The 70,517-nt window shown below is 40.2% G+C and overlaps 1 protein-coding gene across 2 annotated transcripts; it reads left to right on the top strand.

The window, feature by feature from the left end:
* The first annotated feature begins 35,026 nt into the window (after positions 1 to 35,026).
* On the top strand, positions 35,027 to 63,667 carry ADSS1 (adenylosuccinate synthase 1). Of its 2 annotated transcripts, none has more exons than XM_084207667.1 (13): positions 35,027 to 35,295; positions 48,130 to 48,232; positions 49,667 to 49,729; positions 50,478 to 50,528; positions 50,872 to 50,938; positions 51,325 to 51,432; positions 51,790 to 51,871; positions 52,778 to 52,904; positions 53,817 to 53,971; positions 55,742 to 55,866; positions 57,590 to 57,687; positions 58,819 to 58,968; positions 60,371 to 63,667. In XM_084207667.1, exons 1-13 carry the CDS (start codon positions 35,110 to 35,112, stop codon positions 60,421 to 60,423), a joined length of 1,368 nt encoding a protein of 455 aa, XP_084063793.1. In that variant the 5' UTR covers positions 35,027 to 35,109; the 3' UTR covers positions 60,424 to 63,667. The 2 variants fall into 2 exon arrangements, with proteins under 2 accessions (XP_084063793.1, XP_084063794.1); XM_084207668.1 differs by lacking the exon at positions 35,027 to 35,295 and adding an exon at positions 46,324 to 46,447.
* The last annotated feature ends 6,850 nt before the right edge of the window (positions 63,668 to 70,517 follow it).

Here is a 70,517-nt window from a genome sequence, read left to right as displayed (position 1 = left end):
AGAAGAGACACGTGGGCAGGATCAGTGCAGGAGACACTGCAGAGTAACACAGCCCTGTTGCAGCAGAAAACTCATTCCTGCTGGCAGAAGCAGGGATACCCCCAGCACTCCCTGGAGAACCATGTCACCCAGGTTTGATTTGCAGGACTCTCTCTATCACATCTGCAGGTATCTTTGATTTGCAGGACTCTATCACATCTGCAGGTATCTCCCCCTTTTTCCCCTCTTTTCCAGTCTCAGAGCACATCACCCAAGCACCATATTTTTACTCCTCAGTCTAGCTCTGCTGCTCTCAGATTAGTCTCCAAGCTGCAAAAACCTGAGTATTAAACACATGATTTCCAGCTCTGTGCAGCCCAGGCTAGCAGTGCACAGCCTCCTCACCACCCCACTGTTTGATCAATAGGAGCATCACCATCTGGAGATGCAGGAGTGGGAACAAACAGGTTCTCTGGGTGTTACCTAGGGAACCTTTCCTGCTGATGCCCCACTGGCTGCTCACTTCAGATGCTACAGCATGTGTCCATTTCTCCATCTAGGTCTTCCAGCTTCCCTCATTTTCACCCAGAGGGAGCAGCTCATTTCCACAGCCAGAGTTTTTATTACTCTGTGTGCTTACCTTGGCTTTAAAAGAGAGGGCTTTTGGTATTATATTTCCACTGCTTTCAAGAGTTTACAAAGAAATGGGTTATTTTGAGCCACCAGAGGCTCTTTGTTCAGTAGTCATCTGTAAATTATCTATTCAATCACATCCCAATCAGCAGCCTCAAGCACAACATTTATAATTTATTGCTCTAGAGCAGCTCTGCTTCCATCTGAAATAATCAGTGATTATTTCAGAAGAACAGAAGAAAAGAATCAGAGCAGGTCAAAGACTGAAATTCAACTGGGATGTGCAGTTTTGTTCCATTTATGAGCTTGAAATAAAGCTCATGACCCTGAAGATTTTTCAGTGGTTGCAAAACCAAATTAATTGTTGGTGAAAAGAATATAATGGCCAATTCAACAGAGCTGTGGTCTTTTAAGTCAACCATGAGTACAGACCTCAAAATAGAATTCTTGTGGTGTATTACAGCAACTGCTCATGGAGTCTGGGATGTAAACCAGGCTGTGACCACCACAAGCTTCTTTGTCATGGAACATGAAAGAACACAGGCACACACTGCTGCTCTCAAGGTGAAGAGCAAAAAGGGGAAGTTTATTTTCTGACTCTAACATTTATAGTTTTCTAAAAGTGACAGTGGATTGGAGGGTGACAGTGCCACCCCTCCAATGACACTGGACAAACCAACAGTCTATCAAAGTTCTCTTCTTCTATAAAAGAATGAAAAACAATGTGCTATTTACAGAAAGTGTGTGAGAAAGTTCTCTAAAAGAATGTCAACATCAGAAGGCTTAGAAAATCTTAAAAAATCAGGGCGACACTTTTGCTGCCAAATAAATGCATATTGTGTTATTAAGCATTGGCTATATGATAAAAGGAAAGTATGGGAGAAATCAGCAGAAGTATTTCCCAAATATTTCACATCAAAAATCAGATGTGTTTAATGAGATGGATTTTCAGGGTTAGTTTTTGGGGAGTTTTAGTTGAGGTTTGTTTTTTTCCTTTTTTTCCCAATACTGAAAATATTTCAAAGTTTAGAATAAAAATAAATACCTGGTGAGTCTCCTTTCTCTGGTAGGGATGGGGAAGATCTGTAATTCATGAGAATTCATCCATCAAAGTCCTATATTTTCCACATAGAATATAAAGCACCTAAGCATAACTGTCCTATATGCTTAGTAATAATTACCAGTTGTTTTGCTCTTCTTCCGGTTCCCTCAGTACCACTGGGTGGATCCCATCCAGCCCCATGGATTTGTGAGAGCCTAAATGGCACAGCAGGTCACTGACCATTTCCTCCTGGATTGTGGGGGACCTATTCTGCTCTCTGTCCCTGTCTGCCAGCTCAGGGGGCTGGTTGTCCTGAGGATAACCAGTCTTACTGTTAAAGTCTGAGACAAAGAAGGCAGCCTTTTCCTCATCTGTGGTGATAATGTTCCCCTCCACATCCCATAAAGGATGGAGATTTCCTTGTCCCTCTTTTGTGGGGAGAATATTTATAAAAACACTTTTTATCATCTTTAACAGCAGTGGCCAGATTGAGTTCTAGCTGAACTTTTGCCTTCCTAATTTTCCCTCTACATGACATCTCACCATCCCTGCATATGTTCAGGAAACTACTTATGTAACACTTAGTGCCGTGGTTTAGTTGGCACAGTGGTGTTTGGTCAAAGGTTGGACCTGATGATCTTGGAGGTCCCTCTCCAATGTTAATGATTCCATGAAAAGAAGGAGAGTTTTAAATGGAGCTATATCTAGGTCATGAGCACCACCACAGCTTTGCACTCTACTTGGCTGAAATCTCAAAGCTATGCCAATATCTCTTGGGCTGAGTGTATCATTTGGTCCTCTCCTACATTCCATACAGCCAAGGGGGCTGAGAAATACCTTCTGTTCCAGTTAGAAAGTGGCAGGATAAATTGAAATAAAAGAAAAATGCATAAGCCTGTTTTAGGAAAATTAACCAGTTTCCATTCCACCTAAATGTAAAGACTGGATCTAGGGCTTCATATTTCTGGTGCACAGTGATCAAGCAAATACAACATTCAAGCCTGAACATCAGCACTGTAGGAACCCTGGCTCATTCTGTCATGACATAGGAGTGAACATGCTAGTCATGAGGTTATGTCCCCACAATGTGTCTGAAAGCAAATACAGTCATGAACCAACTCCATCAGAAACCACACTTTGTTTGGTCACCTGACAATCAGAACTGGGCAGGGTATGATGAACAGCTTTGCCATTACTACAGACGGTTAACAGTGTGACTACAGAGGGTTAAAAATGGGGCAGTGATTGTGACAGGACCTCTTAGTGTCAATCTTGCAAAATAACTACATGATTTGCAGGATTTGCAACAGAAATGAGGTCCACAGTAAAGAAAAATTTTTCCAATTCCTTAGTACAGAGAAGGAACTAGACCTTAGATACCAGGGGAGAATTTGATCACTTCAAGTTAATCAATATATTCAGTCAGCTCTGTGAGTAACTCACCCCTTCATCCATGCTATGCTAGCACTTAATTCACATTAGGAACTCTCTAATGCTCTCTTTGCTGCAGCATAAACAACTCCTGCAAGAGCTGTGTGACAATTCACACAGAGACAGGTGTCTGTGGGAATTAGCAGGAGCCCTGTGCTTCTCTAATGGAGATTTTAGGCAGGCTCAGCTTGCATTACTCAAAGTCAGAAGACAAGAATCACCCTGTGGCAGTCAGCTCCTATCAAGTCAGTTTAGATACACTCCCAAGCCTGTCAAAGTAGGTTTTTTCTAAGATCAGCAGTCTTTGCTGATGACACCTACATTATTATGGTTATGGTTGGTTTGCCCTGCTCAGGGAAGGCAGAACCTGATGTGTTTGTCTGGTACTTATGTGGCTTCATACAGCATAATCTGCTGTAAGTTTAGTCATGAATTAGTGACAATCCATCAGTCAGAATAGATGAAGGAAGAGGAGAAGCAGAATCAGCACAGGCAAAAAGGGGAACACGTCTATGAAATCTGGTACTGTAATCCTTTGAAACCCACAACTTGATTTTGTAATCTAAATGAAACTTCAGTAGCACACAATTCCCAGCACTCATCCTTTGAGACCAACAGGTTTTTTTATACGCTTTGCCATGTTTTGTACCTCCATTTGTTCAGATTTTCACAGCTCAGTTACACAAAACCCGAGCAGTGATGATGATCCTCTGAAAGGGAGCTTGGACAAAACCATTTCCAGGGTCTTTTCCAACCAGTGTTTTCATGATTCTCTCTTCAGCAAGAAGCAGATACAAGAGAAGTAAAAAAGGTAGGAGTAATAAGAGTCCGGAAACTCTTTCAGGTCTGTGTGTTAATTTTCTTTGATGAACCCGTGTTTTACACAGAAGAATATGCTGCAGGGGTAGAGACTGCACTCACCATACCAACAGTCCACAAACCCATCCTGAATCACAGACAAATGGTTTGCTTTTCTAAAACACCTCCTGAATTGGAGAGAGAGCACAGGGAGAACAGCACAAGAAGGAAGTTTTCTCCCTCTAAGTATTTTCAACTCTACTTTTCTAGAGGTCTAGAGGACAGAGCAGAGACCCTGATCTCCACAGGGCATGTTCTGTGACAACACTCAGCTGCCTGCAGAGGTCTGGGTGCAAACCATAGCACAATTGCATGTAGATCAAATGAGAGCCAACACAGCAATCTCTTCAAACCATGACCTATCTCAAACCTAGCAAATATCCAAAGATTAAAGCTATTATGTCCTGTCTTTAATCCCTTTAGCTATACAAGGCCCATTTGAAGTAACTGTTGACATTTCTTGCAATTTTGAATACTTCATCCCTGTTGTCTACGAATTCCCCCGCTGATCCTACAACACATCTTCTCCCAGCCTCCTGCTTCTCAGAGTCTGTCCCCATACTCTGCAGACACCTCTCCATGGTTCCTTGGGCTGCCTCATCACTGCTGCAGGGTCCAGAGATCAGCAAGTGCTCTCAGCAGCAGCAGCTCCCAACATCTGCCGCCCACAGCTGCTGCTGCTGGCCCAGGCTCCTCCTGCAGCACATCCAAGGCTCCTGCCTTACCACCAGCTGCCAAAAAGTGGAGCCAGTTCCCTTAGAGGAGTTTTTCATCAACTCCATCCCTAGGGCAGAGTCCACAGCCTTTAAGCACCCACACTTCACAGCCACATTCCTGCCAGCAGCAGGGGCAGTTACAGAGTGAAAAGTGAACGCTTTCACTTTGTTTCCAACTGCTCCCGGTTCCAGCTTTCAGCTTTTTGATAAGAGCAAATGGAGGCACATCAGTAGCTGGATCTTAATGAGAGGTGGACTGCAAAGAGTAAAGAGGGTTTTGACAGACAGAGCACTGAAATGAAATGCCAGCAACTTGGACTACTGAGATTATTCATTTTTTGCCACTGGCTCCGTAAGAGGCTGTGGGCAAGCAGAGAACCTGTGCCTCAGTTTCCCCATCTCTAAAATGGGGGTAATGGCTTAATTTGAAATACTTTGACAAACACTGATGAAAAGTACCACAACAGAAATATTGTTAGCAATAAGAAGAAGAAAATTCCCTTTTTCTCTTTACTGTTTGCAGCCATACTAGAATCAAAACAAAAGGAAGAGGGAAACAACTGGCAAGGAATTACTATTCCCCAAAGGCCTCTCTGACCCTAGGTTGCAGAAGAAACTTGAAACCCCCTAGGAATTTATCTGAAAGGAAAAGAGTGAATCTTACAGTGAGAAGATTGCTTGTGCAAGAAAGGATTAAGATTTCTATTTTCTCCCACTTCTTATTTTTATCCTTGTAAGAAACATAATCATCACAAATAAATTACACAAGTTGCAAAGTCAACAGTGAGGAATATTACACCAGGAGCATCTTAATGCAAGTCAGTGCCTGAATCCAAAGCAGAGCAAGTGGAGCCCATCGGGAGCTAATGAACCACAGCTTCGTTCTAGTTAGGGAGCAGCTGTCTGCATAAACAAGTGACTAACCCTGGCCCCAGTTGGGTTGTACCTCCTGCTGCTCAACTCCAGCCATTTGGTAAGACTACATCTTCATATCCTCAAAACTGTCTTACACTGCAGGTGTTGGCTCTGTGTTTATGCTTTTGGTGGTTACCTTGAATGTGTGTGGGGTACAGTTTTTAAACAGCTTCCCCCTCAAGAGAAACCTTTTAGGTATTTATAGCACACAAGGGGAAATATCAGGTCTTCTGAAACATTCATTGAAAAACCCTGTTTATAGTGTGATAGTGACCAATGAATAAAATTCCCATTACAAAGAAAACCAAGCCCCATATCAGCCCATTAGCAACACAAGCAGTGAAAAATTTGGAGTGCTTACATGATCCAAATTACGGAGGTAAGATTTTTTTTTTAATCTGACTTAAAATTCTAAACCCTACGTTGTCAAAATACAGGTTATCTTTCAAGGCTAATGAGATGTGTGCCTATTTTTAGCATGTCAGTAGTCAGATAAAAAAGTGGAAATGAAAGTCTGTATTGTCGTGGTCCTCAAGCATCATCGGCTTTCCCCATAAAACAAAAGGTGGAGTGGTAGAGCACTGAAAACAGCTTCACAGTTAATTGCTTCACGAGTTAACTGAGTCAACAGCATCATCAGAACTGGGCTGATGTATTGAGTCCATCTCTGTCCCCTGCCTAAGTGATACCAGTGCAAGTGTTTGTCTGGCTGCTCTGAGATGTGTGTTTATTTATGTATGAATTCACTGGGGAGGGGAGGCTGCACGTTCTAAGGGGACATTTCACACAGAGATTTCTTTTTAAAATATACCCACAAGCTCATTTAAACGTTATCAGCAATGTAAGTTACGGCTGCCTTGAAGTTAAACCAAAGCTTTAATCTTTTTAAAAGCATGGGTTTCTAAACCCATGTCTCTAAAGTATAATCTTTGGAGAGACATTATTATAAGCCTATTTATCATTCAAAGCATATTAGCTGTTTCTTGTAGAGTGCTACTTGTTAGTAGGATTTTTAAAAATAAGACTTTTCTTTACACAAACCCTGTAGCAATTTAGATGAGCACTCTGATTAAAAGAAAAGGAGCTTCCTAATTAATAGTCTTGCTGATTCTCCCTATAGCTTAATTAAAATAAACAAGCAGCAGAATTTTAACATGAGCATTTCTAATAAGATTTTTTTTTTAATCAGCTCATTTTACTCCTAATACTTCTAGCAAAAAGTGGCTTATTTCTCATTAGGCTTTCTCATTTCTCATTAGGCTTTTTCATAGGGCTGAATCCTTCACTTGTCCTGTTAGGGTAATTACAGACATATGTACAAGTTCACCACAAAGATTGTGAAGTCCTAAAGGGGATACATTAAGTTGTTTATTTAAATTAAATGTAAGCCTGCTTTACCTTTGGGGAAACTGCTTATTTGTGCAAAAAAGAAATATGGAAACCAGGAGCAAATTAATTCAAGTAAACTGCAAATGTAGTTAATATTAATTTTCCATTATAGGCCTTTGACTTAGTTATTTTAAGTGGTACCATTTAGTATGTAAATCAATTGTTATTTACTGGCTGATTTAACATTTAATGTTTCTAATGTAAGCCATTCTTACTAAATTAGGACTGAAAAAAGATATCAAAATTTTATTGTTTTCTTTTGCCTTAGATGCATTGGTTCACAATTTTGCTGGGGCTGTAGGAGCTGGAGACTATCATCGTTATGAGCTGCTAGGTTTCAAAGATAAACTGTTCCAAATTATAGGAGATGCTTTGCAGGTGTACTATGGACTAGAGATGCATCACTTGCAGGTTTTAATGCAGGTCCCTTAATGAGTTTTTTCTGTGTTAGTAACTGCCCAAAATTGCTGTGTCAGGAGGAAAATGGTTCATAAGTATTATGATACCTCATAATATCTCATCATTCATAAGTATAACATAAATGTGGTGTATGTACCAAAAAAAAATCTCTTGAGCTGCACTGGAAATGAAAGTCCCCACCTAGTTAAAACTGCTGATGCTATTAATGTGTGTGTTTCTCAATAATGGGATGGCAGGGGGCTTTGTTTCTGCCTAGATATAGTCCCTAAAAATGCTGCACCTACTGTGTCATTTCTGCAGCACTGATACTTTGCTCACTGCTTCCCTTCTAGCAGGTGCTGCTCCTGCCATTTTTGATGGTCACTGCTGTAGAGGTTATAGAGAAATCACACAGAAGCTCCAGCTACTGAGATTAAGTGTCCCAGGACACTGCTCATCCAAGAAATGCAATTGTCTGCAAAGATTTGCTCAGTCAAGCAAACAAAGCAAAGTCCTGAGCTAGCAAATGCTCTACTAACTTTGGTAGGACTGTCTCCATGTTTAAAACTGGGCATACATACAAGACAGGGACTTCTGCAGTCTTTTGCAAGAAGCAATGAGAGAAACTGTATAGTCTAAAGACAAATATAAAGATTTTCCCTAGATTAAAATTTGGTTTAAGGGCAAAATTTACTGAAATGCTTACAAGTAATTTCCATGTGTACTCACACGTACCTAAGCAGCTCACCCTGAATCCTCCTCCTCAGCTGTAGCTTGTTTACTTTATTAGGCTATTTTGAGAGTTTCTCTTTAAATCTCCTGCACCCTTCTGCACTCAAGGTAAATTGTGGCAACGTGGTTTTCCAGGGTTGACTGTGTCCCTGCTGTTTGAGATGTCCCTTCCATAGAGCAACTGTAGTAAGTTCTCCAGGAGGCATCTCTTCACCCCTTCATTCATCCCACCAAACACCTGTCAACAGGGGAAAAAACAACCAGGTAAGGGTTTACTACCCTGATAGCATTTACTGTGTCTGTTTTTATTTATTATAAGAATGTAGAAGGATCGAGAGAAGTCAAAAATGAGCCTTATGGACAGAAGGACTGCCTTGGCAAGGTGAAACTGCTACAAACTGTCACTTGTAAAGCAGTTACAAATATTCCTGTTGGTTACCTTAATGTGAAGGCCGCTGTTATTTCTGTGTCTCTGTAGGAATTACAAGTAGAGAACGGTCATGAGGAACTTTGCTAATCCATGCACCTCCTTGTTGTCTTGTAGAGCAGGAAAATGGGACCGGGGCAACCCATGGAGAGCCTGCTCTCAAGCATGCACTGCTCAAATCACCCCAAAACAGTGCCTAGAAGATCTGTTCCAAAGGTGAACAAATGCACTCAAGTTAATATGGACTTGGAAAAGAAGAACCACAGCGCAAACCTGAGCCTTCCTAGGAAGTCAGAGCATTGTCCAGGGAGCACATCACCTTCCCAGAAAGACGCCTCCTGTTCCTCCCAAGAACAGTCTGCCATGCCAGCTCTGCTCTCACAGCTGCCCCCACCTCCACCCCTGCCTGCTGGGTGCAAGGTGCCTCCTCCCCCTGTTTCCATGCCTGGCATAAATGCCCCATCGCTCCCAACCCCTCAGCCATGCAGCAATCCTGGGTGCAGCCATCCTCCCTGTGGCTGTGGGGAGCAGCCCCACGCTGGGAAGGCACCGACGCTGAGGATGAAGGTGCTCCACTGGCAGAAGCTCCCCTGGGACGTGGTGAGACGTACGTGCTTGTTTGTAGCACTGGGCTGATGGGTTCAGAGGAAAGCACTGATGCTGGGGGAATAAACCTTCGCTCATAAGTCAGGTCCCATTGGTTGCTCTCAATCATAATCACAAACTGAATATGGAAAGGCAGCCCTCTGCCAATTAGTGGGGGGAAAAGTAGATTGGGAGAAGCTCTGGGCTGAGGCTCTGTGGCTGCTGAAGTTCCCTTCTCTTAACCTCTCAATCTCTGATAAAGGGGTGTTGTGAGTCTGCACTGATTAAGATTTGCAAAACGCTCTGAGTGGAAAGATCCTTTGAATGGTCATGTTCTGTGGTTCTTCTTAATGAATTGCTGGCACATCACCAGTGAGTGAACTCGCAGCTGATGGTTTTACTTTGCTTTTTATGTTCTTGCACAGCCAAAAGGTGCAGCATCCAAGATCTGAGGCTGAAAACTCTTGTCAGTAGGGCTGGGGAATGTGTACCTTCAGGGTAGCCCCAACTTCATTACAGGCATATGATTTGTGTGGTGTTTCACACACACACAAAATAACCCTAAGGTCTGTGGTTAGTGTGTGCCAAAGGAGCTTGAAGGTCTTGCTTGACTTCCAGCAAAGAGGCTGGAAACATATCTCCAGTTTTGCTGCAGTTTTTAATATTCAGTTCACACAACACAGATCTCAGTTGTTCTTCCTTGGGCAAGGGGTCATAAGGGGCAAGAACTTGCTGCTATGAAAAAATAAATATAAACACAGATGTAAAAAAATCTGAGCCATGGACCACTTTTGTGCAGAGACACAAACTGAGATTCCTCCCCAATGCATTCAGTGTAACTGTTGCAATCTCTCCTAAAGCAAAAGGAGGTGAGATCCTGTCTTAAAGGTTCCCGTGTTGTACAAGATCATGTTTGGAAGTTCTATTTGTCTTTTGGATAGGTCCCAATGATTCTGGTAATAATGTTGGGCTAGGGAATCCTTATCTCTTGCAAAAAGAGATGTTTATCTAATTGGATGTAGCATCTCCTGTTTTGGTACCACAATCCTCCAATGTGTAGCTGGTCAGCAATAGCAAAACCAATTTGGAGCAGCCCATTAAGTTCATCTGCTGCCTTCAGCTCAGTGAATTGAATGTGGCAGTAATCTTCCAGGTTTAATTAGGCTTCAAACCTTTGGGATGCTCTCTGTGGGAGTTGTCACTCTTAAATAATTCACATTTGTCCAGGGCTAATGAGCATCATATTTCATTCATCCTCAAAAGTGTTTTCCCTTTTACAAATCACACTACCTTGAAACTGCTCCTCAACCTCTGTGGTCCATCTTGAGCTTTTATTCTCTTCCAGAAAGCCACTCCATATGGGCTGTGATGCCAAACAGCAGCAAAGACCTTGTGGAACCTGACTATGCAAGCTTGGAGCTTCTTTTCTCTGTTCCATCAATGATTCCTGCAGAGAAAAGAGCGCCAAAAATCAAGAAAACAAAAGAGGTACTTGGACTGTACACTTTTTGTAGAAAATGGCAAAGTTCTTGGAAGTGAAAAGCTTATTCATTCTTTATTGTTGCCAATCATTTATAACAAGAAAGTTTGAAATGTTTTGAGATCCACTGCCTGATGTTGCCTTAGAAAAAAAAAACCACAGGGGAGGTTTAGAATGAAACAAGTTGAAGTAACTCTGCTGAGGGATAGGTCTTCATCTGAGGATGGGAGGACATGGGAATTTCAATCTTAATTCTTATGAACTGGAATAAGCAAATCAATTTCCTTCTCTCTGCCTTTGCCTCTTTCTGAAATAGATCTAATAGCCTGTATTGTTGTCATTGGAATTTGATCAATGAAGGTTATTGATTATATTATTACCAAAAAAGAATAAATCTCGACAAATAAACAAACAAAAGCCCTAGAAAACCTGTTAAATCCAAAGTAAATGTGTTTCTAGCTGACTGTTTTTTTCCTTTTTACAGATCACATTCATAGGTCCAAAGAAAAGCCTCCTTCTGAGCATATTTCTGAAACAATTTAAGTGGTAAGATTCGGAGAATAACATCTGAATGACTGATTTGATGTATCTATGTTTTTATTCAGCTATTAAATGAAATTAATTTAGCAGAAATCCTTTGTAAATACTATCTTTCTTTAAAAAGGAGTCAACCTTTTTTCCTTTTTTATTTTTATAATGATAGGTGACAGTCTCTTTTCAGACAATTAATATCATTTTTCAAACTGGTATTAAATCTAGAATGGACTACAGATTCCTGAAGAAACAATATTCATAAATAACAGTGCAGTTACGAAGAAACATGTTTTTCTTTGGAATTATCATCATAAATATCAAATTCTGGCAGGAGCTGTTTGTGAAGATTGTTGAATGGAAGTTTCAAGTCACTTCATTGCTTTTAAATAGGCTTTTCTAGGGGTTCAGATTCAAAATCATGCATTGTTTTTATGTGCAGTTTTTCTATAAATAGGAAACAGTTTGAAAAATTAAACAAATGGAAATTTATCAAGTCACAGCCCTCATGGAGGGGTGGGAGAGGAAAGGAATTTGTACTAGTTTTTGGGAAAGCATCTTTACTCTTAAGATTCCCTGAAACTATGGCAGGATGATGATGGATGTTCTGCTCTCTCTCTGCCCTTTGTGTCATGGCCCATGTTAAAAGGATTCCAAGAAGAAATTCAGCCAAGAAATCCCTTTTCATTAAGAATAAATCAGAATCAGTCAGAGGGATGTTTTTATTATTATTACTCTTTTTCCATGACAAACTGCTTCTCAGTGGGGGAGAATGGTGCTTAGCCTAATGCAGATGCTATTTCCTCTTCCTGCATGGTTCCCTGGGCAGTGTTGGAGCTCTCCTGGGAGCAGCTGGGCTCAAAGAGCTGAGTCCCACTGCACTTGGGAGGGGTGAGGCTGCTCTGGAGCCGGGTGCTGCCTCTGTTAGCACTGGTGGCCAATGCAGCCCAGCTCTCCAGAGCCCAAACCACAGCAACCTGGAAGAATTTCAAACACATGTTGCCTGCCAAAGTTTCAGGCAAGGATTTGAGTTTAAACCTTTTGTGAGCTATTGGTTTTATCCTTGTCTTTGCTGCAAGTGGTGGAGGAATTCAAATGTAAATACCTTCTCAGTGATACTGAACACCCACGGTAAAAACAGAGTTTGGGGTTTGTTGTGTAAATATGAACAAAGGCCAAAAAGCACACCTAGATTATAAGGAATAATGCTTTAGGTTTAAAATAAACACATTTTCATATCTCCACTGTACTTTTGAGGAAGAAAATCCAAATTATAATGGCAGGCAAGCATAGTATGAATTATTTTAGTTGCTCCTGGAGTGCCAGCAGAGAGATTGAGGTCTTTTTTTGCCACATTACTCCCACAGTGCTCCACATAATTTCTCTCCTTCTTGCAGCTCCAATGAAGAGATTGCTGCCATGATTCAGAAAGGGGATAGATCCAAGCTGGATGCTGAGATACTGAGACAGCTACTTAAACTGCTGCCTGAAGACCAGGAGGTATCTATTAACATGTCATTCTGGGGGAGTTCAATGTAGTGGGTGCTCAGCTGGGAATACTTGCACTGCTACAGCAAGAAGCTATGACTGGATCCCACATCCTTCTGCTGCATCTAGGTCAATGAAATTCCAAGGCAGAGTGGTGGGAAGTCCATCCCAGTAATAGTCTGGCCTCTTCACACCAAGGTGTTGAGCAAGACCGTGTCGGGAGACTCAACACAAGTGTAGACAAAGTACTGCTCTCTGTCTTGTTATTTTAATTAAGTGGATGAAGCACAGTAGGATTTGAGGATATAGGTGAATAGACAGCCTTTCAGAGCAAGTTTGAAAAGGGAGGAAGGGAAAGGACCCATCTTTTTAAAGGGTTTCTGAGTGTCTTTGCATTATAGCTTCCTGAATCTCTGCCTACAGGTCAGGAATTCATCCTAGGAGATGCTGTACAAAGGCAAACAACCTTCCAGTCAAAACAAAACCTACATGTTTGCCCTTGCAAACCAGTTCATATGTAGAATTTATTGTTCATCTGCTTTATTCCCATTGCCTGTGCACACAGCAAGTTCAGAAAAGCCAGTTTCATGCCTATAAGAAGAAAACGGCACCTGAAATGTTTGTTGGTTATTTTCCCTCTTAAAATAAATTGTGTGGTTATTTTTCTCTTTTATTCCCTGTTAGATATATAGCCTGAAATCTTGCAAAAAAGAAAAATCACAGCTGGCAAATGCAGATCAGTTTTATCTCCATCTTTTGGAAGTTCCCAGGTAAGCAAAATCTTCCTTATCTCTTTCCATGAGTGTTCTTCTTACAAGACTTGTCCATAAAAATTAAGGCCTGTTTCCTGTGATAGAGGGACGTTCCTGACGTCCAGTCTTCAGGATAAATCATCTGACTGCTATTTGTAGACCTTGTGTGAGAATTTTTTTTTTCCTCCCCAAAGGCCAGAGAGACTTTCAGACACCTTTGGCAAACTCCAGTTAAAATAACCTTGCTATGAAAAAACCCTTGAACAGCTATTGAACAGACTGTTGAACAGCTATTCCTGTGTGGCATGAAGTTGCAGACTGAATCCTGTCACCAGGCTGCTGATTCACTCCACCCCTGGGCTACAGATCCCAGTTCACCCACTGGAGAGCCCACAAATCCAAGAGTGAATCACAGCAGTGCCTGTGCTTTCACCACCTCCCCAGTTTTTACCAAGTCAAATGAGGTGCACACAGAGAACTCTTTCTGCTGCTCACAAAAAGATGGTGGTATATCATAATTAATAGCAGTAGCCCTCCATAAATATGAACAGTTGCCATGCCACAACCAGAGACACTTTTTTGAAAACGTGGTGGTGAAAATGGGGCTTTTCATTTTCTCAAAGTTCTAGCTAGATTTAAAAGCACTTTGGAAAATGTTTTCCTTCCACAATATTAATCTGTGATGAAGCCTAAAGGACTTGTCATTAAAGGACATCACTGCCAAAATATTTCAAATTTGTTTGCGAAGATAAAAAGAAATAAAATCCTGGCTAGTCTTGCCCAGGAATTGTAAAAAATTATGGCCTCATTATGCAAGGTAGTCACTGCCAGATGTCAGTCCAGCATTGCTTTCTGAAAGAGGAGATGATAATAGTTTCTAGGACAGCTTTGGAAGTATCTGTGTTTGATTTATTTATAATCCAGTTCTCATGTCAGAGCGTTAAGGAGACCATAAGAATGTTGGTACTGTGCTTTGCCTAAAATGGATGATGCTCTTGCTGAACACAAATCAATTAATCAGGCCTGTGGGGTTTGTTTTTTGTGGTGTTTGTTGTGTTTTTTTTCCACTGATCTCTTTTTAGCTACCAGCTGAGGATTGAATGTATGCTGATTTGTGAGGAAACAAAAATTCTGCTGGAGTGGCTGTGGCCAAAAGCACAAGCCATCAGGACAGCCTGTGAAAGTAAGTACATCAGTGCTGCCCCAGTGCCTGGATTCAGCCACTTTCTTCTACTTGATTAACATCAGTGGTAGCCTATGCTATAATCTAATCAAAATTAACCTTTTAATTGCTGAATGTGTAGCAAACATCAAAATGATTCTGCAAATCCCTGCTCCTAGAATACATTCTGAAGAATTGCGGTTTGTGCTGTTCTGCTCTGAAGCAGTAGCTCTGAGAAGAAATAAGGAAATTTCCTTCATCAGAGAATCACAGAATGGTTTGGGTTGGAAAAAGCTTTAAAGATGATCCCATTCCAACCTCCCTGCCATGGGCAGGAACACCTTGCTCTAGACCAGCTTGCTCAGAGCCCTACTCAACCTGGCCTTGAACTCTTCCAGGGTTCACAGAATCGTTTAGACTGGAAAAGATCTCTAAGATTACTGGGTCTAACCTTTGATCCATCAACACCTTATCAACTAGACCTTAACACTAAGTGCCAAGTTGTTTCTTGAACACCTTCAGGAATGGGGATTCTGCCTTCCTGGGCAGGTCATTCCACTCCTTAACAACTCTTCCTGTGAGTAATTCCTCCTGATGTCCAACCTGAACCTCGCCTGGTGCAGCTTGAGGTTGTGTTCTCTCATCCTTTCACTGGGAGAAGAGGCTGAAGTCCCTCTGACAACAACCTTCCAGGGACTTGTAGACAGCAGTAAGGTCTCTCCTGAGATGGAGGTGTCAGTGCCAGATCCTGTATGAGTATAGGTTACGTTTTTGTGCGCAGTGGAGATTTTTGTCCATAACAATAAATCAATTCCAGTTTTTCCTGTAGTGTGCACTGATGCAGTCCAGCTTAGCTCTGTGGTGGAGCAGGACACAGTGACATACCAGAATCTGATGTGGCTGCCACAAAAAGGCATCCCAGATGATGTTCACCAGTATTTCAGGAGACTCCTCCACCCAAAATTAGCCCTGGTTTTAGTGTTAAGTTGTCTCTTTACTGAAGATGCTCTTGCATTCCAGCTTCAGTTCAATGGTTTTAGAGAGTCATTGATCTCCTGTTAAACACTTAAGCAGAAAAATTTTATGTTTAGACACAAAACAGGGCTACACCCGGATGTCTGATGTCAGTGCTGTGGTTATTCTTTATTGGAGTGCAATCAACAGCTCTTTGTAGTCCCCTGCTGACATCGCTGCTCCCCCTCCAGCCCATTGTGAGGGTCAGTGTTTCTGCTCTAATTCTGCCAAAAACTTTGTTCTTACCCCAGATGCTCCTGCAAAAATGTGCATCTTTTGATTATCACTCTCACTAACAACGACAATGAGGCACAAAGCCCTTTGCTTTTCTTAACTAGAATAATATGTGCTGGGATGAGGATTATAGACTTTCACAAATGTATACACTTTCTTTTATGTGGTTCTCCTTCATAATATAGCTGCAGAGTTGACACATCTATACTCCAAACTTAATGGAAAAACTAGTTTTCCATCTACTTGTAAAGAAAAGATCACAATAGACAGTTACTCATTTGATTTCCATTCAGCTGATTTATTTCTGTACTGGTATTTTTCCAAATCCATAACAATGGCTTGACATAATCTTGGATGAAAATTTTGTTACCATCACTGTCAAACCTAATGAAAATACTACTTCATATAATTTAATTTAATTTATTGAAAATTTTTTCTTCTTATTTTTTAGCAATTCTTACCAGTCACCGGCTGCCAGTGTTCTGCCAATTGATTCTTAAAGTTGGAAACTTTCTGAATTATGTAAGTAAAATTATTTCTTTACCTGTTGTATTCTAAAGATAACAGAAAATAATGCAAGAATTGAAAACTGAAGGAAGGAACCTTTTTCTGTATCTTCCAGGGGCGTCACACTGGAGATGCTGAAGGTTTTAAAATTAGTGCCTTGCTCAAACTAACAGAAACAAAAGCAAACCAAAACAACATTACTCTTCTTCACCATATTTTGGAGGTAAAACAAAACTGAGAAATTAATCCTGAGTTCATTATCCTCAAATATTAATTCCCCAGAAGTTAAGGGGCTTTTACCTCAGTAATACCCCACTATAGGTGCCTGGAGGGTGAGCCTCTGTGCTGGAAATACCATGGAAACTTTGCCACAGCTCTCTGTGCAGATGAGATCACATCCATGCACAGTAATATTTAGGGAGGTAACACTATTTTCCTTCCTCAAGTTCACTTGACATGTCTGCTTGCTGTTTTCTTTCTCTTCTTCAACTGCTCCCTTGTGTTGACACATATCCCAAATGCATCTGTCAAATGAAATTTATTTTTGTGGTATGAAGACAAAATCTCAGGTCAGCCTGCACACTGTGGCAGCCCATGGGATGTCAGCCTGAGCACTTAAAATTAGTCTTTTCCTTTCTTTTTAACTCCCTGTGGATGCCAACATGAGAAAAAGAATGAACAAGACTAAATTTATCCCTACACTTTGAAGAACGAAACTGAAGTGTTAAATTTTCAGTCCTGATGCTGTCCAGCTGATAAACTTTCATCCTCTCTGACAGCCTGTATAAGATAACCATTTTTTCTCTTCAATTTTAGGAGGTTGAAGAAAAACACAGAGATCTCCTGCAGCTTCCCAGAGATCTTGACTTTGTTTCCAAGGCAGTGGGGTAGGACATTATTGTTTGTTTTTGTCATGTATGAATTGCCAACCTCTTTATAGCCAGCAAGGAGCTGAGTCATTTTATGGTGGTGTAATAAGGTCACAGGATTTCTCTGCTGTAGGAGAGTGTGGTTCCCTTCAACACCAAAAAGTGTTGAAATTTTCATAGTTCAGCCTGATTAAGACTTTTTGGTGGGGCTCAGTGAGATTTTTCTTTCTGGGGATCCAGTACTACTTTAGAAGAAAACTGTGTAGATAGTGAATTTCCCTCATTTTCAAGGACCAGAGTCTTCTTCCACATATTGCAATAGAAACTTATCTTCCCTGAGGTTTCTCAGTCAGTTCAAGAAGTGTTTGGACAATATTTTTGGGGTACACAATGTGACTCTTGGGGATGGTCCTGTGCAGGGCCAGGAGCTGGACTTGATGAGCCTGGCGGGTCCCTTCCAATTCAGCACATTGTGATTTTTAGGTGAAAGCCCATCTGCAGGCACAAAGCTTATGTAAGAAAGGAATGATTGGGGCCATTTGCTGGCAACTGGGGGGCACCTCAGGACTCCCAGAGTTGACTATCAGCATGTGTTTCTAATACATGTGGGTAGAAAGAAAAAACCTGTTCTGGAGACTTGACTTTCTCCCATATGCCTCAAAGCCTCATGAGTCTATCATCAGTTCTTTCTCTTTAACTCAAAGGAATCACATGGAGATTTGTTCAGTTACACCAATCAGAATCCACATTTGTAGCACCAGGATTAACATTTTTAATCCTGTTATGAATTCAGATGATTCACAGGAACCTTGAAGTGATTTAGATTTCATTGTAACTCAAAGAAGGTGTAACTTCTAAATCTGCCAATGGATTGTTATTTATTATGTTCCTGCTAAATAATTTTTTGAAAGTATTTTAATTCCATAATTAAACAGAAAAATGCTGTGGCTTTTCTGAGTTAGCTTTGCAGAAGCTAAACTGAATGTGGTTTTTGATGGTGAATTTCTTTTTGGATTGTGTCATAACAGAAATACTTTTCTTGACTGAAACTAGGTCTTGCTGGCCAAGGACATAAATGTACTCTTTGTATAAAGTAATTGCCCTCTACTTTAGTCAAGCTCTCAAACTTACAAAATTTGCTAATCAACCTGTGCAGAACTTTAGAACTGTGTATGGTGCAAATCCTGCAAGGGACTCTCCTAATGCTGCTCACATCTGGATGCACTGTGAAACACCAAGCCAGGCTTTGCTGTTTCAGTAAATTTCGTCTGGCCCAGACAGCAGTTCAGAACTACAGAAGATGTTGGTTTGGCAGTGCTTGTGTTTGGATCTCCACACAAGCTAAAGTAACACAGAGAGGAGATACAGTTTTGGACTATAAATAGATTGGGGAGAAAAGGCAAGAAGAGAAAAGAACCAGCTACATAAGGACAGTGTTGGCACAGGGGAGATGAGCTTGTGTTGCCTATGAATAAAAATAGGCTGGAATTTTCTTGGCGTTTTTTGAATACTAGGACAGTGAGGTTCTTCCACAGTCCATCCAGGGAGGTAGTGAGGGCAAAAGCACAGAGTCTTTCTTAGATGAGGGTTTGTGTGCGTGAAAAAAGCATTTATAGAGAAAAGAACTACCTGCAAAAGCTGGGCTGGACAATTAATTCCACGTTCATTTGCAGAGATGATAATGTTTATATACCCTTTTACGTTAATGCAAACAAAAGACTTATCCCTTCAATTTACTGCCCCTTTTTTGGACCTTTCAGAATCCCCTTTGATGCCATGCAGGCCGAGGCAGGTGCCAATTTGAAGAAGCTGTTGGAAATAGAGAAACGTTTGTTTTTGTCAACAGAAGATTTAAAAATACAGCATGGAAAATCTGTGCAAGTAGGTAATGTGAGTGTGACACATTTCCCATCTTTCTTCCTAAGCACTCTCTTCTTAAAGGCAGTGTAATTCAGGTTACAACTGGATATAAAGCCCTATGGGAAAGGAGTCATTACCACCCTCCCACATTTTCCTCCATTTCTGTAATGTGGTACTGGGATATGGAAACAGCTGAGAACCAGACAGATTTTTCTGTGGGTAAAAGAAAGGAGGCCCTAAAAATGAGATGAAAGCTGCAACTATAAATAAGAGCAGCGCAGCACAGAAACATGTTTTGTTTCACTGTGCTTTGTGGGGGAAAAAGTGGATAGATTTGCAGCATGCTTTTCCCTACCCCCCCCCCCCCCCCCCCAATCATATTTCCTAACATCCTAGATTTTCATAATCTCAGAATGGGTCACTTAACTAAAGCCATAAGGTAGAAATCCTCTTGCTGCATGTCCCTTGCTCAGTCATCCCAGGCTGTGCCACATTTCCACATGGTTGTATGATGAAATGAGGGAAAATGCAGATGGTTCAATGCAGAAATAAATATCACACGTTGTGAACCAATCTTAGTTGTTAGTTTTTAAAAAACTGACTGCTCTCTGTTAAGTGGCTGAAATCTTCTGGGAAACTCAGAAAATGCTACTTTTTAATATGCATAAATTGTGTTACAAAATGTGTCTCAGGGCAGCCTCAATGCTTCAAAGGACCTGCAGAAGGAATTTGCCACCATTGAAAAGAAGAAGGAAGAACTTGCAGATTATCTTTGTGAAGACCGAAAAAAACTGTCTTTGGAAGATGTATTCAGCACAATGAAAACCTTCAGAGAGATCTTCCTCAAGACCTTACAGGTAGTTTGTCCTTGTGACTATTTAGAAATAGGCCAAGAACTTTGTTTTCTTTTTTAATCAAGCAATAATTTCTATTTTCTTCTACTCTAAACTGGGCTACGTAACCCTGGTTGCGGAAGTAAATGAAAGTAAATTTATGTGCTTGCAAACTGCAGCAGAAAATGAGTATGTGGGCAAATATAAAAGCTGGGGCTTTTGTTTGTTTGTGGGGTTTATTTTTGTTGGTTGGTTGGGTTGTTTTTTTTATTTTGGGACGTGGGAGGGTTGGGTTTGGTTTTTTTTTTGCTGTTGAGAACAGTTTAAATCCATTTCTCCCACTGAAAATTATTTGCCAGACCTCAATGTAATAGGACCTTTGTGGCATGTGAAAGAATGAGCAACCTGACATGCTTTATAGACTTTGGTGATAGACAAAAGGTAAATTTTCCAATAGGCAAAGCCTAACTGGAAGGTGTGTTTATGTGTTGGTATTTCATTGTTCTAGTTAGCTCCAAAGAGTGTGTTTTGTGTTCCGAAAAACCCTTTTAAATTTCCCAATGGATTATATTTCTTAATTTATAGGACTTCACTCCTTGCAATAAGGAGTAAGAGAACAGCAACTTCACCATAAAAGTTGTGTAGAACACCTTCCAATTTGTAAACTCTCTAGTAAACCTCTATTTCATTTCCCTTGCTACACACTTCACACCTGGACTAGGGTTTTCCTAATGCCAGGTGATAGTGGCTTCACATTCATACATATTTTAACAGCAAGAATCACCCATTCCTGTGCTGACTCCAGGAGAGCCCTAGCCTGGATAAACCTTCTGTAGAGAGAACCATCTGCATTGCAAGAAGTTCTGCAAGAACACAGACAGCTCTGCTGCCAAGAGAGACTGGGAGAATGCTTCAGGGCAGATCATAGATTCAGATTAAAACAATCAAGTTTCTGAGAAGTTATAGAAGATGAAAGACAAAAAATATATCCTCTACTGTTCCCACTACATACTTCTTAAAAAAAAAAAGCACTGAGCTGAAATTTTCCAAGCAATCCAGCTACCTAGGCTCTGAAATTGTGATACTGCCACAGACAGTGTGGAAAATTAACCCTACAAACCACAAATGTTTTGCAATAGGCTTGATCCTTAAAGTTCCTAAAACTCTAGGCACGAAGGAAAGAACTGAGAGTCAAGAACTGAGTCAGCATTTGTGGAGAGGTATAGTGGAAATTTACTGTGAAGGGTAATTTCAGCAATGGTAGTTCTTTCAAGAAACAGTCCCAGTAAAGGTTTTGGAGTGTCCTAGTACAGCTGCAGGAGATTCAAACTACATTTCTGGGTGCTTCTTGCTCACAGCCAGGTCAGAGCAACTAGAAAGAAGCTTCTTTTTATATCCCAAAATGTAAACTCCCTTTCATCTCATTTTGCATTCCATTTCTCAGCAGCACCTCACCTCAAAGGTACCACAGCTATTAGACATGTCGTCTGCACCTCTCTCCTCCACTACAGATCTAGAATTAATCTCCTCTTCCTCTTGCCTTTCTTTCTTACTATCACCAAAGTTAAGATACTATTTTTACTTGAAATGGCAACATGTTGAAAAGCTGAAGATTTTAATTTTTAAAGCATCTTTTTATTCTGTGATTTTGATTTTTACACTAGAATCAGCCACAGGCATCATCTCTTCCCAGTGCCATTTATTTTAAGCTTTAATGCTAAGGTGTAACTTTTATTTTGAGATGAGTCTTCTGTGTAAAGCAGGTCTCTTAGCACTGCCAAAATCGTTAGTGCTATCTTTCCATTCTCATATCAAATAAGAAGGGAAATAGTTTTGATAAATAGTGATTCTTCATGTCTCCTAAGCTTATCTACAGAGATTTGGAGTTAGATTTTGTTTGAACAACGTAACATTCTCCCTTCCCTGAGGGTTCTTTCTGATCTCTTATCCTTCAGGTAACAAAAAATTGAGTTACACAAATGGAATTACTTTAATAAGACTTTGTCATCTTTCTCTCCATCTACCTGGAGGAAAAAAACCCAAATCAACAAAGCCTTTCCAAATACCCAAATGATATCCAAAACTGACACAGTGAAAGGAAGCAAAGGAGCTGGTTTGTCACCCAGGGCTGATGACTGTTTCACCAGTTCTCAAAAAATAAAAGAAGCAGATGGCAGGAGGAAGGAGACAGGGAGAAAATAGCTCCTCAGCTCAAAGACAAAAAATCAGAAATGGAGTTTTACTGAGAACTGAGTGGTAAAATTGTGGGGAAAATAATCACTGTGTGATTATAGGGGATTGTGGGAAACATTTGATTTCCCTTAGCATGTGCAGCTGTTCTTAGAAGGGACCTCCCAGCAAAGAGATGGTCTAATCTCAGGAAAAGGAGAAAGAAATGTTCCACAGAATCTGCTCTAGGAAGTATTCAGTTGCTGACAGAGGTTATACAGACAGCTCTGCACAGGGATAGTTCCTCTGTGTCCTCCCCTAGGGCAACCACACTGGAGCAGCTGCTCTTCTGTAGGGTGCATATGGCGTTGGAACAGGATGTGCTTTAGATACTGTGGGGATAAAAAGTTGTCCTGGAGCATCTTTTAATTCAAAAATCAAGCAAGTATCTAACATCCCACAAAGTGCAAATCCAAAGTGACTCCCTCTTTCACCAAATCTCATCCCTGCAGCTGCCTTCACTAATCCAGGAAGGTGAAGAAGGGATTGTGAGTATTCATTCCTCTGCCCTAATACCACCGTACCTTTTTGAGCTTTCTTGTGTTGAAGAAACTTTTTAAAGTGTGTATATGTTGAATTGTTATGTTCTTTGGGTTTTTTTACAATTTTTCTGAAGAAAAATTTGGTTCAGGCTTGCTCAATTGATCAATTTATTCCTAATGTGTTTTAGCTTGTTCTCACTACTGTGTGTGCTGTTCAATTAGCAGAACAACATATCCCTGAATTCACCTCCTTTATTTCTTATGGCATATTACATAGAGACATTCTCCCAGGGCCCACAAATCTGTAAGTCTCCCAGAAGCCATAGTATCTCAAAGATGTTATGCTAAGACAGCAGGAATTTATCAGGCAAGCACATAGGAGCCTTATACTGATGGGAGGCTTCTAGCTTCTCCTTTGCCCATTCTTTCAGAAGCACCCTTTATTTGGGGCAAATTGATCATTTTCTTTCTCTGTCAAGAGTGCACAGATTTTTTTCCTTTTCAAGGCACCCAGTGACAGTTTCCACAACCTTGAGCTTCTAATGCTCCTATATTTCAAACATATTAACTGTTACTGCGCACAAGTTTTCTTTGTTTGAAAGTTCCTTTGGACCAAAGGATCCTAGATTTTTACTTTCTATGAAGGCTGGTTCTATAAACTTGTGCACACTTTCTTGGAATTGTTCAGCTCATCTTATGGAAATAGTGGCAGATGATCTATAGCAATCAAACAGATTTATCACTATCACGGAAAATTGTATTTTCTGCTTCAAACTCTCTGCAAAGCAGACCACACATCTCATCAAAAATCTTATCTGCACCAAATCATCAGCATCTTCCTGGATGTTATTAGGTTTTGTCATATGACACAGCAGCCTATTAGGTACTAATCTACCTGCAATGTGTAAATTAACTACCCAATGGTTGCTATCAAAAGCAGGCAAGCTTCCAGGTGCGATGGCAATGTTCTGGTGACAAATGCAGCTCTGGAACAAGAACTGCAGGAGCATTTAAGAAAATGGCTTTTATCATCTTTATGTTATACTCTAGTTATCTCAGTTGTTCAGAACTACCTTCTCCCACTGTTGTACTAGTTATCAAAAGCCAGGAATACTCTTCCACTGAATAATCATCTTCTTTTGCTAGCAGTAATCATTCCAATCCTTTTTCTTCCTCCATTAATTGTATTATTCTGGTACCAGCAGCTCTGTGGAAACCAGAATCCTGCCTATCTACATAAATCCCAACAGGATTTATGCCATTCTGGCAATTGTGTGAGTGGTACCAATAAACATCCAGCCTGGACTCTGGCCCTGAACTGCAGGGCAGAAATACTACTGGCAAATTTAATGAGAGCCTGAAGAGAAACTGTGAATTGCTGTTTAACACAGCTGAACAGCTCCTGAAAATTCTGGTAGAAATCCCTGAATACAAACAAGGTTGCTATGGGATAAATCTCTAGAATGCTAATTAAGTTAAACTAATGTTCTCTATTGTGGACAAAGGGACTAATTAAGAAGAATGCATTTCAGTCCATAGTTGAAAGTTGCAGTTAAAGCTGATGAAATAGTTTGCTGGTAACATCATCACATGGAGAAAGCCAAAGGGATTGACCAGGAAGCTCTGTTCTGCTATTTACCCTCAAACCCCACCAGCTGAGAGTTTTAAGTGCACACAGGGCATGTTCAGAATACCTATTCATTGCAAACTGAGAGTTTCTTAACAAGCTTTTCCTTCAGAAACTCTTATCTATTGTTTTATTTGTCATTCTGTCTGAATGCAGGAAAATCAAGAAAGGAAGGAACAAGCTGCAAAATCTGAGAAAAGGAAGAAACACTTTAAAAGAGAAGACGCAAAGAGGCTAAAGGGAGAGTATGGAAAGTGTCATACATTTAGCAATTAATTATTTTTATTAGCTAATCTTTTGTTAATTTTGTTAATCAACTCTGGCTGATCTGGTACAATGAGAGTGACTTAGCTTTGGATGATGTAGTTGTCCAAGAGATGCATAGTGAGACATCAATTATAAATTTTAAAGTGCAAGAGAATGCTTGGAAGAAATCATGATAGGGATGTTAGGGAAAAATACCACTACCAATGAGCAAGTTACCCCTACTTTGCTCAGAAGTGGAGGATATCCTGCTATTGTTCTGAATAGTTCTTGGGATACTTTTAGGGTTATAGAAACTGCACACACTTGAACTCCATGCAGCACAGTAGGCAAGTTGTGTCCGGTGTTATTGTTACCACAACATTTGCTTTCTTCTGATCTGATTCCTTAAAGGAGTTATGTCAGATTTTAAAGAAGTGTCTGTGCTGATTGATGCAGAAAAGCACTTGATGTGCTGGGCCTTCTTGGGTGTGAAGCATGTCCGTTAATATTGGCATGTGTATATTTTAATTTTTTATTTTGGCAAATACTTGGCATCTACTTTTATTGAAGATTTCTGCCAATAATGTTTGGTTACAATTCTTGATTCTTCAGAGCACCACTGCAATGAAGCCATCAGAAGCCACTCCATCTGAGTGGAATTCATGTAAATTTTATGCTAGATATTCAGCCCTTGGAAGACTGTTGATTTTCTTGTATCTGGCGTCTAAATAGATGGCCTCGTTTTAGATCCTCTTTCACAGTTATTCACTTTTAGAAAGACATTTTTAAGGTACATCAAATCCATTGAAAACTGACCAAAACAAAGTTTTCAATATTGTCTTGTCAACTTCTACCACAAATATGTTTTACGTACTTTGGATTCATAATACACTTAATGTAAAGCTGCAGGTTAAAATAAAAAAAAAACCTTTTTGCTATAAATACAAAAGAGTAACCTAGTATATGATAAAAAAAAAAAAACAGGAAGCAACATTTATCAGCTGTAAGAATTAAAGGTGTGCTTCAGCCCTGTAAAGAAAAGGAGCACCAAACCAGAAGAACCTTCTGTATTTCCAGAAGATAGTTTGGGTGGAACTGTCATTATTTTTGTTCCTTTGTGAGAACAAAGGTGAAGTGGATTTAATTCTTGGGGAGTATAAACTTGAACATAAAGAGCATTTAGAGTCGGAATTATTTTTTGGTACTGATTTTAGAGAAAGGTGCATAGCAGTGGTGACAAAGACAAGAAATTTTAAAATCTATTTTAATCTCAGGGTATCTTGACAAAATAACAGAAGGTATCAGATCTGGCATGGCAGGATGCTGAAGCTCATCTTAACATTCTTCATTCTATGTAAAATGGGGGTTTGGGGTTTCTCTAATCATATAAGCAAGTTCAGTAATTATTTTCTGAAGAAAGGAATGAAAAGAGTAAATCTGATGAACCCCTATCCACCTGTGCTTCTGGGATTGTCGAGGCCTGGTTCCACAAAGAATGAAGTAACCCTTGAACTTTGCAGGTATCTCCCTTAGTGCCAGTGCCACACAGCACACAGGGCAAACCTGTGCAGGGATCTTTAAAGGTCCCAATCCTGCAGTCTCTGAATCTCTGACCTTAAGTCCAGTCACATGCTCTGTCAGTGTGAATATCTGGTTTGTCCAGTTGTCTGAGGATCATTTCTCTGCAGCTGACAGATCTGCCAGGGACTGCACACAGCAGCAATGTCCCTTAGGGCCAGCAATAACCTCGCTCTCTGGATTTCAAACAGGAGAGTAAAGTCAGAAGCACCCATTGCTGATGTATTTAGAGATCACAAGTGAGGGCTTCAGCTGCTGAGAACAAAACTGAGTCAAAAACAGCTATCAAAATTCAAGTGGAAGGTCCTATTTAGACAACTGAGCAATATCTTACTTGATTCCATAAATTGAAAACAACTTTTCTGTGAATAAGATTTAAGACAAGATTTCCAAAATAATTTGGTGACAGGCTCATGCTGATTCCAGGGACTCAGACATTCTAGGGCTGGGGTTTTTTTTTTAACTCATTTGGACACGTTTATATATATACATTTGTTGATTCCCCCCCCCCCCCCCCCCCCCCCCTCACTTCATAGTGAATTAAGAAACTGCCCTGCTTTATTTTCTTCAGCTTCTGTTGCAGCAGCTTTCATTACTTGGCATTTAAATTCTTCTGGAGAATTCTATCAAATAATTGCAAGGACTATATTATATATGTTATTTCAAAAAAAAAACATACACTGTATATATGTTACTGCAAGAGAAATAACAGCTGGAGATTTCTTTAGCTACTAACCAAGGCGAAAAATTAGCTGCTTCTAAGGGAAATTTGGGGATACAGCTAATGATCAGAGTAAGCAACAGAACAAAAACACTTAAGAGCAAAACATGAAAATATGCATTTAAATATCTGGTGAGAATTTACATATGCCACTATAATACTGTAACTGCGGCAGAAAATTAAATGTTGTTAAAATATAAAGAGCAGATAAATTTTTGATGAACAGTACAGAAGTTCCAGAGCATAACTGCTATCATTACACATAGAAAGCAACTGCAAAAAGCAGACTCCTAATTCAATTTTATATATTGATATATCCAAGGTCAAATACAAGAGCTTTCCTCTGGCAAAATTCTTATTGTCTGTTTTTCAACAGCACTTACTTGTTTGGCTGTAAGTTACAAGCTGATATATGATAAAATGTCAGCAACAAGAATTGCTCTTGCAATAGTAAAAGCATCTAGTTTTCAAGAGCTGGGGAAATCAGCTGATATTCTGCTGCTTAAATCTTACTGGGTCACTGTTCTATTGCTTTGGCTTTTATAAAGCATATAATAATGATTTAGAAACTGTGTATGGAGGATAAGTACAACTTTCAGTGCAGAGTTTACTTACAATTGCATTGTATTCTAGTAAGTGTTTGTAACTCAGGACGTATTTCACTTTTGTATATCTTCATTTTAGTAAACAGAGCTAAACAAAAGTACCTGAATTTGTGAGGCTTATTAGTTGCAGACTTAAATCACATATTACTAGATCCTGAGCAAGTGCTTTTCTTGTGCTGAGAGTGAATACAGTAATGGTATTTTTATTTTATTTAAGTGCAAATGACAGGACAGATTATCTGGATCTTAATCTCCTAAAAAGATGGTGAATAAATGAGGGGAAAAGCAAGCTTCTTAATTGCATCTGGCAATATAAAACTGCTGAGCAGTTAAATCAATTCCCTGTGAGAGCTAGGAAATTCTTTTAAAATTCTTAAAAAAAAAAAAAAATCTTGACCCTGTACCTGTAATCTTGTACCCTCTTGGGTACCACTCTGTACCCCAGAGTTCAATGAGTTTGCCACAGTTTTTTTACCGAGAGCCTGGCAGACTTCAGGCCATGCTCTCACAGGTATAAATGAGAATAACCAATTGCAATGCTCCTTTAATCTCTTTTAAAATATACATCCCCCTGCATAATCTCCACCTCTTTATTGGCAGGAAAGATTCAAGTTGAGCTCATCTCATTGAAATTTGTCTTTAAATCTTTCCACAGGCTTTATGAAATCTTATTTATGTGTGCAATGTTTACTCAAAGAGCTGAAATGATGTGAAGAAACCTCTAGTTTTGGTGTCAGCTTGATTATTTGTTGGGCAGAGAGAAAGCAGTTGTGGACACCCCATCCCTGGGAGTGTTCAAGGCCAGGCAGGATGGGGCTTGGAGCAACCTGGTCTGGCAGCAGGTGCCCCTGCTCATGGCAGAGGGCTTGGAATGAGATGATCTATAAGGGCCCTTCCAACCCAAACCATTCACCTATTCAAGGTTTCAGTCTAGGATGCAAGAGACTAAAATAACCTTTGCATTTCTAGTCAGCAAAAAGAGATCTAAGGCAGCAATGTCTGTCACATGCCACCTGAAACTCTTAAATCTTCATGCAATCTGGAGTTACTGTCCAAATACAATTTTGTGGGGTATTTGCTCTGGTTTATACATTGAATGTTCATGAGGGAGGGATTTGGTAGCAAAGCCACCTGATGTGAGAGCTTATGGCTGAATGGAGAGCATGCTCACACACGTGGAAATGATTGCAGGTTTAGGTGGCAGCTAAATAACTTCTTAAATGTTGCTTAACTATTTGACCTGGGCATCTAAACAGGTGTATCTCTCAATGTACCTTGGAAAGTTTGGGTCAAAGTCTTCAGAAAATACCTACAGCACTGGGACATACACAGTTAGTAAAGTTGATCTAATTCAAAGCAGTTAATGTTGAATCATTTCTGCCTAAACTCTTCTCAAAAATACCCCAGGACAACTGGAATCCTGAAGTCTGGACAAGCTGGTGCTGTGCTCAAATGTGATCCTTATGACTAGTATTGGAGCAAAGACGGTCTTATTCACAGCTTTTGTTTCAAGCTTACTAAAGCCTTACACACCTGTCCATTCTTATCAGATTAGTTTGTTAATCAAATAAAATATGCAAACACTTTTCATTTCATCCTACACACCACAGAGAAAACACATTAGCACTCCCTTGTAATTTGCAGCAAGCTTTACATATTTGCAGGCTGTTATCATGTCACCTTTGGTCTCTTTTTATTGGACTAACAGCTTTTCAGCCTAGGGCTTTCCTAGTATTTGTATCTCAGGATTTTCCACACCTGCGTTCATGCACTTGTGGATCTCTTCCTGACTTTTTTCAACTGGATCTCATCTTCTGCACTCTGCAGAGCTGGATCTTCAGCAAGGCTCAGGACAGTGAAAGGACACCTGCCTGCATTTTACAGGTTGTTTTTCCATCTCAGCAAGACACTTGGCTTCTTCTGCAAACATGTTAACAGTTTGACCCTTTTTCAGAGAGGCAGAGTGCTCTCCAGCATGATACTTGTTGCTGTCATCTTCATTCACCTGCACATTCAATAAATACATTTTTTTGCATGCTTCAAGTCTTTCATGGAAACCGAAAATAAAGTGGAACCACAAATACTGCCTTTCTGAGTTGATGTGTTCTTTATCCAAATAATTAGCTCTTTATTACTCTCCAAGTATAGATCTTCATGTGCTTTTGCACCATTTTACTATTTTTAACAGGGATGTGAACAAACAGGTGTTTGGCAAAAATGCAGTTCTGAAAAGAAACAGTATAGTTTGGGTTAATTTATTCTGAAGTAAATCTAAAGTGCACTGCTTTAATTGTGCGCACGTATTTTGCTCTTATTAGTCACCCAGAACTAAAAAGCACTGCATTTTTTTATCTGAGAAGGCAAATGCTTGATGTTTTTCCTGTGAATTTGCAAAGGTCAAGTGTTGCCAGATGAATTGGTTTTAATGGAGGAGCTCGGAGTAACAGAGACACCAATTCTGATTACTGAGCTACAAGCTCATTCCCTTCTTTATGAGTACCCAGCACCCAGGTGACTCACAGGGGACAAAGCTGCTGCTTTCCTGTGGCCCTTACAAGTCTCATGGCACTCTGCATGACCTCACTGTTAATATCTTACTCAATTTAAAAGTCAAACATTTGCTTTTAACTGAGCAAAATCTACCTTGGAGATCAGTTTGTTTTTTCCACCTCACACATCAATTTAAATCCACTGATTTCAGTGGACTTAACTTTCCTTTTAACTTGGTGTTAAAAGTGTGGCACGTGCTGTCTCTTTTCAAGTAATTAACCTGCTTTGTATTGTTTCTATGCTGAGTTAAATCATTTGAATTTTTATAATGAGAAGTGTTCCCCTGGTTGATTAGTTTGCTTTCAAAGTGTCCAGTAAAACAGTTTACAGAAACAGAAGGTTTGGCATTGGTGGCACAAGAAAGAAAATAAAACTGGAGTTTATGGCCATCTCAGAACGACAGTGAATGTACCTTTTTGGAAGATATATGGAAGTTATAAATGTATTCTTTGTGGCTGAGGGCCACAAAGACCAAACAGCAGAAAAGTCTGTCATCTCCTGTCAAAAAGACTGGAGTCTGTCCTTAAGCAGGCCAATTTACACATAGTCACATCAGGATGATTTGCTTTAAAAAAAAAACAGAGCATAACCAAAACCCAACCAAATGCAAGAACAGTAATAACATTAATCTGGAAAAATATTTCAGTTCCTATACAACTAGGTATAGTATAGAGAGTACCATAAAGAGAGAAATAAAACAAATATGCAAGAATGGCAATGTTAAATGCCATGAAAATAATAAATAGAGCACCAACATCCTCTCTGACTCCAAAATATAGCTGTAAATAGCTTCTTCTGCAAAGGAACATCACCAGGAATACGTATTTTTGAAGCAAAGGATGTTTTTGTATTCTCTCTGTGTGGAGCTGACTCGCACGTCATCAGTTTTGAGGAGAATTAGAGGAGAATCAGTGAGGAACGAATGATGCAACTGCTACATTTCACTGTCCTTAGGGCTTCTGCTTTCAAATTGTAAAAACAACCATAAACACAATACCCAAAAAATATTTATTTCACAATGAGATGGCACAGTTTTTGTTATTTTATGGACAAAATTATTTTGTTATTAATTTGCAAAAAAACTCTGAAACATGCCAGAATGGTAAGGGAAGCTTTAGAGGAAATTTTGAAAGAAAATAAAGCCTGGAGGTAAATGAAACCATGGTAAACTACAAAATGGAAAAGCAAAAGCCAAACCAGATCACTCTGGCACTGGCTCCCTTTGACAACTATCAAGACAGATGAAATGCAGTAGACATGGACTTCATTAAGACACTCAATGTAGTGCAGAGTATGGGCTGAGAACAATTACAAAGGCAGCTAAAGAGAAGTCATTAACAATAATTTCTGTTGCTCAGCAGGACCAGAGTGGCTGCATATGTTTAAGGGAATGACAGACCAGTGCAGAAAATTTTAGATGAGGTCCACAAGCTGTCACTCTGTGGCTGGAAGAGAAAATGGCCAGTGCTGGGTGCTTCCACGTGAGATGGAAGAAGTTCAAGCTCAAGTGGTCTGATGTTGGGCAGTTTTAGACTGCCTGGTACCAGGGCAAGAAGCCCAAAGAGCCTGTGCTCAAGGAGTTGTGGTGCATATTAGCCTGAAGGAACCAAATGTCTTAAAAGAATTCACAGTAACTAACTCCTGTATTTGGTCTGGCTGAGATGGAATTAATTTTTCCCATAGCAGGCCTCCTAGAGCTGTGCTTTGCAATGGTAGCTGGAAGGGTGTTGGTAACACATCAGTGTTTTGGCTACTGCTGAGTGGTGCTCACACATCATCATCTCTCCAACATTCCTTCCTTCACAAGTAGGCTGTGGGAGGGGACATAACCAGGACATAAACAGCTGACCCAAAGTGATCAAAGGGTCTGCTTGGGTAAAGTGAAGAGAAAGGAGGAAGGGGACCATTCATTATTTATGCCATTTGTCTTCCAGAGCAACCACTAAATGTGCTGAAGCCCTGCATCCCAGGAAGTGGTCAAACACTGCTTGCTGATGGGAAGTAGAGAATTATATCTTTTTGGCTTTTCCTTTGCCTGTGTGCACATGACCTTTGTTTTTGCTTCAGAAAACTGCCTTTACCTTTACCCATGAGGGGTTTTATCATCTTATTTTCTCTGCTCCCATTCTGCTGAGGAAGGGAGCAATAGAGCAGCTCAGGGGTCAACTGGCTCCGGCCAAGGTCAGCCCACCACACATCCTTCAAACTGAAATAATGTTCAAGATAAAAATAAAGGTTAAAATTCTATAACACAAAATTCTAAAACCCAAGCTGGAGTCTCATCTCACAGGCCACAATAGATCACATGTGGCATCTGGCTGTGAATATATGCATGAAATGCCAAGCAGCTGAATTGTGCATGTGAAGTGTGAATAGCAGAAAGACTCAGCGGTATTTCAGTGTGTGAGATACCAGCACTGCAGTGAGGTGTGAGAAAGGAGCTGACTCTCACCACGTATGTGAAACTTGGCAAGTCCAGGAATATCTTAGGTGAGATATTTCCATGTGAAAAGAGAAGACTAATTGCCTGGTAGAAAGTAACAGGGAACTTGACATGGACCACAGTGTACAATTCTCTCTACCCATATTCAGGAAACATGAGCAAAAATCAGAACAGGTGCAGTGCTGGCAGGTGAGAGTGATCAGCAGTTTGAGAGTCTGCCTTGAGAGAAGAGCAAAAAAATCTTGTCTTTCTGCTGAACAAAACAAAGCTGGAGACTGGATATAATTATGTCTATAAATAAACATACAGGGAAGGGAAAGGAAGAAGTATTTAAACTAAATGGCAACATCAGCATAGAACATATGGATATAAATCGGCCAGAAGGCTGGAAATTAGCAGAGGTTTCTAACTAGAACAGCTCTGGAACTTATTCAATAGGAACAGCGAGGTGCTGTGTGATTTCACTGACTGCAGAAGCCAGAGAACTAGGCTCAAACATCAGGAGCTCCCTTCCTGTCTTCCATATTTATTACCTCCACTGTTTCCTGCCATACTCAGCTGGACCATACAGAGTGTTAAATTTTCCCTACCTCTTTTTCCTAGAAGAAACACTGCAAATGGGAAAATTGAAGTAAAGCAAATGTCTCCTCCTTTTGCCATCATGAATCCCTACAAGGTGCAGGAGTCTGGATTATGACCTATACCTGCACATACATAAACACATACATGTACGTCTATAGGAATGGGTAGAACTTTACATGCACATATACAAGGCTTAAAAATGCATCTTTGAAGTGGGCTGTGCACACTGGATATTTTTATTTCTCAGGAGTTCATTAGAGTATTCCAATAGTTTCTTTTCATCCTTCTGCCAGAGTAATAGGTAGTGGAACTACCCTTCTGCATTTTGACCACTGCACAAACTATGAGCTTGTGTAATCTCATAAATAACACAGCATCTCATCTGAGTCAGAGTGTAAGAGAGGCAATGTGTCACTGCAAAATGCTGAATTTCTGTCCCTTGCTCTCTTGGTAGGGATCACACGCACGCAATTGCCAGGAGGAGCATGGAAGCAGCAGCTGGTGCAGTTCCCCCTGCACTGAAGCTGCAGCCTGGTGTGTTCTGCTGTTTTGCCTCCATGCATGTGTGTGTGTGTGTGCTGGTACATACATGCGTTTTTACACCTCACACCAACACCGGTGCGTGTGCCTCAGAATAATCTGTTAGTCTTACACATTTCAACTCACTTTTATAAAGGACACTGTGCCAACATGCCTGGAGCTACAGAGCATGTGCTGCAGAAAAAGCCAAGCCTAGCCTGTGACCATGCATGGGGAAGGGGTTATAGGTGACAGGCATGGTCTGTTCGCCTGTCACAACTGAGAAGTGGGTGCTTAAATCTGTCCTTGTGACACGGCTCCACATGCTCACTTGTTTGTCTGTCTCAAATGGATGGTCCTGTGCAGGTTGTTTTTGGCGTCAGTGTGTGAGTGTATGTGTGGGTGTGCATGTGTGCCTCGCCAAAATAGTCTCGAGCATCTCAGGCCATGGAACAGACTATGCATGTGCCTGTCAACAGGGTAAGTGCCAGTGCAGTAACAACAGTCATATGTATTTTAGGCTAACGTGTGTGTCAGTCAAACTCAGAGTGCGCCTGCCTGCGTTTCTCAGGCCAGTGGGTGGATGTTTGTGTCTCATGATCCCTGTGTGCTGGAGCAGCTTGTGTGTCTGTCCCTTTCCTTCTGATTGTCACGTATCACAGGGTACTCCGAGGGTACCTGTGCATATGCCAGGATTCTCGGAGTGTGCAATTCCCTGCATGTGTGACAGCAACAGTCCCAAATGCCTCAGGGCAGCATCCATCTTGCAGTGACAGCAGCCTGTGCTCCTCGGGCCAGTGCCTGCCTGTCTGTCTGCCAGTGACACAGGGTCATGCGCCTCAGGACTCTGTGTGTGTGTGTGTCTCATGGGGACAACAGCTCCTGTGCCCTGACACCTCAGTAACAGTGACCGTGCTTGTGAGTGTCACAGTGACAGTCACACACCTCAGTAGGACACGTGTCCGTACATCCGCGTGACACAGCCTCACCGGCCTCAGACTGCTGTGACTGCCACACGCCTTGAACCCACCCGTGTGCTGTGACTCTGCCATGCAGCCCTCTCCCTGACAGAGTGACACAGCTTCAGATCTCTCCGTGAGAGCGCCTCACAGACTGTCTGTCTGTCTGTCTGTCAGTACCACAGGCTCACCTCAGACTCACGTGTCTGTCTGAGAGTGAAAGGGCCTGCCTGCATCCCTCTGAGGCGCCCATTACATGCACACCCTGGGGCTGTGCAGTCCTCACGGTTCCACCGCCTCTGTCAGCTGTGCCTGTGCGCAAGGAGACCGTGACTGTGAGGGGACCGTGCTTCGGTGGGTGCTCCGTGAGCATGTGCGTAAGGGGTCTGTGTCTGTGAGGAGCACAGCGTGTGGTGTGTGTGTGAGGGGACTGTGAGTGTGAGAGGTGCTGTGAGAGAGACCGTGTGTGTCAGTGTGTCGGTGTGTGTGTCTGTGTGTCGGTCTGTGTGGGCCGTGCGTGCGAGCGAGCGCGGCCGGGCAGGAGGCCGAGGCCGAGGCCGAGGCCGGGGGGCAGCGGCCCCGCACGTCAGCGCGGCGCGGGGCGGGCGGCGGCGGCGGCGCCCTTAAATGCGGGCGGCGGCGGCGCGGGCAGCGCGCAGGGCTCGGCGGCAGCGGGGAGCGAGGCAGCGTGAGGCGGCGGCTGCTGCGGCCACAGCCACCCTCCCACCCAGCATGTCGGGCACCCGGGCGTCCAACGACCGCAGCGGCCACCCCGCCGCCGGCGGGCTGAAGCGGGCGCGCAGCGAGCCGGGCGGTAACAAAGTGACGGTGGTGCTGGGGGCGCAGTGGGGGGACGAAGGCAAGGGCAAGGTGGTCGACCTGCTGGCCACCGAGTCGGATATTGTGTGCCGGTGCCAGGTGGGTGCCGAGCCGGCTCTTTCAGCCACCCCCTCGGCGCTTCCTCACCCTGCGTTCCCTTCGGCTCCCGCTTTCCCCCAGCTTCTCTCGGCCCGGCGCCCTCCTCCCCGTGCGGGTCCCCTCTGTCCCCCGCTGCTCCGCCTTTCCTCCCTCCAGCGCTCTTTCCTTCCAGCTGCCGCTCCTCGCCCCTGCTGTTTCTCTCCCTCCCCGCTCCCTATCCCCAGTCCCCGTCCCTCTCCCGCAGCCAGCGGCGGGACGCGAACGTGCCCGGGCGGGAGCCGTGTGCCGCACACACCCCCCGGGCCGGCCCAGCCCGCCTGCGCCTCCAAATGCCACTCGGAAAGAAACAAGCCCTGAGCTATAAATATAAATAGCTGACCCCTCACGATAAGCGACACTGAATGCCGAGGTGCCGGCGGGCGGGGGCCCGGGGCCGCCTGCCCGGGGAGGAGCCGCTCCGGCCCTGGGCTGCCCCGGGAAGCCGAGCCCCGCGGCCCGGGGTGCGCGCAGGGCTTGCGGGGATGTTCCCCTGCCCGTGCAGGGCTGGCTGGGTGTCTCTGGGCGTGCTGCTGCTCCGGGGAAAAGCGCTATGAGCCGGCCTGAAGGCCAGCCGTAATTAACCTCAGAAGTCTGCCAAAGTTTTACTGCAGGGGCTGTTTTGGATGGACGGACTGTGTTCCCTGCAAAGTGCCTGGAAGTTTATTCTAAAAAATAAATATAAAAGTGAGCATGAGTAAAATAGGGGAAAAAAAACAATTCATGTAAAAATAAGGATTTAGAGTTGCATGAAAACAGGAAACATCTTGCATGACTTTGTTTGTAGGTATTTTTGAGTTGAATAGATTGTAAGGATTCCCAAAACAATGTATTTGCATAATATAAACGAAATTAGACGTGTAGGTGATTCCAAATAGAATTGTAGAATAGGTTGGGAGGGACCTTAAAGATCATCCAGTTGCAATCCCAATGCCGTGGGCTGGGACATCCTCCACTAGACCAGGTTGTTTAAAAGATGTATCCAGCCTGGCCTTGAACACCTCCAGGGATGGGGCATCAATAATGAGAATAATTTCTAAAGAACTGTTTTCAAACATTAGTTATGAACATATTAGACCAATACAGCTAATATTCTGTCTGTTGTCTCTTTAAACTATGCGAGCACATTAAAAAGTAGTCAGTTTAGTCCAGCTTAGCTGGTATGTACCATGAAATTTATTCTGCTTTAAAATGCATAATAGCTACTGAAAAGCTACATACATCCTTGAATCCAAGGTAATAAATCCAAGGACATTTTTCTAATTAAGTGTATTATGTAAATAAATGTTATCATGCAGGTTAAATATTTAGAAGGTGGAGGAAGTATTTTCATTTGGGACATTAAACTCCCAAGATCTTGAATCACCTTGGGGAGAAGTTTCCCTTCAAAAGGTAGCTAATGAATATGCATTACCAGGACCATACCTTTTTTTTTTTCCTCATATTTATTTCTCCCTTGCCTCCCCCAGTAATGTGTTACTAGGAATTTAAACTCAGGCCTAGGGATTGCTTTGGTGAGAAAAAAATAAATAAAAGTTTTAGCTGAGGAGGAGCATTTTATAAAGGCCCCTGTCAAACAGTGAGTTCTCATGGGGTTACTGTTACTATTGCAAGGAGTCGTGTTGGTTCTTTTTCAGGCTCAGTGTCGTAGGGTGCCCTGAAGCTGCTTTCAGGACAGATCTGCTGTCCATCCAGCAGCTACTTTGGAAGCGTGGCCCCCCGGTGCAGCCTCAGGATGCCCTGTGAAGGATACAGGAGCGTGTGTGAGAGCATGCCTCAAGGGTTAGTGTGTGATGGCTTAGATGGTTTAATGTGCTGCTGGGCACATTGGATTGTCTTCCTGCAGCCTGATGAGATGGGGATGGATGGAAGGCAGGTGGAGCTAGAAAAGCTCTGGGCTCTTTTCAAAAGAGTCTTCCCCAATACAGTGTGTGTGAGACTACAATAGCATTCCTGATACACTGGTTAGAAGGAGATGTCTTCAGGATTAGGGCCAACTATAAAGCATTTGAAAAAGAAAATATGAGTCATGATTTATTTTTGAGTGGCAAATATTATGTAACTTTAAAGAGGACTGTATTTTTTTAATACTTCAATGGGTGTTTTGCGCATTTGGTAATTTTAATTGTGCCATTTTAATAATTTAATATTTCCTATTTTCAAAGCCAATCATGCAAGTAGATAATGGCGAATGATTTTTGCCTCTGTTAGAAGTCTGTTAAGGCTTAGTAAAGATATGCACATATTTAAGGATGTGAACAGTACTGATGAGTTCTCTCAGTGTGATAATGGCAGGTCATTAACTTACAGATGTAATCAGTTTGAGGAGCACTTCATTAATGCTGTGTAGTGCCATGAAAAAGCTGAGTGTTTGGACCAGAACCTTGTTGCTTCACATTGCCCCTGGAAACTAAGAAAAACTTTCAGTGCCATAGCACTTGCGTATTAGAAGCAATTTCTTAAACAAGAAATGCTGAATGACTGACTTATGAGAGATTTTAGAGAAAATGTCAGAAAAATTTGCACCAGACTCTTTTATTAGAATACGATGATTGTCAACATTATTTATTACCTGATGTCTTATCCACTCCATTTTCTGAGACATTGATGGAAATTATGTTGAACAGTTTTAGTCCGCAGTGAAAAGGAAGTAGAGAAAGCTTGAAAATTAATATCTGAAAAATGGATTTTCAGGTCTTCTGAAATCATGTACCAGCTAGAGTAATTCTTCATCCCAATAGGATCCTCTTCAAGCTAACTTTTAAAAAGGTGAGGCTGCCCTCCTCTCTGTGTAGGGATTGAAATTCAGGACCAGATTTGAGTTTGAAAGGGGTTTTAAAAAACAGTAATTCCTTAATGTTTCCATGAAAGGAAATAACTTTCATTAAATGTTTCTCAAGTATTTTAGTGTGTTGTTTGTATAAAAATAATCTGTGACATCGGTTGCTGCAGAGGAAACGAAATTCTATTTTCTGGGATACTAGACTAAAAGGCAAGAAGGTGGGTGGCAATAAAAGTCCATCCCAGGCACAAAGGCAGCTTTAAAGTATATTAAAAGAAAATTCTGCATTGAAACCCCAGCCTCTGTAATTTTCCTGAGCATTAAGGATTTCACATAAATTGATGACTTAATTTGTTGACCAGGGCTTAGATTATACAGTCGGAGTTCAAAATAATTAGGTACGCACCATTCAGTGACACTGAAATATGTAACATAATTTAAATATGAAATATTAGTTTGCCAGAAGTAGTTGATTTCATTTCACCTTTATACTTGTAACATTCTTTGTGAAAGAGGATGTTTCAGAAAGGGTAAAAGATCTCTGAATGCTCTTAAGGATGATGCTGTACAAAACTTTTCACAGGCTGCTTTCAATAAAATACCAGATATACAGGCACACAAAGCCATATAAAGAAGCAGAAAAGGTATTTCTAAACAAACTAATAACAGCAGGCTGTTAAGGAACTGAGTAGATTTAATGGAGAACATCAAGAACATTTTTTCCTGTAAACTGCTCTTTCAGCAAGCAAAGAATTTCAGAAGAAAAACATAAAAGGCTAATATTTCTTTCTTATTGTGGCCTCCTGGGGCATGGAGCTGTCACATGATGCCATACTTTTAATCCCTGATATATTTTTAGGAAAGAGTAAAAACAAAGATGTCAGTGGTACATATTTCATTTTGATGCTTCTTTAAAAAAGAGGGTTTGTGTATTTGTTTAGAGCTTTTAACTAAGAGAATATTCTGACATAAAGATGGGAGTTCACTTTTTATGTAGCCTCTTAGCATACTGTCAGAGTATCACATGAAGTAATTTGGGTACATCTAACATAGGAAGAGAGCTTTGGTGTTGATCAAAACCTGATTTCAGATTGTGACTTTATCTGGGGTAGCTCTCATTCCAGATGTACCTTTCTCACTTCACCTCATTGCTTCTTTTGTGTCTACCTTCAAATCTAGAGCTGGTGACTGGTGTTAGCTACCAGGGTTTTAATTAGCTGATCTCTCAGATCAGTTTTGGAGTATGATCAAAGAGTCACCTGTCACAAGTGCCAAGGGCCAAGGTGGTGTGCTTCCAGAGGGCCTGCTTGGACTAGAGCTGTTCCTAAAAAGTCACACATCATAAGTTCTCAGTTAACTGAGGCCAGCTGGTTGTCATGCAGTTCTAGCTGTTTCCTTAAGATGAGACTACATAAGGTACACTGTAATAATAACTTTTCACTAAAAATGCCCCATAGACTTGATAAATTCAAAGGAAAGGAAAAATTTTCCAGAAGCATAAGGTGAAAGACAGGAATGCTATTGCTACTGAGTGTGTAGAGGGCCTTTGATAATCACCTCTACCTGTCACAGGTCACATCATGGTTACTGAATAGATGTGTGAACCAGCTGCAACACAAGTGCATGCCTTTCTTCCCTTCACACCAACACCAGTGGCAGTGATTCAGCAGCAGCCACTAGACCAAGGCAGTTTTTAAGAAATTTTTCAAGCTGTCATTCGGTGCTGCTGTTCCAGTGTGCCCATTGCCCATGACAATGCTGGATGTGTCAGTCCTGTGACAATTCTGCCTTCTGGAAATCTGGAAACAATCTGTCTGATGTTATCTGCATTCCCTTAAGAAGTGACTTGTAAGGAGCAACACCAAATGGTAAGAATGTGATTGCATTAAGATCTGTTATTAGATTTCTTAAGCTTCTCATATTAAAGTTTCTGTTTTGCAGAAAACAGGCAGTCACTTTTAAAAATATTTCTTCTATCAAGTCTATGATTTCAGGTTAAGAATTGCTTTATTTTCAGCGATGATCTGATCTTTTGAGGCACATTACAAAAATTGGACAAAAATTAAAGCTGATGTTAATAGTGAAGAAAAGTTGAGGAGGTTGAAAAGGTCTTTTGTGGTTGGTTTCCTTGGACTGAGAGGTTTAACCAGGTCATAAACCAAGGGTGTGGAGTGGCTTATTTCCTCTATGTAGTGGACATAAACAAATAACTTTGTTTTACCAGTAAGAAAATCCTGGCAACATGTTTGGTCTGAGGCAGCATTGCAACATTAAAGAACAATTTAAGCAAGAGTGAAGGGATGTGCCCAATGCTTCCATAGAGTAACTGTTGTATATTATTGTAGGTTCCCCATTTCCTTGTGTTAGTGTTTTAATGAATACAATGTAAATTTCATCTGTTTTAGTAACAGTGCTTTGAGGAATGCAAAGGAAAATACTGTGGGCAAGCAATTGAACAATAAAAGCCAAGCGTGGCAGAAATGGCAGACTAGTAGTTTCTCTGGGTGCTTTAGGTGCGAGATGGGGAGGTTTCCTTTGTTCCCCTGTTGCTGCTGACAGGGCAGGGGAAGCAGCCACACGTTTTTGTGACTTGTCCCTATTGATCATGGGCTACTGGAACTGTTTGCAGCAGGGATTAAATTAGGGCAGTTTTATGTGATGATTATGTGGAGTTACAGGAGCTGGTTTGCTGCTGTTTTTCTCTGTGTGTCATGTGTTGCTCTCCTTTCAATGAGATTTAACTGTGATGTTTAGTGTCATTTTTCCCAGGATAAAGTAGCATGGAAAGGCTTTAATCTCCTAATGATTTAGTGCTTGATGATCTTCAGTGAAGAGATTCATGACCTTGAAGTCATGAGTGTAGAGTGACTGCAGGACTGTTGTTTTTGATTTCTCAAATGTTTGGGAAGGTTGATAATCCCACTTGCATGTACACTCGTACAGGTTTCTTAGTCATTTTTTGCAAAATTCCCTGCAAAAACACAAGTAGGTTTTATTTCACTGTTCAACACAGGAGAGTGTGAGTTGTTTCTTTACCTACAAGGAAGTAGTCCACCCTTCAAAATTTGAAAAATTTTTTGTAGCAATCTGTTGCTTCTGAGGTACTTTATCCAATTTTATTTTTCATTATGCTTATCCATACTTACATGCCACACTATATCACTTTAAGCTTTAGAACAACATGGTGACACTGCTATTTTAAACTAGCCTTTCCTTTGGGCATCAGCAAGATCATCTCAGGACCACCAGGATTATAAATACTGTATGAGAAGGTCAGGTTTAAAGTTTCCAAATCTCCATAAGAAAGCAAGCTTAATTTTCAATCCCCTTTATAAAGCCTGATGAATTTATTATCCTCTACAAGCATCAAAAGAAAACAGCTGAAAATTAAACTGAAATTACATCTGTTCTATTTCATTCCTGTTCTTAACTTGTTTACGGATATAAGAAAAGTTATGTTCATATCCTTGGATCATATTACTTCCCACAGGGACGTGACTATGCTTCTTCAGCAGAGAAAATTAAAGACGAGCAGACTTATCTAGGCTTTTTTCATGTTTGGTTTTCTTTATTTTAGTATTCTGCTAGCATTAGAATGTATTTTCCACTCCAACATTTTCTACCAATACACCTTGAATTTATATTCTTTGCATCTGTTGCTGAAGTAAATATGTATTTTGTTATATAGTGGTCTGTTGTGATATGTTGTTTTGATGTGACTTGACAAAACAATTACTTCAGTTTGCGACAAAATAACCAGTGCGTGTCTAGTTTGCCTACACTGTTTGTTGTTTGAAACCTGAGTTGAATTAGACTTGGCTTTTGCAGTTGCATTTTTCAGATGCTTAGGAAGACCAAGATATCTGTATAAGTTAGGATCATTTTTTGTAGTAAAGAAATAATACTACATTATTGGTGCAGTATATGATATAAGCGTCAGAGTTTTTATTTGTGCTACAAATAATTTTATGTTCCTTTAAAGGGTCAAAAATCTTGCTCAGTTGTTCTCAAGAATGTTTGTGTTTATAATCATACTAATTATCTCATGAGGTTTTAGAAGGTCTCCTCCCATGGGAATTTGGGAGTTTTTGAAAAGATCACTATTTTAGTTGGGACAGTGGGTTCCTGTGGATTTTGCTCCTTTGAGACAACAAAGGGGTGCACTTGAACAGGGCAGGAGTCAGAGCAGTTCTGTGCAGAGTTGTTTGTACTTGAAGTCATTACAGCAACACAGTCTTGGGAAAGAAGAGCCTAACAAACTAGATTTGGCTGAGGGTGGTTGGGGTCTGGCGACGCACCTGCAACTCACACCATTTGTTTGTCACCACCATAGCTTTAAAAATCACCATTCCCCAGTTCTTGTGGTCTTAAGGATACTTCTGAATATTCCCAACCCACCTCTTCCCAATGGGTTGAGTTAAAAAATAAAAAACAAAGTCATGGTTCACCTCTTGAAATCTGAGTTGGATGTTACTTGGCAATAGTTAAACTGGAAAAAAAATAGCAAAAAAACCTTCCAGTTTTTACAATTTAGTAAGGGAAACTAAAAAGCACCTATGGCAACAACCTTCCAGCTGGAATGTGCAGCACTTGCAGTCATGGACAGATGTGTTCACACATCTGTATAAGTTAGGTGGTTCAGTGACATTGTGTTGAAGGGTCTACGTGTACAAAGCAGTACACGTTGCACTTGTCTGACTGGATGTTTTTAATACCAATGATGCTCAAACCTCATTTGCAATGGTGTAAATAACAATAAATCCCATGAAAGTCAATGCATCTATATTATTATAAAGTTAATGTCAGAGCCAGTCATGCTGGTAGCAGTTATTAGCTTCATTTATTCAAATTAGTTCTAGGCAGTTGCTGATGTAAGTTAGAAATAGCCATTGTTAATTAAATTGTAAAGAGAATAAACAGTTTATGTAATAATGTTTTTTCTTGTCTATTCACATTAAAAATGCTACAATAAACTGAACAGAATTACTCAATTCTGGTAACAAAACAGAAGTATTTCGTAGCCTGCTTGATAGTATGATGAGAGGTATCTGGCCTGCAAATAAAGTTGAATTTCAGAAAATGTTTTGCTGTATTGATGGTTGGAATTTGTATTACTGGGACACTTGTCATGAAGAGAGATATGCAGGAGTCACAGCATTTGTTTTCAGATGAAGGCTTCCCAAACTGCTGGTTTGTGGCTGGTATTTCAATTCATAGATTATAAATTCATATAATAATGCCAGAGGGGATCATCTTGTAATCTTGTCCCCGTACCAAGGACACAGTATTCTAGTGGCAGTTGCATGACTGCCAAAAGGAGAGGTAATACAATCTTTCTACTCCTACTTGATATTCCCATTTATACATGCGAGGTTTGCCTCAGGCACGTCAGCCAGTACTGAAACTGTGCTCAGACAGCCCCATGTGCTTCCTAGCACAGATAACTCCTTGAACTACGTTTTTGTTTCTAATTTGTGTATTTATACCTAGTTGTGATATTTCATACATTCACTGCATGTAACAGTGGCTAAGTGTGCTGCTGGTGTGTCACACCGCGGTGGTGTTGGATGCAGATCTTCAGTAACCAATTTCTGTTATTTCCCCATTGTTAACTGGAGGAGGGTAAGACCTCATCACTGTGGGACCCATCAAAAATAAACCTGTTTCTTGTTCCCACTCTATTCATAGCTTGAAACAATCATCAGGTTTTAAGGTTTGTATGTGATCTGATGATTTTTCTTATGAATCTACTTAAACAAATTGTGTTCAGGCATTGTGAGGAGCCCTGAGCCAATGAGGGATGTGCCAACCAGGAAAGCATCTGGTAGCACTCCTCCACACTGCCTGCCTGGCTAGAGCAGACAGAAGCACCTGTGAGCATCAGGACACACTTCCTCCCTATTCAAGCATGTGTCATTAGGCTAACTGGGAGAATCAAGTTCCTGCTGCAGGTACTGAACAGCCTCACTGCTGCTCTCAAGAGAAATTCTCTGTCTTGGGATGTTTTGGCTGCAGAAAATAAAGAGATTATTTAGAAAACAATACAGGCCAAAGCAGCTGCCTTTAAGCAGTTTGGGAGGTGGGTTTGTTTCTTCATGCCTTTTGTAAGTTCTACGGTAAAGACAATGACTGTCCTCTGGCAACCTGTTCATAATAATTGTTAGTTCCCTGGTGCTGTTTATGCCAGCTACAGTTGTTAACAGTGGTAAAATATAGCTTCTCAGTTTAGTATATTGATGCAATTCTGGTTTTCAAGCACTCTGGAATAATAATCAATTGATACAGTTCGGGTGTTCAAGCACTCTGGAATAGTAATCAATAGTAAGCACTCTGGAATAGTAATCTACTTGTGGTATTGGATTGATGTATTCAGTACATCAATCCAATACCACAAGTAGATCAGTACATAAAAAGCTTGGAAAATGATTTTTTTTTTTTTTTAACAAAATGCTGTACTGGAAAAAGACTGTACAATGTTCATGGGGTAGTTTAGTTCCTCTAGCTCTTTCTAGTACTGGGACAATATGTAATTTTACACTTGGATTATAAAATTTCAGAAAATATGGATTAAAATCTTACAGAAAAAAAAACCAGTTTTTATCTGAGTACAATGTAATAATTTGTTTAATCATTAAATAAACCTCCAACCCCATTGCACCTGTGGAAGGGACACACTCTGGAGCAGAGGAAGTGTGTGAAGAGTGTATATGGATGCCACTGGAACAGCTCCTTCCTGGGAATAGCATTTCCTACAGCAGAATGGTTTAATGGGGGTGCCCAGACTACACAGCAACTTATTTCTAGCCATGCCATCATTTCACAATACAGATCATGCCAAAACGGCACTGATGAATAATCTATCAGAAGTTGTTGCCTAACATTCTCTTTGTTAGAGACATTTTTTAGGAACTGCAGAAAATACCATCTCTAGGGACCTAGGAAGCTGCGAGAGGTTGAAGAGAAATAAATTTCAGGTGGTCTCAGTGCTGCATGGCAGAGTCTGGATATTAGGTGGAAGTTTATGATGTTCTCATGTTTGAAACAAGGGCCAAGCAGAGGCTCTAAAAGTTTTTTGGTCCAAGAGGAAGGAAGCATTCTGAGGGTCCAGAGAACACTGTCACTTGGTGTGCTAGTGTTCACAGCACTTTAATGAAATACTATTTGAGGGAAGGAGGGGAGCTCACACAGTTGCAGTGTACCAGGCAGTCCTCTGCACCTTCAAAGGTGTAGTCCTCAAATAAACCCCAGATAAGGTTTTTAGGTTCACTTATGAATGAAATGGCTCATACAAGCCATATATTGACTCAAAAAACTGGAGTAAAATTAGAAAAGGAGTGGATGTCTTTAATATCTCAGCTGTTAGGCTGCCAATATGCTGTTAGAATATGTATGTAACTGAACATGAGAAATTACTGAGATGACCAGATAATAAACAGAAAATATTTCATCAAACCAACATCAAGTTTTGCAAGTCTGTGGTCATTTCTCTTGAGTAATTCAATGCTCTGCTATCACTTCAATTGTATTAATAAAAGTATAATTAGTTAAGCTGTAAAAATATACCTGGAAAACACTTGTATAGGAAACAGAGCAACAGGAGCAGTGCAAAATGCAGTTACAGAGATGTCAATACTGGTTTTTAATTGGAGAAATGCTGTTTTAGGTGGTTTGTCACTGAATTTTTGATGTGTGTTTTCTATCCAGATGGACTGAAACTCTATCAGAGATTTTGGTTATTAGAAGATGTACAATATCTGATGGTGTTTCTGTGCTTCAGCATTTTTTTATGTATGCCAACTTTTACAAGCTGCTTCATTAACATCCATTTTTAAGCATTTGCTAAGGAAAGAGCATTTGTCTCTGTGTCAGTTATTCAGGGAATTTTCCAAAAGCATAAACTGTTTTTCATAAGAATTCTCATACTAGTGTATCCCGCCTTCTGAAATTTTAGGATACAAGAAAATACCTTTGACTATAATTTAGGAATGCTGCTATCTCAGATTGTGAGTCCTCAAGCCTGACTTCGTTTGTTCATGTTGATTAAGAAAAGTAGAGTATAGCTATAGCATTGTGACAACAAATACTTTTGAAGCAGCCTGGTTCCCCATTTTCTGAGCAAAAGAGGAAATTGTTGCTTGTAGTAGAGATTAAATTGGTGTTAAATGATGGAGTTAATTCTTTTAAAGTTTCTGTCTTGCCATTGTCTATAGGTGAGCAGAAAAGGAAGGCTGGAAGTCCCAGAAGAAGTTACTAGCTTTATTCTCAGCCTGATAATAAAATAATCCAGTGTTTCAACCAATGCAATCCACCAGATTCAGACCTCTTATATATCATGTAAGGTACTCTCCTGCCTGATTAATTAACCTCCTAGATAATTGAGTGCTTTTAACTAGATCCAGACTCCTACAACTGCTTTATTATATCTGGGAGGCAAGAAAAATAGCCAGGATTCTCTGGACAAGTTATAACTCTGCATTAGCAAGACATTTCGAAATCCTTCCCATCCCAAGGATGAGCTCTCCATCAGTTTTTACATCAAATGAAATCTGTGTGTACTATTTTTTCTAACTCCTCAGCTCTCCCTTAGCAGCTTATCTGTTTAAACTTAATTGTTGAACTCAAATGTTCCAGAGCATAAAAATTCTTTTTATCATGTTTGCGGACATATTTCCTAAAGTTCTCCATCACACTGCTTAAAAAACATTCTCTTTTTGTAAGCCATAGTTCTTATTTTCTTAATGTTGTGTTTCAGCATTCATCCACATTTTGAAATGATTTTCAGTTGCCATTTTCCTGTGTTTTACAAACAAAAAGTCAAATGAGTAAATGAAGAATGAATTAAAACTCAGAATTAAATTGTGTTCTAGTATTCATTTTCATAAATGACTGTTCTTTCTCAGCATTTTTATCTAACTCTACTCATTCAGCCAACACTCTTTATTTTCTGCAAATTACCAGTGGCAGTCTCAGTTCCCCTTCCAGTAGATGCCCTCTTTCTAGACAGTTTAAATCATTCAGTTCTCATATCAAAGATTGTAATCATTTGAGAAAACTGAAGGCCTGTATCACCACAGCACATGAGTAGTCAGGTTTCAACCTTATCTGTGGGAGACAAACTTACATTAAGACACAGCAGGAAAAAACACTAAGCCTGCTGAGAAAACCAGACCTTTAATTCTTAATATTTCAGGTCAAATCAACTCACTACCTTGATTTGCTCACTGCTTTCCAAATTTCTGTGTTGCCACATAATTCTCTTTTAAAAGAGTTTGTGGAAAAGCAGTTTAGTAAGGAAAATACAGGCTCCTATTCTTGGTTCTGGTAGGTAGTCATGTAAGTCATGAATTGTAGCAGACTCCATAAAGTGCTGGTGATGGTGGTAAGTGGGAAGATCATTTCTTGACTGTTTTCTGGGGTGGTCCTCTGTGGGGCCAGGAGCTGGACTCCCATGGGTACCTTCAAACTCAGGATATTCTGTGACTGACAAGGTCATTCAGTGTAGTTGCAAAGTCTGCACATGGTTCCAACCTGACAGAGAGCCTATGTCTTGAACACCAAGAGAAGCAGTAGCTGTTTGTGGTTGGGCAGGTGGGAAGAGCTTCCATTCAAAAGGAAATACTGGGCTTAAACTCAAGGAAATGTCTGTGCACAGAAGATGTCTAAAAAGGATGGGCTTGTGTAGGCATGTCGGAGACAGGACCCCAAAAGTGGTAGTTAATTCCAGTTTCTGCTCCCAGAAAGCTTCAGTTCTTGCCTAGCTTATGCCACCAGTCCTGTATTAACTCCTGCTCTGCCCCAGCCCTGCCTTGATTTCATGGTATCCTTCTGCTTCACAATTCTGCAGTCCTGCTGAACACCTTTAACTCCCTCACTGTCCTGTTTCACCCCTGTTTACAACACTAAAACATGTTAAGAAATAGTGACCAAAGACATGTATAAATAAAAAGAGATGCTCTTGCCAAATTATCTGCTTAGAGGTTAGACCATTATTCTTCACATGTTTCTGTCTCTTGCAGGGTGGGAATAATGCAGGCCATACTGTCGTTGTTGATGGGAAAGAATATGATTTTCACCTATTTCCTAGTGGCATCATTAATCCAAAGGCAATTTCTTTTATTGGTAAGACATTTTGGAAATTATTATAAAAATGACATTGTGCAGTGGATAGCTGGAACTGTACTTTGTAGTAACAAGGAAAGAAAAACATGACTCTCAGTCAGATTTGCTTTAGCTTCAGCTGTTTGACTTTTATGTCACTGCTGCTTTAACATGAAGAGTTACTCTACTTTCAGTGTCAGTTTAGTTTCCACTGTTAGAAAACTGAAAGCAAGAACATCTTATCATGTTCCTTCTTATACTTTATGGTAAAACTTGGATCCCACCCTCTACTTGTACTTTCTTTTTATAATTTCAGAAATATATTTACTATTCCTTGAGCACACAAATGCCAGGACTTAGCTAAATAAATAATAAAAATTATCTTTCACAGCTCTTTACTGACTTCAGAAATAGGTGCCAAAATGCAGGGCTCTACTTAGAAGGTCATTATCCAGTCCCCTTTTTGTTCACATCACCAGCTGTTTAGGGTGATGTTGTATTTTGCTATAAAGATACTTGGTGCAGATGGCATCATAAAAAGATTTGCAGCATTCACTGGACATTAAACTCATATTTAAATGGTAGGCAAATTTAAGCCTCTTATGCAAAGTTTTGATTATTTCTGAGAGAAATCATGTACAGACTGTTCAAGAAATGAGTGTAAGTTCTAGTGAGTCATAGAGTTTCAGTTTTGTTCCATTTAATAATTTCCAAATGGATAACTAGAATCTATTAAACATTTTTTTCTCTCAGCTAAATATGGGGTGTTGTCTTGCTTTCCTATTTACTCCCTTGTCAATTAGTAATGACTATAACTTGAGTTATGCTAAATTTAGGCTGAGACAGGCTCTTGCATATATTTCTGACATTCCCAAGAAGGAGGGAGCAGCTGTTTCCAGCCCACTGCATCACTAATCCTCCATGTCTCGCCAGCACTGCTCTTTATCGCTCATGGGTTCTATTTTGTAGCTCAAAAGCAGGGGGAAGGCATTGCTAATGTATCACAGCACTAGTCTGAGCTGAGTTTAAAACAAAGACCTGAGTATTGAAGAAGATTTAAATATTTTCACACAGGCTTGTCAGTGTGGTAAGGCCAGGGACTTCTTTGAGCTTTTTCCTGTGAACAATTGAGGCTGAAGTTGCAGGGCAAAGTCCACCATGAACAAAGACAAGAATCTGCTTACCTCAGCTGGCTGTGCAGCAGCCTGGCATTCACGCCTGAAACAAACCAGCTCTGCTTTTCCTGAGCTTAGCAGCCCAGCAGCTGCTTACCCCAAATCAGGATTTATCCAAAAAGTTGTCAAGATCACTTTGTGTGAACTCTAGTTTTACTTCTTAAATAAAATTTTAGACAGCAAGTAGAGGCCTTGGATCCTAAAAGGCCTTACAAGCCTTACATTCTAAAAATAAGTGTTTTATTCCTTGCTTTAAAATAAATCATTTATGTTCCCAAAGGTAATGGAGTGGTTATACATTTACCAGGCCTGTTTGAAGAAGCTGAAAAGAATGAAAAGAAAGGTTTGTATCAAGTAAATTTTAACCTACCTTTATATTGGCAACCAGACTGAGGGTTTTTGTAAGCTGTTCTCTGACCATAAGTATTAGTGCACTAATAACATTCTGGATTTTAAATGAGGAAACAGTATTTAACATGTTGAAATGTGTGGTAGTCTTTAGATGTATTTCCAAAAGCAGTCTTTTCACGGGTTTCATGGAGTTTTATGGCATTTGATGCCACATTGGAAAGAAAATCAATTCAAAGTGTGTGCTAAGCTTTCCTTGACCTCAAATAGGGATGATTTAACCCAAAATTTCTATGCCCAAATATAAACTCATTCTGATTTGAGCAAGGCTTTAGACCCTCTAACCTTCCAAGATCTTCTACTTCTTAGATTGTTTTATGCTTCTATATAGAAATTCTCTATTTTCTGAGGCACAAATAGAGTTTAAATGATGTGTTGTGTAGCAAATTAAACAAGAATATTTATTTATTTATTTAAAGAATTTTGTGTAAGCCACAGCATCCTGGCATTTAAGTATCTTTGTCCATACCAAAATGAGAAAGCTGATAAGTCAAAAATGAGAAAAGTTTCTCAACAGAAACACTGCTGCTGTTTGATACTGTTTCATGGTTTATCCATTTTGTCTACAGTTATCTTAAGAAAAAGCCATATAAACTAGCAGAAAGACAGAAAGAGTAAAAGCCAATGTCAAAGCTCAACCAGTCAGCACAGCTGAAATCCTACCTTTCTTCATCTTTTGACAGGTTTGAAAGATTGGGAGAAAAGACTGATTATATCAGATAGAGCACATATAGGTAAGTGAAGAGTGAAGGGGAAAAAACCCTCACAAATGATTGCTTAGCTCATGAGGCTAAATTAAATTATTACTCCACAGAGCAGCTGTGTATTTGGTCTAACACAGCTTCTTATTATGTTGTGTAACCTGAAGCATGATAATGGAATCTGTGTCCACTGAAGAGTGATGTTTTACATGTTTTCACAATGTTTAAGGAATACTCCCTCTGTTTTCACTTGAGGAGGCCTGTGCACTGTCAATGACAGCAGAGGCACTTTGTCTTGGAATTATGGATGTCTGTGATTCAAAGAATACTTTTCTCCTTTGTTGTCTCACTATATCCATTTGATTTTCCACTGCAGTGTTTGACTTTCACCAGGCAGTAGATGGGCTCCAGGAAGTGCAACGTCAAGCACAAGAAGGCAAAAAGTAAATATTTTTAACACCCTCATTTTATTAATAGCTACGCAAATTTGGAAAATCTGTGTAATTTTGGAAAACAGAAATGCTGTGTGTCTCTGAAGAGCCTTGTTGATGTTAATAATTCTGGGCTTCTGTTCCTACTTATGTTAGTGAACAAACTGTCAGCCAGACCCAAGGCCTCATGCTTTACTGAATACCACAAATATTAGCAATACTTATGCAAAGCCTGAAAGGTGCTAATATAATATATTTATTATTATAGAACTTTAATATCTTTTTATGTCTCAGATATCCTGCCCATTATATGATTTTGCTTTGACAAAATTACTTGGCATAAAGTGTATTTTTGCATGTATTTATACATTTTGAGGGGGATGTTTCTTTTTACTTAGTATTGGCACAACAAAAAAGGGGATTGGACCAACATATTCTTCCAAAGCTGCACGAACAGGCCTTCGGATTTGTGACCTCCTCTCTGACTTTGATGAATTTTCTTCAAGGTACAACTATTTTCATTTGTAAATATTGTGTTAAAGAGTGATACATTTTGCCTGACATATTTGCTTTTAAGGAGATGTTTTTAAATATGTGTCTGAATTTTGTATATAAATTGTCTAGAAGGAGAAGAAAACTGGAAAGAATGTGTATGTGTGTTTCCTGTACTTCACAGAGTTTCTCATAGTTTAAAAAGGAATTTTGAAAATTGGGAAATGCACTGGTTGAGGTGTCAGATTCCTGAGTTATTTTCTCCCTATAGCTTTCAGTATATACTCTATATAATATAAACTGAGTTCTTGCCAAAGGTTCTGTGATTCTGTGACTATGTTCCTCATAGATACAATTTCAATTCTTTACAGATTTAAAAACCTGGCACAACAGTACAAGTCAATGTTTCCCTCATTGGAAATTGATACAGAAGGACAATTGAAAAAGCTAAAGGTAAGGATTTATTACTTGAAATATTTATTTTCATTTTAAAAGGTAAAAATGAAGTGCACCAGACATACCACTTATTGAGCTAATTTAGATGGAAAATGCATATGTTCATTACTATAAAAGCTTTTAATAAACAGTAGCTATGCTTTGTAGTAGAATGTGCTCTCTTGCTGTAGGCATTAATGTTAAGCTCTGTGGAGGATTTAATTCTCCTATAATATTTTCCTTTTTTGAATGTTGTTTAAAATGACTGTTGTATCAAAGAAGTCAAGAGAATGCAGGGTGATGACTTCAATTGGTGTCCAGTGTGTCAGTGGGACTTCCTTGCTTACTGAAGAATTGTTTGTGGAAGCATGTTTCAAGATCCTGGTATTACAAGAATATTGTCTTTTTAATAAATACAAATAAATCCGGAAGAGCCACTGGTAAAACAGCTTTCATGAATATGTAAGCAAAGAGGATGTTGAAAATATCTCTTACCTTTCCCACATTTTTTCTTATAAGTTTTTGGAGCTGACACCCTAAAGATATTTTTTAATGTTCAAAAGGATGGATATGTTTTTCATTTGGTGTTTGAACTAGTTCTGAGTCCCATTCTCAGTGTGGCTAGACTATAGCACACTATCTAAAGACTATAGCAACAAAATTCAGTAGGTATACTGCATCTCTGTGAACAGAAATGATGCAGAAATTATGGCATTCTAATGCCATAATAAGTAATATTTTCTTTTATGAGTGGTTCAACAGATTGAAAGGAGTATAAACTAATAGTTGTATTTTTCAGGAAAACATCGTTTTTGAGGCTGGAAGCTTAGACTTATCTGTATGTTTTGTCTTTCAAAAGTGAACACAGTGTTCTCTGCTTCCAGCTATTGTCTGGGGAAGCTGACATTCGTACTCTATTTGCAGGGATATGCTGAAAAAATAAGACCCATGGTTCGAGATGGTGTGTATTTTATGTATGAAGCTCTTCATGGCTCCCCAAAGAAGATCCTTGTTGAAGGAGCCAATGCAGCATTACTTGATATTGACTTTGGTACGTTATATTCTAAACTCAGCTTAACTCCTAAGAGATCAGTTTTATTTTGATTTGTGTTTATATTGACTTTGCAAACAGCAGGAAAATAGAGAAAATAGTCTTTCCTTAATAGGAACAGATCTCCCAGAAGTAAAGCTCATTAAAACAGAGATTGTATCATTAACAGGGTTAGTGTTTAGGGTTTAAATATTGATTTTTACTGAAGTTTATACCAGTGCAGCTAAAATTTCACTGCAGATATTCTTGTCTTGATTGCTTTTAAATGTGTGTGCACATTGCCAAACAATCCAGGTACTCATTGCAGTGCAGTTTAGGTAATTCCTTTGCCATGGGAGGAGGATTAAACTGGTGCAGCAACCTCTAAGTCTTGCCACTACAGTTGGTCTCTGCTCTGCTTTCTTACCAAAAGTCTAATTAAATCAATAAAAAAAAATATTAAGGACCGAAGAGATTCTCCAGTCCAGAGTCACTGTGTAGAGATCATAAGTAACCTCTTAAGACTTAGGCAATTTGCGGCAAATACTCAGAGCTGCTTGTAAAGAGCATTGGGAATGCCAGCCTGTGACCTTTACACCAGGCTCACCATGAATGTAATGGAAATAATTTCTGTGATACACAGAACGTTGAAAAAAAAGCTTTACACAGCAGAAGCATCATATAATAGATCCCGTGCCTAATGGAAGTGGTATTGAGATGCTTTTGAATTTCTCCCTTGTGTGCAATCCTCGGTGAAAGTTGTAAAGGATGAATGACATATAATAAAAAGAATTTGCCTCCCTCTTTGGCTGCCGTTCCAGTTTTGCTTTAAAGCCAAACATAGAAGCGAAAACCTTCTTTGAACTGATAAAAAACAGTCTTTGTTTCTTACCATTGCTGACAGAGGGCTGTGCTGCTGTGTTTTCCTGGCAGGCACGTATCCCTTCGTGACCTCCTCCAACTGCACCGTGGGCGGTGTGTGCACCGGGCTGGGCGTTCCTCCGCAGCACGTGGGGGATGTGTACGGCGTGGTGAAGGCTTACACCACCCGCGTGGGCATCGGCGCCTTCCCCACCGAGCAGATCAATGTAGGTTTAGTGTTACAAAATGGGCTGTACACAGCTGGCAACAAGTAACTGTGCAACTGTCTCGGGTTTCTGTGGTTGGGATGACCCCCGAGGTATTAGAAAGTCTTTTTTTTTCTCGGCCCAGCGACCGAAGAAGTCGAGATTTGTCGGTTCTGCTTTTCAGCGTTGTTTATTTTTTCTTATCTATTGCATTCTTTCTGACCTGCTGAGATCTGTCCAGCAGGTTGTGTTGTGGCACAGTGACTACCCTTGGGGTGCTGTTAACTTTTTATACTACATACTATGTATACTTTAATTACAATAATTTTCCGCTACCTGTCACCTATGTTAGTCTGTCTCTACTCTAAACCAATCCAAAAGTGTCACCATCACAGCAGAAGATGGAGGACAAGAAGAAGGAGGACAGGACACCCCCAGATTCCTCCATCTTGCCTCCTGAACCCCCATTCTAAAACCCCAAAATTCTGCTTTTTCATCCTGTGACAAGTTAACTATCATTCTCCTCAAACTCCCGTGGCTTGTAAATCTTCACACAAAGTTGGTAATTTTTTCCATGGAGTAAAATCGAAGGCACAGGTGTTTTTGACTCCGTGCCAAGGTCTCTGAGCCCCCTGCCAGGGTCTCGAATCACCCAGAGCAGCCAGAGGAATGTCCTGAGTCCTGACAAAATGGGGCAAGGGTTTTCCACTGATAAATAAGCACAGTGATAATAATGCTGAGCAATCACACCCATGAAGAGAAGATAATTACATTATGGTGCTTGTCATGAGAGCAGAGAACCATGAGTGTGATGATATTTCATTGCAGTGACCACGCTTCTGTTGTAATGATCAATGTGAAAACAGATGTCATCTTCTTATGTAACATCATTAGGTGTATTGCAGTGGAGAGAGTTTGTTGTGGACTGGAACTGTCAAGTGCATCCCAGAAGAGTTTAAATTACAAGAACAACTTCTGTGCTTAACAGCCTGTGTTCTGTGTGATTTATAGAATGAATGTGGTGTGTGTGTCAGCCAGTCATGCACAAATGGGTCGATAAAAAGAAGGGGAGAGATTTTGTTTATTTTAAACTGTCTGCTGTATTTTCATTATCAAGAAACTAGAAAGCTCAGGATATTGATTGTGAGCTATGCATGCAGCAATCTCTAGGGCAGTGTTCCGAATCTAATTTAAGGATTTAGTCACTGAAATCCTTTCTTTAATGGCTCAGATGAGTTGATGGTATCCTTGGGGTTTATGAATCATGAACATAAAGTTTCTACCTTCTTTATTTTTACCCCAGTATAGCCACTGCCAGTCTGAATGGAACAGCTGGCAGTCTCACACTGTGGTAGAAGCAAGGAGCCCTGGGTGTTTTGACCTAGACCTTGTTCAAGCATTGGGCTTGTCCCAAGCATTTACAGTCTTGACCCCAACAAGATGTCAAAAGACCAAATGAAGAAACTAAATGCAAATGAAATTTTATGAAGGACTGAATTGTCAAGAAAATCTCCCTATTGGATGAGGAAGGGAGAAAAGTCTCTCCTTGGAACACGAAAGTCATAATTAATACATGATTTGAAATGCTAGTGATTGCAATACAAAAATCCTGTGCATGAGGGGATTTGTTATCTGCCTTAGGTCTCTCCTGGTAATTTTTTTTCCCTGGAAAAATAGCTTTCAAATTGGCACAACTGTATTTTTCTTGCTATTCATCTATATTTGTTTGTATTTGTTTTCCAGCCATGTTTTCAGTGAAACACCATCAGCATTCTCTCTGTCTTATTCTAGGAAATTGGAGATCTTTTACAGTCCCGTGGCCATGAATGGGGGGTAACTACGGGCAGAAAGAGGCGCTGTGGCTGGTTAGATCTGGTCATTTTGAAATATGCTCATATGATCAACGGATTCACTGCGTAAGCATCACAGATTTTGCGCTACATTTGGAAGGGATAATTTTGTGCTTCGCAGAATAAATATGTAGGTAACATTAATATAAGTCCAGTAAAGTGTCACATTTTAAGCAATACAATAATGCACAGTGGGCAACTGAGAATTGTTAATGCTAATTATAATCTAATTCCTTTGACTTTTTTGTTTTTCAAATTGATTTTGCAACATGACAGCTGTGATTTTTTTGGTACATGTTTTCACTTTGCTTTCATCAGATGGCCAGTGTAGATTGGATCAATATATTGGTTTTCTCACAGTTTACTCCAGTGTTTTTGGTCCAGTGCTTTCATACTGACTTGTGCCATGGTCTAAAACCTGTTGGGTTTGAGGTTTGGTTGACTAATGGATCCTACTTTTAGGACAAATTCTGCATCATTTGGAGCTACTGCCTTGATAATTGAAATTAATGGAGTGATACAAGGGTGCAGCAAGTGCCACAGTTGCAACCCCTACCCTTCATTCCAGTTTCAACAGTTTAATTTATTTACAAAGGGGTAGTGAAATATTGTGTTATAAATTCTGCTTTTAATGTGCTAAGTTTTATTTTCTTTGAGACCGAGTAGCTTCCTTGGTTAATGCATTCAGGCAAACTTGTCCATATATGCAAATTCGTGACCCTGAGCATTTTAATATATTAAAGACTGAAACATAATTTAATATCATTTATGCTACTAATGTTACAAAGGAACAACGGTCTTGTTCATTAATTTATCAAAAGGGGATTTTGGCTTTGGCTTTTTTTTATTGGATTTATGTTTTGCTTTAACTTATGCAGCTCTAGTTTATGTGGAAAATTTTAAGAAGGCATTAGGTTTCCTTCCATTTCAGTTCTGTATAATTACTGCACTCCTATCAACAAAACTATATTCTCTCTGATAACTGTGATAACTAAAAAAACATGGGGAGATTTAAAAAGTTGAAGAACTGGCTCTATGGTGCTTCTTTCTCAAAAAGTCTCTTAATCCTTTCATTCATCATGTACTTACTGAGCACATATAGTCTGGACTATATGCACATACCTGTCTAAATCCTTAGCTGCTCAGATTTTTGCCAGGCAACATCTAGAATATTGTTTTGGAGAATTTGACTAGTTTTAAAATGCAATTTTATTCAATTCAGTGAATAATACAGTGGAAAAATGCCTCTTCTTGAGGTTCCATTTTTGTCTCCTGATGTACTCCTTCACAAAATTAATAAGGTTCATTAAACTGACAGCACAGGCCAGTCACTGTAAGGCAGGATAGGATCCTTCCTAATGAGCTGCACATGTGGTTTTAGTAACCAGACTATGCTTGTTCTGGTATAAAAGTGTAATCAGTCACTAAGTCTGTCAGACAGTTGTTGTGAATCAGTAGGAATAACAGAAATAGTCCCTGCCAGTGATGTCATGTGTCATACCCATCCAAACCAGGCCCAGCAGGTGCCCCTTTCCACAGTCAGTGTGTTTCCATGCGCTGAGCTGAGCACTGTGCACCTGTGTGAGCAGCCAAGCATTTGGAAATGTCTTGGTATCTCAGTCGAGTATTCATCCCAGAGGTGTGAATTCAGTTAACAATAGTTTAATACATTTGTGTATTTCTTCTGGCTGGGCTGCTTAAGCTGGATTTTTGAAAGGGCAAAAAAAAGAAGGAGAGTATTAAAAAGGAGATTCATCATGTGTGTAACTCACTGATGTTTTTTGTGCAGTTTGGCATTAACAAAACTGGATATTCTTGATGTCCTTGATGAAATTAAAATTGGTGTTGCCTACAAATTGGGTGGGAAAAGAATTCCATATTTTCCAGGTAAGTTGTTAAACCTCTATGTTCATTTTTATTTTTCCTGCCTGTTACACCAATTTTGCTTTTTAAAATCAGACTTGACTTCTTTTTCACTAGACATTTGATGGGAATTTATGGAGCTGCAGTATCTGTGTAAAGATTGCTGTACCATTATATTGGCATTTTCCATTTACCTTGCATCTGTGTACAATGGCAAGAACTTCAGAATAAATAAAATCTTGTGTTAGGGCCTCTATGTGTTGCGCCATTAGATTTTTTATTGGCAAAATCGGGAGGCTGAAAGTCAGCAAGACTCGAGTCAGTGATTGTGTATCATTGGCAATAGCATTTAATAAAGCAAAATTGAAATAAAAGCTGTACAAAAACAAGATGGAAACCAGCAGAATAAAGCTGCTTCTGGATAGCTTTATTAAGCTTTATTAACAGCAACAATACTGTGGTTAATAAAAATATATATTGCCCCCTCAATAATGATTCACTTTCCAGATGTAATGATACATAATTTTTTTACATTAATGATGTTTTCAAGATATGTGTAACAGTCTCTGCCAAGAAAAGGGTTTTTTCTGTTGATCTATAGGGGATTCCTGAGGCACAGGTGGATTGACAGTAGCCAGCTTTCCCACCACTCTTGGTGGGTCCTAGCTGTGGACATAATGAGAATTCCAGTGAGGAAAAGCTTGTAGACATCAGAGTTTTTCACAAGACTGGTTTAACCTTGTTCTGTAAAGATGAAACTTTCTGAGACAGTAATGCCTTATCTGCTGTTTTATTCAATGCAAGTCTGAACCAAAAAGTGGAAGTACTGTAAACCTCAAAAAATCTTATTTCCTCAAAAATAAAATTGTGGTGTTGTTGACTCCATGTTGACAGCATAGAGTACATTCTACAGTTTTTGGAAGAGGAAACTGTATGCCTGGATCCTCTTGAATCAGATTCATCTTCTTAAGTATCAGAATTTAATCTCAATTAAGAATAAAGGAGTGAATGATTGAATAAACCAGTAAAAATACTATTTCCTCATATATCCGATTTTAATTGTTGTCAAAAGACTTGATTGGTCAAGAGCCATAGATCTGTTCTCTTAAGGCAGATCAGCTAAAATCAACTGTGACAAAAGTTGTTTTTCCACAGCTAACCAGGAGATACTACAGAAGGTAGAAGTAGAGTATGAAACAATGCCTGGATGGAAAGCTGACACAACTGGAGCACGAAAATGGGAGGACCTCCCACCCAAGGCCCAGAATTACATCCGCTGTGTGGAAAACCATGTTGGTGTGCCAGGTATGTTTCTTTGTAGGTGTCCATATGAGGATGCCTCATCAGACAGACACAGGTCTCTGAAGGTGCTCAATTTGGTAGTTAAAAGTCACTTTATTTGGGCAGGAGGGAATGAAAGTACCAGTGGTTGGGCTGATGGGGGTAAATGACAGCTTGCCAAGAAGCAGCAAAGGATGGTGTTCAGCAGGCAGGTCTGCAGTGCTGCAGAGAGCTCCAAGCTGCTGCTGGCAAGGATTTAACCAGGGGAAAGATAAACATGTGTTCTTCTTGGCAAATGGCCACCTTCTGTCAGTGAAAATTAGGGGTCTGTGCACTGTGCTTCAGCATGTAGTTAAGCTGATGTCCTCATCTCCCCCTTTCTCTTTGCATCATGCACTGCATCCCTGTTTGAACTTAGATGTCTTTCTTTTGGTTTTTTTTCCATTCTTATTCATACAAGGAATTGTGTTGCATAACAGGTACAAGATTGCTTAGCACAGTTCTTCCACTTTGGAAAAATGAGAATCTTAACATCGATCTGCAAAGTTTTCTTCAAATCTAGCTGCTAGAGCTCTCGATGTGCCAAGAGCTAGGTGTGGCATGAATGGTGGCGTTTGCAAGAGAATTTCCACAGTAACAAGCTTAGACAGCTGGCATGTGTGCTTTTGTTTTCCATAAAGCACCTCAAAGGTCACATCAGTGGAGTACAGGCTGGTTACAGCTGTGGCAATTCCTGTATCAGTCACGGGTCAGGAAACATCTGATAGCAGAGACTGAAACTCAGAGAATGGCCTGTGGGTGGTCAAGGACACACAAGGGTTGTGTAAATACAGCTCCCCTTACCTTTATTCCTCTGGTTTGCTGTGCAAACTCAGGATGCCTTGCTAGGTTTGATGGCTAAAGGAGACCTACCCACAGTCAATTCTATAGCATGGGCAATAAAACTGCAGTGGAACAGCAACAGTGTGGAATTTGAGGTGGCTGTTCCCACTGGATAATGTTTATAGTTAGACCCTTACATTTAAAAAATTACAGTATGTAGGTATCACTATCTCTTGTTCCACATCATTCAGACTTCAGAGTCTGGCACCGCTCTGGCTTCCTCTCTGCAGGGATGTAGCTAAACATGCTGTCACTCAAAACAATTGCACTTAGACCTGCAACAAACATTCCTGACCTTCTATTAGGCTTTCCATCTGCAATGCTTTGTGTTTATGGTATCATTATTTCATGCTTTCAAACTTCAGTATACTGCACTTTTAGTCCAGTAGTGCAGCTGGAGTAGAGGGATTTTTGACAATGAAACTTCGTCCCTAAAATTGGTCAGTCTGTAGTGAAGCATGATGAAAGGTGAAAATTATTCCAGTTCATTGATTATAGTGTTTACTCTCAGTAATTGTTCTAACAGATGTGTTTTTCTCCCTAGTTAAATGGGTTGGAGTTGGGAAATCAAGAGAATCGATGATCCAGCTGTTTTAAACAAATGAAGAACTTCAGTGATGAGAAGCACAACTTGGCGTTCATCTGTTCCTTACTGCTTCCTCTTGAAATGGAAATGCTATTTAAAACAAACAAATTCTTCTAGGAATTAAATAGAAAAAAACCATATATTCTGTATTGTAACATTTTATTTAAGTTCTCAGTAAATTCAGTGTAAAATCTCCTTGGTGTCCATCATCAAAAAAGTCAAAAAAACACTCCTAACAAAATAGGGAAATAATTTTTTTCAATTGATCCATGTTATTTTTTGAAATACACCTTTACTTTACACCTATATTGTATTCCTCCTTGCTGAAACCAGGATCAAGCCTCTTGCAGTAATTATTGGGTAACTTAAGAATTGTGAAGCTTGGATTTTTTCTTCATATGTTAAAATATCTATGTATCTGGGTTGGCAGTACTACAACAGACACTATGCACTGAAATTGGTTGAATTATAAAGATTTTCAGTTTATAAAATACAGTTAGGTGGGTATTTTTGACTGCACAAAGCAAGGCAAACACAATTACGTGTAATTTTTATATAATGTTTTTTGATAGCCTACTTAAATGAATGGAGAGCAGCTAAAATGTAAAATGTATTTATCACAAAGCCTATTCAAGTAACTGAGATAACATCTGTAAAGAGGCCAAACTGGAGAAAGCTGACCTGTTTAATAATTCTTTGAACTATTCTGTGTACTAACTGGCTGGAGACTGTCAGGTGTGTGGCCTCCCTTTTATGCAGTAGGAAAAGGAATGAGTGAAGGTGGAAGGAGGAGAATCCTCAGGGTACAAAACACATGAGGAGAGTGGAGCTGAGACAGCATGCTGCATTTTCTCCACAAACCTGGGACATTTCTTCCTGCTAGTCCTGTGATTGAAATTTCCCAAGTTCTACTGTGGTACTCTGTTGAGGAACTTGGGACTTGTGGCTCTGTAAGGCACTCGCTTCCACAGCTCATAGGTTTCCAAGAATAAATCAATGCATGACTCAATGATGACTGCTGCAGTATTTACACCCCTCACACATTTTGACCTTCCTCAGCAAAATGTAATGCCTATTTATAGAAGGGGATAACACGTGGCAGCCAGGGCTGGGACATGTAGAAGCTGTGGAGAGGTCCCAGAATCTTCAAGAATGTACTTGGACGTCTTTGTGGATCTTCTAATTTGTAATGGTTATGCATCAAGAGCTCTCAAAAAAGGCCTACCTCTTGTAGAGGAACAAGATCATTCTAGAGACTGAGTTATTCCCTAACTGCAAAATTCTCCAAGTAGATGTTCCATTTTTGTGTATGTCTCAGAGAGCTATAACAATATTTTTGTATCATTCCCATGGGGTGTAGAAATAGCATCACATCCTCAGTAGTGCCATTATGCAGTGTGTAAAAACAGCCCTTTTCTGACATGGTAACTCCAAGGGTACAAAACAATGACACTTGGCATTAGAAATGGGGTAAAAAGGAAAACCTATCAGGAGAATGTGCCATACTCATCCCCTTTGTCTCATCTCACTCAGTATCAAATAGCAGACAATGTTCAAAGCCATTTCTGTCAAAAAGCACTTTTAAAAGTACCAGTGCAAAGGACTAAATGCAACTGTTTATGGATGTTTTGCTGCTTGTAATGAAGAATTCTTACACATCCAGCTCTGGTGCAATGTCTCCATGCCCCAGTCTGGCTTAATGCACAAGCAAATACTTTTTTCTCTTAAAAAAATCAACAAAAAAGATCCCAAAGCTGTGAATCTTACTTCTGTTTTAACTCCTTGTCCATCTTTGACAAATTGTTTAATCTCACTGCTGCTGGTTTTGCAATCTGTAAAATTGCAATCAGTAGTACATCCTCACCTCTTCAACACTGCCTTTTGGAGTTCCCTGGGTCTTGATCTGAAGCCCTGCAGTCCTTGATCTGAATTGAAGAGGAAGCTCTCCCCATCATAGTTATAGCTGTTCTGATGAAAGACCAATGAGATTTCTGACCTTATTTAATGTTTGCAAAGCACTTCTGAAAGGTACTTGGTAAGTGCTAATTATCACAAGCACTGTGAAGTGTGCCTCATTCATATGAGGTACTTTAAGCATAAAGATGCTTGGAGATACAGTAATTAAGTTCTGTTTTCACATGGCTTAACCCTGTGACATTTGCCTTTTGAATGATCTAGAGCTGCTCCTTTTCTTGGCCCCATCCTCTTCTGTGCATTTGAGCTGAGAGGTGGCCACTATATTTAAACTTTGGTTGATTTATAGGCAAAGTCCACAGTGACTAACAAGCCACTTGGTGTGCTAAATAACTGGATTAAATTATCAACTCCAAACTGAGTATTTGGCATATTGGAGACAATAGCTTTATAGCATAATTTTCACAGGATTACTTTCCACCTAATCTTTTTTTTTTTTATTTTTCCATTAAGTATCCATTTAGATCCACATGGCTTGTCCTTGCTTTCAAGGATTCATCAAAAAACCCGGTGATGTTGTCAGTGAGCATGATGTAACAGGCAATTATCCCATGACTTACTCTGTTACCATAAAAATAATATCATGCATTTCATTTCATAGCATGGGTATTTTAAATAAAAGTTCTACTCCTATTAAATTTTACATGTGCTGTCATTGAATTAAATGTGAATACTTTCAGGCTTTTATGAAAAAGCTCTTTAATCTACTGAGAGACACAGTGCTTAACAGGAACATTTTAACATAAATTTCCTTTAATTTTGGCTATTTTCCATGTATGTTATTTTGTATTGTTTGGAATTTCATTTAATAACAATCACTGTGATGAATTTAACTTCTTCTTTCTCCCCAGCCAAATTCAATAATAATGGCTAAAACTGGCTGATGCATCATCCTCTTTGATATCTGGATGGAAGAATAAGGGAAATTGTTTATTGAAAAGCCGTAATTTGTGGTAAAGATTACAGTTTTTTAAAAGCAGCAGTTACAGATTCACTCCTGCACAGTAATGTTTTTGAGATATTTTCTGACATAATATGGCCTTCCTAGTGAGATTCACACTTTCTAACACATTCAGGATAGGATTTGGAAGCTTTTGTATTTGGCTATATACGGTCTTACAGTTCTGCCATAATGCACTTTATAACAGGAAAGAAAATGAAGCATTTCCATAGTAATGTGCAATCTATACTTACACCTTATGCAGATTTTTTCAAATTATTTTTGATCCACACCTGTTTATTTTGTCCTTGAAGATGTATTAAAAGAGATTTGAAGTAACAGTTTTGGTCTCCATTCCTCTTATTTTTTAACAAAATATACTTCATTCAAAACCTGGTTTAATAGTTCATGAATTTTAGAAAATAAGTAGCAGCATTAATGAATGAAGGTATGTTTTCTCTCAGCCTAGATATTTTCAGTGTTTGGCCTTTTTTCACAAATTCCACAAACTTTGTCTCCCTTTCCCATTTACAGACTGAGCAGGGATCTACCTTTACCACTGGGATTCGTGGTTAGTCATCTTTAATTAGCTCACCTGAGTGACCAATGCTTTTATAAGGAAAAATACATTTTCTAAGTGATGCAGAAACTCTTGCAATAAAAGTTGGTTCAGAACAACTGATGGGAACTCCATGAAGCTCTTTATCAACAACACTGAGAGAAAGCCAAGGTCAATACTGGCTCAGATAAACAATTATCACCTCTAAAACTGACTGGGCTTCAGACAAGTTGGTTAGGGCTTCCAGAGCCTCCATAGAAACCACTCCTTTCTCCTATGTTTTAGAAGGAGTCAGAAACAGTAGGTAAGTGATCTTTCCAGTAAATAACAGCAGGTCAATGCCTCACACACCATTGAGGGCAATGCCTGAGACCTGTGAGAGACTTGATCTGCTAATTAATTAGTATTTCTTCATTTCCTTTGCATCAGTTATGTACATATATGCACACACACATATGTATAATTTCACATAGAATGGTCTTTAGTAGCTGAAGCATCTTAGGTAGCATCATCTAAATCCATGTCAGGCTGGCAATGCCCAAGTCAAAATACCAAACAACCCCCAAAAAACCACACACCAAAAAAAAAAAATTTCAAAAAAAAACCCCAAGCTGGAGAGCTGTGCCTGATGTTTGGGATGGAGGAAAAAAATACATTCCTGCCCCTAATCTCTGACAGTAATACTTTACATGGGGTCAAGCTCTAGCCCACTAATTATTCCCTGGGGAAGTGGCCTTGCCTCCTGTACAGTAACACATCCTGTCCATCAGAGAGCTGGTTTAAAGTGTCAGACGTTGGCAAAAAGGATGAGCTCACATTACCCTTTTAACTGGGCATCAGGCAAGAAAGGAAACTCAGCTCCAACCACCTCATTTCTAGAAGTGCCTGTTTGTGGTAGTTCATCAGGGGTGTAGCCTGGTGGTTTGTTGGTCACTAATGAGTGTGTCAGTGCTTGCTTTGTCTCTTTATCAGATCCAGATTCCCAGTGACAAAGAGGATGCCTGAAGCATGGAGCCTGCTCAACTGACACGGTGCTGCATGGATCTATGCTATGAGGAAAGTGGCCTTGTACAGGCTGCTTCAGGGAGGTAGGGAACTGGATCCTTTTGTTCCCAAATCACTGATACATCACAAACAAGCTTTGATAATGAGCATATTTTACAGAATGATTGCCAGATTTTGCCATTTAATCTCTTATATACTTACAGGAAATTAGTTGTTCTAAGATACTTTCATAGGTTATTAATGTCTGTAGATTTCTGGAGCAGACACTGTTAATTAAATATTTGCCCATCAGCTCTATGAGATGGTAAGAAAAATAAAACAGGAGAGAAGATCTTTTGTAAGCATATGTACTTTATATCTTCCATTAATGTAAAAAATTTTATCCAACGGCTGCATTTTTCAGTGTTTGAAAGCAGTACAAATTTAAACACTGTCTAAATAAATGTGTTTGACAAGAAAATTTCTTTGTCAGGAAAAAAACCCAAACACTTGTGTATTTTAATGTTTTCATAGTCTCAAGATAATGCAGCCTTCCTGTGACAGGCATTGCCTTTCAGGAGCTGAGCGTAGACACCAGAGTTTACATTGCAGGGCTGTAAATAGAGCCTCAGACAGCTGTGTTGGGTTTCTGGTGATACCTTTACAGTGCCTGAGGAGTGGCAGAGTGCTTCAGACAGTTTAGGTGGCTGCTGAAATCCTTAAAATACCCTGGGCTCAGTCACTGGAGACAAGTTTTCTTAAGGACTGCAGAATATATACATAGGACTGTCTTGAGGACTGCAGAGGTGGCAGTATACATTTTTCGCTACAGAAGGCAAAACTTGTCCTGCTAACTGGGCCTAATTGTTGAAATATGTGGAAATGGTGTTTGCTACTGAGGTTTGTCAGCCTGGCTGGCCTGTAAATGGAAAAGATCTCAAGCACGTGGTGCTGGAATCAGCTTTTAGTGAGTCTGACAAAATGACAAGCGTGGAAATACAGTGTATTACCAGTCATGATCATAAAGAGGTGTTTCATGATGTTCTTTGCTTCTGAAGAGGAAACTCACTGTGTCAAACCTATAATAATTAGAGTTGTGTTTCCACTGAGATTCTTAAAATAGTGCAACCCTCCACCTTGAATGGAAACTTGCCCTTTGAGCTCTGAATTCCAGAATGGCTGAAAAATTGATAAGCTTGGGGGCTGGGCCGTGGAAAGCTCCTGAAGCTCAGGAAGAGGCCCAGGGTTCCTCAAGTCTCAGTACAGGCTGGGAAGCACCTGCTTAAGGAGCAGCTCTGCCAAGAACAACCTGAGGTTTAAATGAGATGTCAGGATGAGCATGAGCCAAGAGTGCATTTGCATCTTGAATAAAGCAGATGGTCTGCTGGGCTATACTGAGGGGGATAATGGCCAGGAGAGACAGGGAAGGTGTTTCCCATTACTCATGTTGATGAGTAGCACCACAGATTCCTGCCACATGTCCACTGTAATGCATCCATTGTAATGGCATGTTTTGCATCCCAAACAAATAGGTGAAGAAGAAAGGGAGAGTTGCCAAGACAATGTGATATTCTGGTTTCAAGACTCTGCCTTGCTACAGATAAGACTCGTTTTGCTCCCAGGGCACAGTCACATGTATGTCAGTACCACAGTCACAGATCTGCTCAGTTACCGCCCCATAGCATTGAAAACAGCTCAGATTTTGTACTCCAATTTTCTGCTGCTTCATTTCTCCCAGCCATTGAGGCTGTGCCCTTGTGGTGACCTTGGCAATGACTCTTATCACTGTTTCCTGCTTTCATTGGAAGCTGGGCTCTTTCAGAATTCAGGAATTCAGTTTGTGGCTGTACCAACGGGGCCTCAGTCATGTCTGTCTGAGATAAAATATAGCTTGAAGACATTTACCGAGTAAGTTCACAAAAGGCTTGCCTTGTCATTCTGAAACAGCATTAAGTTTCTATCTATAGCTTCCAAAGGAGATTATTGGAAAAGGGGACTAAGACAGCAAACCCATTCCCTGAGTATTTGGTCCACTGATTTTTAGTACTGTATGTTCTGCAGAAAAAATAATGTGCCTTCAGTGATCTCTACTTGAGTATATTGGGTACTGGAATAGGTAAAAACTCCAACTTTGCCAGAAGAACTGAAGTTGGAATAAAATGGCAAGCTTATGTGCTGGGTGCTGGACCTGGCCTGAAGAACAGCATGTGCCTGGGACAAACTGGGTGGGGGCTGTGAATTTTGAAGAGCTAGGAGGAATGTCAAGCTACTCTTCTTCATTATTCCATCAGTTATTCAATGCCAGTAACACAGTTTTATGTTTGAACCAGTTACAGTGGTGCTACATTTGTACATTTAAGTAACCTTTCCTACAGCTTAGGTAGTGATAATGGATCAGTATTAGAAAAAGAGGCAATACTGAATACCTTCACCAAAAATCTAGGAATCTAAATTTTGCAGATGGATAGGAAAGAAAAAAAGAAGGATAGGATTGTGTCACAATATCTTCTCTGATATCTTCAGGCAGAAAAAAAAAATCAAAAACATTAATGTAAATACATTATTAGAAGCTACTGAGCATAAATACATAGAATAAGTTATAATAGATTCTAATATACATGGAAAAGAAGTCAAGTGAAAGAAATAAAAGAAGTTAGCTAGTTAAGGCATTACAAATAGGATAAGGCATATTGTCTATTAGAGATTGATTTTCCCCACACTATGTAATTAAAATACTAAAGCTGGTACTGTTAAAAGTCTGAGCCCTGTGCAAAATGCATTGATTTCCATGCAGAGGAAATATGCCAGCAGCACAAAAAGTCTCATTCTATTAATTGGCACCCTGGATGGTAGGCCTAGGATTGATCATTACTTTTATAGCTTATACCACACCACTCATGCAAACTGCTCAGCAGAGAGCAAAGAGAATGAGTGCCTTCAAGACTTCCCTGCATAAATGGATTTCATCTGCAAAGGCTGTGCTCAGGAAATTTCCATATTAGTGTGGTGATGGTCCCTTTAGCTGTGGCCTGTTATCCTGGCAACATTCAGGGAATTGCCTTGACTCTGTGCAGCTTCTGTTCTGTGCACAGAGATCTTCTCTGTGCAGGGCTGACAACACAGCCACACATATTTAAAATAAACACATTCTGTGGGCTGCTGCTGGGGATGGTTTGTTAGACTTGGTGAGTGCAGAGCTGGGTTCTTGGCCAGCCTGCACTGACACAGCCCTTTTGAGCTGAGCAGATGCACCCTGAGTTATTCCAGCTGAACGGCTGCTCTGGGAAAGGGAGAGAGGAGAGCATACCAGGAACAACATAAAGCTGTCTTGAAGCAAGGATTCACTTCCAAAATAAAAACAAAATAATAACAGCAGGGCTGGATGCATCTGGAACGTGGAGGGAGGAAGGTTTTGTGCATCCCTTCCCAAGCCATGTGTGGGAGAGGATGTTTGTACTGTGCGGGGATAGTGAAAGGACAGAGCTACCTCTCAGAGCCTCTCCCACGTAAATCCGCAGTCAATAATGGATAGCACTACTTGGACAAATATTTAAAGAATTCTTAGGACAACTACCTAGCATTAAATCAAAAACATTGTTTTCTGCAGAGAAAGAAAACAGAACCCTTGGCACTGTGTTAGGTCAGTGATAGCAGTTCTCACTGTCAGAGTTCATATTCCTTTTTCCATGACAGATTAAAATATCCTAGAAAGAAGCTAACCGAAAGAAAACAGTGCGATGGAAATGAAAGCACATTATGGGAGGGCCAGGAACAACAACAACCGTGAAAAAAAATGGGGAAAGCAGCCCTTTTGTAAACCCCTGTCAGCAGAACAATAGCATCTTTGTAACAGCAAAAATAATTTATAGTTTTGAGGGTGCCCTCTAGTGAGTGGGACCCTTGGGTGCTCTGATCTGCTAAGCAGCACTGGTGCATCTCAGGGCTGGCAGAAACAAAACATGCTCTGAAACTCAACCATGCTGTACTAATTTAAGAGCAATCACTGGCTGGGGTGACAAGATGGCAGAGCCTTCTCTTAACAGCAGCATTTCCCAAGAGCCAGCCCTTAATCCTGCATATCACCGGCTTGTCAAATATTTCTTGGATGCATGAACCTCATCAAGAGCTCATCAAGACGAGGGCATGAACTCTGTGCTAGCAAGTCCTCATGAAACAACATGCTCTTGTGAACAGATAATGTCTGAACCAGGTGTAGCCCTCTGATCCCAGCTGTAAACATGTCTGTTAAACATGTACTAAGAAAAGGACACAGAAGAAAGAAAACAGCCCTAGCTCTTCTAGTGAAAGCAGTTTTATGCAAGGAGAGTTCTTTTATCGTCAGATCCATATTGCAGAGCAGAGAAGGCACAGTGCAGTGGGACTGAGCACATGGGGTGTGGTGCTTTGCCCTAGGCCTGCCAGGGGATGTGTGCCCATCCTGATAGCCCATCCCACAAAATACAGACTGCATGCTGGCACATGGCCAACTATATCAGCTACTATCATATAATTCCCACGTGAAAGAATTTCCAGATTATTTCTTTGACCATTTTAGCATGAAAATATTAAAGAAGAACCAGGGAGTTGGCCAAAAGCCACTCATTTTATACCAATTCAACCAAGGAAACTCCCTATTTAAAGGAGGAGGCAGAGTCCCACCTCCATGTGATGTGCTTTTATATCTTTCTAAATGGCCTAGTAATGAAGGAATAGAAAAAATTGGGAAGTTTTACTATAAACACATGGAGAGGAGGGCTTTGGTATAAGTGAAGCTGAAGGGATAGGTAAAGTATTTGAAGGCCTGGATCACTAATTTTCTGCTTCTGAATGACCAGTGGATCTTCCTCAAGGCTCACTGCTCTGGAACTAATAAAACCCCCAGCACCATTCTTCTGGGTAACAATTCAGAAGACAGGCAGGTGAACCAATTCCCTCCCTGCAGTGTGCTCAGGCCTGCTGGTACAGAGCAGACAGAATTATTTTGCCCTCAGAGCTTGCAAAGAGGACAGAGCTGGTCAGTAGCAGGCGTTGGTGAAGGTGAGTCTTACAAAGCAATTAAGAGATGTCACCACCCTAGGCTGACTCAGAGCTGCAACAGAAGATTCCTGCAGTGGGGTAGTGGTGGCAATGTGTCCAATGTAATCAGCCCTCAGGAAAAGCTGGACATGATTCCCTTCCAACTCAGAATATACTGTGATTCTGCAAAAGTGCCCTTAAGTTTACTCTTCAATGACAGCACCAGCAGCAAGGTTGCAGCATGAGCTGCTCCCTTTCAAATCTACTTCATATTTGAGATCAGTGTTTCAGAGCACTCCTTCCCCACAAGTGAAATAGTGCTTTTAGTTCTTTCTTCTTATTTCATCCATGTTCTCAGACAACTGAGTTCCATTGATGCCATGTTAATGAAACATGTCATCCACTGTCTTCTATCCTGATAGGGCTCTTTCCAACTGCAATTACATTCCAATTAACCAATATTCCCCAGGGAACTTCAGGGACATCAGAGTGTCTAGTTAGTGAATATTTAAAAAGTAGTTTCTTTAGACAGAAAGAAAAGGCCATGCGTTTTCAATATGTAGTTGGAAAAGTCTGCTGAACATCCTTAAGCATGCATTTGCAAGTATGTGCAGAAAACGCCAAAGGAGAAA

Source organism: Fringilla coelebs (assembly GCF_963513975.1).
Source record: "Fringilla coelebs genome assembly, chromosome: 6".
Taxonomy (NCBI): Eukaryota; Metazoa; Chordata; class Aves; order Passeriformes; family Fringillidae; genus Fringilla; species Fringilla coelebs.
Note: the sequence above shows the minus strand (reverse complement) of the source record. Positions and strands in the feature narration are given on the sequence as shown.

What these genes read in the sequence shown, in the direction of transcription:
- ADSS1 (XM_084207667.1), top strand. Translation starts at nt 35,110, where the DNA reads ATGTCGGGCACCCGGGCGTCCAACGACCGCAGCGGCCACCCCGCCGCC. An exon ending in ATCAGATAGAGCACATATAG is followed by an intron (nt 50,529 to 50,871) that starts GTAAGTGAAGAG and finishes TTTCCACTGCAG; the next exon opens with TGTTTGACTTTCACCAGGCA. An exon ending in CAAGCACAAGAAGGCAAAAA is followed by an intron (nt 50,939 to 51,324) that starts GTAAATATTTTT and finishes CTTTTTACTTAG; the next exon opens with TATTGGCACAACAAAAAAGG.